We start from the raw sequence: 70,711 nt of genomic DNA, 5'->3' as shown, positions 1-70,711 counted from the left end.
ACATCTTGTAATAAAAGATGTGCTCCCCTTAATTTGTGTTTGGTTAAAATTATAGGGAAGGCTTATTTGTCAAATAATACATGTTATTTGAAGTTTGATGCTTTTTTAAAAGCTTTCCAAAACTTTAAAATATTGTAAAATGTGACTTTTAATCAAAATATAAGGTAATTTTTTCAAGGCAAAAATATTAAACAAACTGGCCCTCAATTAGTTATGTGATTGAAAATGCAAGCCTGGAAATCTATCATATTGCTTGCCTCAAGGCAAGTGTTATTTCTTGTTGGTTGTTTTGCAACTCCTACTTTTTTTATCAAAAAAATTGGATAGTGACATAGTGTGGTGAGATTGATATGAATGTAGCAGCAATTCATGTAAAAAAGTTAGTGCTAAAGTTAGGAGCATTAAATATTCTTGAATAGTCTTTAAAAAATAATATTGGATACTGTTTCCTAACTTTTAATTGTTAAGAGCTATCATTTTGTTACACCATTCCTTGAGATCAAGAAAATCAAGAGATCCTTCATTCTTTTTAAAAGATTATAACAAGCTAATTTGTAACTAATATGTTGCTCCTCAATTATCATTAATCACATGTATGAGTTTAAATTTGATTCTTATCTTGTTGACAACTTATCACTAGCTTGCACTTGCAATTTTCAGTAATAATATAGCACTCATGCATTCTTATTCCATTTTCCCTTTTATGTTCTACTTCCATGCATATCAACAAGGTCTTGAAATTCAAATCAATTGTTTTCTCTTATCTATTTTTTGTTCACAAAAGTAACTTTCTCCCTGTAGATGTAATTATATTATCATGAAAGAATCACATGTGCCCTTCAATGCTTTGTTTCCTTTTATGAGTCTGATAAGAATGGGTAAGGGATACAAAAATATAGATTGCTTTATTTTATTTTACTATTTAAGTTTGTATTGGGATGTATATATTACTGATTAATAACAAGTAAATATTAAGAACAAACATAAAATAGTAAAATTACTGCCAAAATGATTACAAAAATGAATATCTTAGTCACTATTTATGTGATTTTCACGTTCAAACAAATATTATTTGTAACTTAATTTTACCAATAAGGTGTTGATTTACTCAAGTAAGACTTTACTATATCCTTGTGATGACTATAAGGTTAAGAGTTTGATTCTTGTGAACAACACTTATTGGGAGGGGTAATCACACAACCCGAAAGAGATTAATTTACCCAAAAAAAGTTGTATTTTCAAGGTATGTACTATCAGTGTAAAGATTTATATACATATACTTCATCATCCACATTCGTTTAGATTTTTTTTTTGAAAAGTCAATAACAATTAAATATTAATGGTAGATGATGCAGTGATAAAATATAAAACTCATACATTATTACATCTTTTTCTCTATATCGATTTTGTGTTTCAAAATATATTTCTAGCACTGAAATCATATATGTATATACGCTTATTGAGGGCTAAAAGTAGAAAAAGTTAAACCATGATTCACAACTAATGAAATATAGTGATCCATTTTTTGTAATGGAAGATGATGGATCTATGTTGTTCAAAGGTTGAGGGGGAAGAAAAGAATGTGATAATGTCCATTATGGCGTGTCTTTATCGTACACCTCAGGATTGGACATCAATTATTTCAGTTATTAAGAATTGTGTCATAATTTGTTTATCCAAGGAAAGGATATTCGTATTCTGGTCCTAAATATCACCTATCATGAGTACGTGGCCGATTTACCAACTCCAATTAATATGGGTTGTTGTCTTGTTAGGTGTGGTATACATTATGTTCGATTGGGATCACATGTTTCCAATAATTTTTTATTCTCTATCTCAAATAAATCATATATTAATATGTAAATAAAAAAATAAAAAATATAAAGTAGTAAAATAGAATACTCTAATTAATTTGGGACGTAGAATAAGACATTATTTGAAACATGTGATCTCCATCCTCGTTATGCTCACACAAACAAAGAGTTTCAAACTATACACTGTTTTTTCAAAACAAATACTAGTTTCTAGGTGTTAACTTCATTTTTTACTTACACCCACTTCCTTAATTATAATTGAGTATAATATGACAGTGTAAAGATTTATATAAAGTTAAAATATCTTTGTCATTTATCTGGATTACTTTTATTAAATAGTTAATAATTATTAAATATGAATGATATAGTAATAATGTATAAAACTGATATAATTTTTTTCAAAATAGTATTCTTGCAATTAAGAGCGAACCATGATAACAAGGTGTCACATTAATATAAAAATTTAAAATTTATGGTGAAGAAGATAAAATTGACCAACATTAAAAATATGATTAATTAAATTGATGTTATTGGGAGTACTCCCATAATTTGTGTTACTACAAATATCATAAATTATGATTGAGTCAAAAAAATATTTAATAATTAAAACTTTAACTTAAATATATTTTTTACAACCAATCACAGACTTATGGTATATAGAAGGATACTCATTATGGTACAAGAGATATATACCATTCTTCAAATCAAATTAAAACCTAAAAAATAATAGTTTACACATTAAATGATTAAATTATCCACATATCTTATATCTTATGAGTTAAGACTCATAGATAAACTAAATCTCGTTTGTGGGATCAATGATGAAACAAAGCAAAACGACAATATTAATTTGATTTAGCTCACGCCTATCAATTTTAGTGGAATTAAACAAATAACCCTTCCCGTTTTTGTCATTACAAAACTAATCATTACTTTCTACATATGTTATACTAATTACCCCTCATGAGATATAAATGTAATATTTTAAACAAATAATGTGTGATGATTGTAATTAATTTAAACAAAATATGATATTGTGAAACAAATTCAAATAGTATAAGAAACAACACGTCTTCGTTATTTTTGTTTCGTTACAAGACATTACAAGAGTCATTAAATAGCATCTCGTTAGATGTATTTTGTAATGAACCAAAAATAATAAAGATATAATAATTGTTATACTATTTGACTGTGTCTACATAATATATTATATTTTATTCAACTTAATTACATCTATTGTCCATTTAAAATATTACATTTATATTTCCTACTGATGTAAATAGTATATTGTATGTACAAAATCAAGGGTGATTTGTGTAATGATAAAAATAGGAAAAATAATATATCCTCCTACTACATCATCATACCACTAACAAATAACACATGCTACAATAAGATACTTTATTTACCAATGATTTATTTATAAGTGTCATGTGTCATTTTTTATAGGTAAAATGATTAATAGAATAATATAACAATGCTCTAAAAATAGACATGAAGTTATGAACGATTTGCATAATTTTACTCATGTAAGATTAATAATCAATAAATTAGTTAAAAAAGAAAAGACTTTGACTTTTCTCCTATTCCTTTCTTCACCTCCACCATCATCATTCATTATCATCATCCTCATTTTCTGCCACCGTTCCTGCTTTTGCACTAAAACCCTTTTCAATTTTCTGTCCTTTTCTTTCTCTTCATCCCCTTTACAATTTTTTTATATGATCTCTCAGGTAATAATCTAATGCACCCTTCTTCTCTTTTTCATTCAACGCCTTCCCTTTTTCCATTTCCTCTTCTTTTTGACCCTCTCACCTTCTTCTCTCGCAATTAGCCTAACTCTTCTTTCCGGATACAAAAAAAAACATTTTTTTCGGGGTAAAAATCGTTTATTTAATTTATGTGATCGAACCCAAAATTAGAAAAGAAGAAAAAAGAGGAAAGATCAATAAATTGAAGATTAGGGTTTTTTTCATTTTGTGAAAAAAGATGGAAACTTTGGATAATAATTCAAACCAATATGCTACCATTTCTTCTAATTCATCATCAACATCATCTTCTGGAGGTTTGAATAGTAATGATAACAATGCTAACAGTAATAGCAGTGCTGGCACTGTAACCTGGTATGGTATGAATTTTCCCTCTGTGAGAACCTTGCGTTCTCCACTTTCCTATTTGTTGGAGCGCTCTGGAATCCTAACCTCAGGCCCTGAGCCCGAGGCAGCGATTGTCAACAATGGAGTTACCGGTTCGGAGTTACGGTCTCAGCTTCAAACTCAATCACTTAATGGTGGTGGTGGTGCTGCTGCTGCTGATATTGAAACACTCTGCACCAATAGTACTGGTGAAGTTGCAATAAGGATCATTGGAGCTGGAGAGAATGATCACAATGTTGTAGGGTCTAGTTCTCTTACGTCGTCGTCTTGGAATCCGCGTGGAGAAGTTGGTTATGGTGATATGATGAGTGATAGAGATGGAAGGCCTGGATTGGTTGATGATGGTGGTGGTGATGATCATGGCGAAATTGCGAATGGTGAGAGGGTTCATCGGGTGTCTTCGTCTTCGTCATTGGCTGGTAATGGACAAGTTGGTGGGGATGCTGCTGGGAATGGCGTAGAAAGTAATGGTAGGGAGTCGTCATCCTACCAGAGGTTTGATATTCAGCAGATTGCGAAGTGGATTGAACAGATTCTGCCTTTTTCGCTCTTGTTATTCGTTGTTTTCATCCGTCAGCATTTGCAAGGTATAACCACTGCTGTTTCTGATTGACAATATTATGTCCATGATGGCTATTTTGGCTTCAAAAGTTCCTCCTAGGGTACTAATGAAATCATAGGCATTGTGTGTTTCTCTTTGTTTACTTTTTATTTGCTTTTAGTACATTAATTGACAAAATATTGGGAGAATTGTTTCTGATGTAAGTATAGGTTAGACTTTGATGATATGACCATACCAAGCACATAGCTAATTTGTTTAGGGTGTGCTTTTCTTCAGGACATTCTTCACAGTTTTGCATTCATATTACTTAGTTGCCTGTTTTTTTAGAGCCCGGGTTGTTTGTTGTTAAGGAATGTGCTTGGTTGAATAATGGTATGGAGAAGAGAGGAGTAATGAAAACTTTGGAATTCAATCCTTTTTTAATTCATTTTGGTGTTGCTACCTTGCTAAGTGTTATCCACTAACACCAAATTAACAACCAAACAATTCTGCTGTGGCTGATAATACTGCCTGTTTTCCATGAGGGAAGGCGTAGAAGAAAAGATTATCTCATAGTTTGTTTAGTATCACCAATCACGTGGATTGTGCTCTTCTTTTGTAGCATCCCACATTTGTAAGAAAGTTGCAGCTTTGCTAATTGTAAGGAAGGTAAGTACATGGAAGGGTTAACAAAACAATGATTCCTATCTGCCGTGTGAGTTGTGATTGTGTCTTTTATTTTTTCCAACTGTTTCCTCCCTTTTGAGAAGGTGCATGATGAAATGCTTCTCACACATAGTTGCAGTGTCCTCTTAATTTTTGCTTTTGATTCTTTCCGTATTAATCGGTGATATTCATTTCCAAGAGCTTGCAGGTTTCTTTGTCACAATTTGGATATCAGCTGTGATGTTCAAGTCAAATGAAATTGTTAAAAGGCAGACAGCATTAAAGGTGTTACCCTGATTTGGCTAATCTGTTAAACTTCCATTCCTAAATCAAGTTTCTAATCTGTAACCCTCTCCCATTCATACTGAAAAAATGAGAGACTCAAAACAAGTTTTAATATTTTATTTTGCAGGGAGATAGGAGAGTATCTATTCTTGTTGGCATCTCAATTGCCTTCATGCTTCATGTGATGTGCATTTACTGGTGGTATCGAAATGATGATCTTTTATGCCCACTGGTCATGATTCCTCCAAAAGCAACACCATTCTGGCATTCAATATTCATCATTTTGGTTAATGGTATGCAGTTATTTTGTGCATGGATGATCATCATCATTTATTATATTGTCATAACGGATTTAAACTTATCTTTTGTTTGCTATACTTTACATGTGACTGCAGTACATGATCAAGATATAAAGAACCTTATAAATATATTATGCAGTCTAGGTCAATCGCCAAGTGCTTGATTTGTTGACAAAAGGGGTTTTAAAGTTTCAGCACTATGTTGCAGCTGTTTGCTTGATCACCAATGATGAAATTGAAGCCTTACTTTTTTTTTGGTTCATAACCCATCACCGTTTTGAAACTTTCTATCATTTGAAACATTTATAATGTCTAGATGGGTTAACAGTGAAACAGATTCTTTATATTTAATTGTCAGGCTAGAACTCAGGATATTGAATTAAAATTGCTTCTGGATAAAGGCAATAGATAGTTTCTGCTGCATGATATCAGCTGACATTGCTTGATTGCTTGTGTTATCCACACGTCAGTACAAGCAAGGAAAAAGTGGGTGTTGTCAGAAATTTTGTTGTAGATCCAGAATTGCAGTAGGGATCTTAAGATCTAAACTATCAAGTTCTTGTCTACCCACTTCCTGCTCAGCTTATAAACCATAGAAATAAGTGCTTCTATCACCATCGAGTCTTCCAGCATGTGAACAATCGAATTCGTTACAGTGTTCCATAAAATACTCAATGTTTACCCAAACTGGCTGTTAACTTTATTTTTTTGGTAGTTTTTAATATGTTTTGGAGACAGTTTTTAATGCCTGCTTATTTGCTTTAGCATTTGTTTGACACTGATAATGAGTAGTATCTTTCTGAATCTCTTTTAATCTATGTCAATATGCTTTTTTTCGTCCTAGTTGATTGGTTGTTTGTGTCACATCTTGACCCATCCCCTTATATTCTACATTTGTGGCCATTTTAATTTTTGTTGCCATTAATGGTCATGATATATATTGAATCAGATACATTGGTGCGGCAAGCTGCAATGGCTTTCAAGTGTTTTCTGCTTATATATTACAAAAATGGCAGAGGTCATAACTTCCGTCGGCAGGTGATTAGTATCTTCCATATACATCAAGCACGTAATTTTCAAGTATCATTTATTGCTACAGCATCTGAAATTTTCTAACGTTTTAGGCTCAAATGTTGACTCTGGTTGAGTACACGCTACTGTTGTATCGTGCCTTGTTGCCAACTCCAGTTTGGTACCGTTTTTTCCTGAACAAGGATTATGGCAGTCTCTTTTCGTCACTGATCACTGGGTTGTATTTAACTTTCAAGCTAACATCTGTTGTTGAGAAGGTATATTTTCGTCCTTTATAATTAGTCTTCCTAGTTATTTATTTAAAGATATTTTTATGACAACTTCGGCCTTCTATGTCCCCTGTTAGGTTAAATGTTTTTTTTCTGCTGTGAAAGCGTTATCAAGAAAGGATGTTAACTATGGGGTTTGTGCCACAATGGAACAGGTAATATTCCAGTATAGTAAAAAATTATCATTGTGCATCAAAATAAATACATTTGTAAATAACACTTATCTTTGCTTTGTGACAATGTTTTGGTTAATGTGATGTTATGTTGTTTTGAAAGATGCTGTTTTTTTATAATGCATATCTATCTATAAAATATACTGCGGTTGGGCATGTAAGAGAAGGGTGTGTAGTTAATTATTCTCGTCCAAGAATACATTTCGTCAATCTGAGAATAAAGCATTGGTAGCTTGTTCTATTTGTCCCCCTTATTTCCTTGGAAATTTTAGAAAGCGTTCTAAATCCTGAAAGATAGCAAGGGAATGAAGGACACAAGATCTTTTGTGAATGCTATTATCTGTTTATAGCTTTTTCTTCCACTATGGCACTATCCACAACCATTATTGTTCTTCCAGACTTCCACTATATTTATACATGGCTGAATTATGCAAGTGGTGATTTGGTCCCTGAAAATATATTGAATTTTGATTTTAGTCCCCATAATTTTTTTGGGTTTTGGTCCTTATATATCAAAATTTTGGTTTTGGTCCTTATATATCAAAATTTTGGTTTTGGTCCTTAGATATCAAAATTTTGGTTTTAGTCCCTAGTGAAGTTAGGATGTGGCTAACACCAAATGTGACACATGTCACATTAATGGGTGACGTGACCAATTGTGATATTGACACATCATTGTGTTTCGTCATGAACGAAAACAAAAAATCAATTAAATTAGGGACTAAGAGTTAAGGAAAGAGATTTGAGAGACCAAAGTTACATATATTTGTAGGGACTAAAAACAATTATGGAAATGGGAGTTATTTCCCACTAACCTTTTCCAGCTAGTGGGAAAAGGCTTTGTTGATATAAACGACTTAAATAATTTAAAGATGAAAAACTATGCAAAAGCTAATATGTTCTTTGAAGATTTTCATTGGGCAATCCTTATGATTCTAAATTATTGAAATGCAGGTTAATGCTGCTGGTGATCTATGTGCTATATGCCAGGAGAAGATGCATGCCCCCATCTTGTTGCACTGTAAACACATTTTCTGCGAAGAGTGTGTATCAGAATGGTGAGTTCATAATTCTATTCCTGTTTTAGAACTTTTAATCATATACTGTCATTTTTTTTTATATGCATTCTGAAAGCCAATAGATAATCGTTTAGGTTAGAGTAGAAATCAACTGAGTGTTTCCCGTAAGTTCTGACTACTAATTTTCAAGAATCCCTTGTACGTATATAGAATTCTCGAGAATGTCTTGATTCTGGTTAATGGTTTGCATTTCTCTTTCACTTGAGAAAGGATATATATGTGATTTTTAAAAATGTATAATAACTTTCCATGGAATGATTCATGAATTATGTGTTTTTACAACTTTGAACAGTTGGAACCCTGGTTTGGTACACCTTAAATACTTATTGCATTGTTAAATTTAACAATTATATGGAATATAATAATACTTATCCCCTATACTTTTTTTGCCTTTCAGGTTTGAGAGAGAAAGGACTTGTCCACTTTGTAGAGCATTGGTAAGACCTGCTGATCTGAAAACCTTTGGAGATGGATCTACAAGTCTACTATTTCAGTTGTTTTAAACTCATGTTCTTTGGGTTGGATCATACTTCTGTAACTGAAAAGTATCATTTTTAGTACTCTCTGATTTGGTAAAGATTTTTCATCAACCCATTCCTAAGAAATGAGTTTGAAGGAAAAGCACACATTTTCTTGTAATGATGTCACATGTACAAACCTGATATTTATTCCTCATGTGTTAGGCAAATATGGTGAACACAAATTTGTTCATATTATTACATCATTTTGCTACTCATCTCCCTCACCCGTTTCCACCTTCCATCACTACTTTTTTGAGTATTTATATGTAACGTGCTTTATGCTATAATATATCAACTATTCTTGAATTTGCAAGTGCTGAAATTGCTACTTATTACTGCAATAAATTTTGATTTGGGTGCTTTTTTAGTTTTTACACACATATACTTTTTGTTTTAATTGAAATATAGGAGATGATAAACTAGTGGGAAGAGGCAAAATTTTCATTATAAAATTTATTTGTCTTCTACCTAATTTTGTGTCCACTTAGTCATTTAATTAGGACATTAATAGTAATACGTTGTTTTCAAAAATGAATGTCACTGCTTCTATCTGGTGTAGTGGCATAAACTGTTGACTATGATGGTGTTTGACTTATTTCCAGTTTATTCGAGACTATAAAATAATCATTTTCATAAATGTTTGGGTAAGATTGTAAAAATAACTTACTTTGTCTCATAAGCTCAAGGAAAATAGGTTATTGAAATAAGCTTATGGTGGAGCTCTTACAGCTTATACATTACATTCCCACAAAATATACTTTGGTTCACAAGTTTTCTGAGTTGAATCTCTCACTTCATGGCATGTACGTAATATACGAGAACAATCCTTAAAAACTAAATATACCATCCCTTAGATTGTTAAATCACCTTAACAACTTCCCAAAATTGCTTAAGTCATATAATATTCCAAAATTGTTTTTTAAATAATTGGAGAGGACTAAAATGATGCATCATGAAGCACATATCTTATGTGGTCTGGGTGCAGCTCCCCACTATAGGCTATTGTAACGTGGAAGCCCTTCTTTCTCATATCTTACAATCACTGTAACTTCAAATCATGTTTTGTTATTATGTCTTTTGTGGTGCGTGTTGACTCATATAATAATCTGCATCATCACCCTTTTCGATTCCCAACTATTTCTTTTCTTTGTTTCTGTTCCTAGTTCAATTCTTCCAACAGTTTTTACATTCCATTCCAACGGGGAATGAAGAATGAGAGTGTGGTGCACAATGCACATTTGTTAATGATGAAAGGTGAGTGTAAGTTTTATGATGGGGAATAAGACTTGGAAGATTGCCAAGTTCAATATTCCATGAGTGATATTTCCATGCAAACCAGCTAAGGAAACACATCGTAGAACAGCACTCAAATGATTTAAGAGCACTATGCCACATATATATCATCACGCATTGGTTAATGGGAGTGATTAGCTTACCAAAAAACCCTATAAAAATACTACAATTAATAGACAACAAAATTGCCTTTATATATGTTAAAAATCATGACATAAACATGACTCCTTTGTCAACTATACTAATAGTTCTCCCGTCCATATTTTTTAACTTTAATTATATGCAGGCCAACTATACCTATATTGGTGAGCATACATAGGACACACCTAATAGATGATGTTTGTCTCTCATTCTTTTTTTTAAGTGTTGATCAAGTCAATTTTTAAGTTCTTAGATCCAAACAAATTCAATTATGTACGAATTTAAGTAGAACATACTGGGATAAGATTCATAAGAATGAGCACGGGTTCATGGAAGACAAAACTAACGATCCTAAAATTATAAATATGATCATTAAAACAAGAATGACAAGCCTTTTTTTTTAATGTTGAGCAACTACACGAAGATCAACATCATTTTATATAAGAAAATACATGTGAGCGTCCATAACATATAATATGAGAGAGAATAAATTCTCTTAAAAGAAAGTAATACGAAGAAAAATAGTAAGAGCAAAGGATCTAGAATCCAATGCTATATATGTTGACATTCTAGTTGAGAAATATGAGATGAAAAAAAAACAGACATAAGAAAAAAGTTATTTATATTAAGAAATTGTGATTTAATTGAGAGCCGTTGAAATTAATTCATTAACTTATCGAGAATGACGTTAAGTTGTCGGAGATAATTACAAACTTCACTGTTATTGGTACTTTTTTGGTTGAAGCATAATTGACTTGCTGCAAGATTCCTTGGTTCACAAAGTACACAAACTAAATATGTGGCCTCACACTTGCTTCAATTGAAAAAGCATAAATTTATGCTAGATACTACCATGCAAATAAAATGTGAATAAAGCATTGGATGATCTAACACTAAAACGTGAAGAGTTACAATGTGTTTGAATTGATTAATTTAGTCGTAAGGATTAGTTTATAAGTTCGATTTTAGGAGCAATAAAATATACATGTGAAATAACTTTTGACAAAATTTTAAATAGTAATTCACTTTTAGATATATTTTTCTATTCAATCTCAAAAGACGTGTTGAAAGATGTTTACTCGACCCAAAAAATTCAATGTTCTAACATTTTTTAAAGAGAATGTTCTACCATTGTTGGCTGGACGAATTGCAAAAAATATTATTTGTTGTTGTTCTACTAATTTTTTAGGATTTTTTTTTTCTTTTATTTATAGGATTTTTTAATGTTTGATGTACATTAATTGTTATTGTTATTAAAATATTCTAAGATTGTAATATTACTAATTAATTGAGAGAAAAAAGAAAATAAATAAATATATCAATGAAGCACAATTTTGAAAATCATGAACAATAAATAAATATATCATATTTTTTGATTCAGGTGTAATATCTGAAAATGATGTTTATAAAGATAAGTGGGGATGATATCAATTTTGCTCCTTAAAATCCGCCTAGTTAATAGAATTGTGAGACATAAACTATAGTCATTGAATTCAAACACGTGAAATGTGTTCTCTTCCAGCTCGCCATGAAAAAAATACTCCATCAGATTCTATTTATAAGTAATGTTCTAAAACATTATTTGGTCCTTGTTTTATACTTTTAATGAGCAATTTATTTATTTTTCTAATATGACTCTATTAATGTTGTTTAATTAATGTAGTGAGTTATAAAATATATTGAGAATGATTAGAGCGTGATAATGGAATTAATCGGAAAATATACGAATAATTAATGTCTCAAAAAGTAAAAATTGTAAAAATATAAATGTCGTAATTTTGTTTTTAAAATCAAGAAAATATCAAATTTTAATGGATTTTTTTTAGTTGTAATAGCATCACTTATTCTCCTCCTCCTGGCCTATGAGTCAAGATCTAACTTCTTTCGAATGTGTACCTATCTCTACCAACTAATGTCGTTTGTAAAAATAAATTTTCTAATATTTTTATCTACTTGATAAACCTATGAGACTTTACAATACTATATCAAATTCTTATTAATACTTTAACTTGTTATTAAGGATATGTAATAAGAATATTTCTGTGAAATTATTTTTTTCTATATTTAGCCACTCTTTATTTATTACCTGCAAGTCCTTTTTCGTCTTGACAGTTCTCACCATTTCTTTATAACTCTCCTTGCCTTCCTCATGTTCAGCGCAGGTATCAATAATAACATACCAAATTTAGGGTTTCTGGCAGTCGCAGCATCTGCTTTCTGAACTTTAAGTCTAGACTTTGTTTTACCATATCTTTTCTCTTCTACCATCACAATCCTATGATATTTGATTTGTCTATTTTTCTTCATCTTCTTCACTAGCCCTAGCTACCTCAGCTCTCAAAACTTAGGGTTTCCACAGCTTAGTGGTGAGATGTGTGCTAGCTACAAGCAAATTTTTTTCTAGGTGTTGGATTTGTAGTATATCTAAATAAGTTATGTTCGTAATTTTTTATTAAATTATTTTCAGGTGAAAACCAAACTGGTTATATATATATATATTATACCTTTTGAGTAAATTAAATATAAACTTGCATGGCAATTAGGACATAGTATATATCTTCCCTTTCTTGGTAGCTTCTTTAATTTGATATGAATCTGGTTTTGGACGCAGCTTGTTTAATTTCCTTCTCCCCCTTTGCATATCCTCTCTCTTATTTGCTTGTTTGAAGTTTTTACCCTTGTGTGGAAGTTTGGGCCTTGGATGCCCTTTTCAGGTTAATTATTTCTATTTATTTTCATATTAAATATTATAAGTAGCTAATGAGTTGAATTTGCTATAGCATTGGGTTTGTGTTCAGATCAGGATGAGACGATTCTAACTTTTGATTACTCTATTTTCTCATCTGGCTTGCGTTTACTGATTTATTTGACAAAATTATAAAATATGCTTACAAATTCCCTCATTCTTATACTTTGATTTGAAGTCAATTATCGCCCCTTTTGCAAATTCAAAACCCTTAATTAATTTGATGTAGCACTAATTACCCCCACTTCATCATAGTTTTTGTACTAAGTGTTTTCTCTCTTCAAAGATGGATTAATTTGTTGTAGTTATCTTTCTTTTTTCTAATGTTTAATTTGTTCTAGTTATCTCAATAATTTGTTAGGACAATGCAAGAACTTTACTTTTCATTATTACAGGAACTAATTTAGTTAGGACAGACAATATTGCATCATGTAGCCTAGTGAATCGGGCAGTGTTTGCTTTTGAGGATAGAATTAACTATGATAATGTCCCTAATAAACTTTGTTTACCTTGGTTTTTATTAAAATTTCATTACCTTACAAAAATTAGTTAGTCTCAAAATCTTCTTGGTGATATATATATAACACTTTCTCAATTTATTCATCACTGCCTTGTGTAAGGAAGTGGAAATGTATGCATGACATTTTTTATGACAAAAATGTATGTGAGTTGAGTAGTAGAGCTTAGTAGGATTAGGGTAAACGTCATGCTTACAAAGTCGCCTCTCGATTTTCATACCAATAATATCCTCATATCTGATGAGAGACTCAAAGTAACATTCTTATAGAGTAAGTCAAATTCATAACGGTTGGACGACCTATATCGATTACATTACTCCACTATACATGGAGCTAGCTCACATTGAGGGGGGAAAGAGAGTGAAGGAGCTTCCATCAGCCCACTCATGGATATGAGAAAAGAGTAGGGTTACTAAATTAAGTGCTGACTTATTCACACATTAATTAATTGTGTGAATGAAGAGGGAGATGCATTAATTTTGTACCCCTCTTTCTCAGTGCCTTGGACTGAAGGGAGCTCCTTCCTTCTGTTGCCTCCATTTGTAACCATGTTTGAAAACAGCTTTATCCAAGTCAAAGCCTCATTTGTACATGCTTGGCTCAAAAATGTGCAGCCCAGTACACTGATACTGTAGCTGATGTCACACATATTGTAAGTATTAATTCTTTTACCACAATTACCCTAGATACAGCAAACATCTGAAATAGTTACATATTAGAATTTAATAGCTTAGTGACCCACTTGGTACTTTTTTACTTGCCAGAGAAATCATGAGTTCCAAGACATTGATATTATGATATAGATCTTTATATATAATACACACATGCAAGCAGTTCACACATGTATCTGTCTGTAAGACATAGTTATTCTTGATAAAATTTTAAATGATTTATACATCAGATATTTTTCTGAAAGCAGATTAATACTGAGCCTACTTTCCTTTCAGGTTGAATACAGGTTTCTCCTCTCTTTATCCATTTGGCCATACTTTTTCTATACAACACTAACTCACAGGACTAGCTAGTTGCAAATTTCCAATTTGTAATTTTTTATGTTAGCTATTCTTTTCCATGCTAAATGAAGTGCCACTACATTTTTTTAACTAGCTAGTATTTTTTTATAAGACTGTTTATTAACTAACTCTTCAAATCATACTTGCGGGTTGGGAATTTGTAATCAATTATATGCTAAAATATTATCAAGAAGATTACAAGGGGTCTTTTGAAGAAAACTACAAGGGGTACTCCACAAAAAGGTCAGACCCAATCTAATAAATTAAGATTCATACAGTCAAGTGAGCTAATACACTAATGTGAAGAAGAAAAGGAAGAGTGGCTCACCTACTTTGGCAGGAAACCAGGACCTTATTTTGATCCAGTCCATTTTTATGTGTTCACAGAGTCCATTTTTAAACACATAATACTATTTCTGATGATAAAATATATATTATAAAGATAGGGGAATGTTAAAAGATGGAAAATGTTTAAAGAAGAGAAAGTAAAAAAAAGTTATCTTAAAAGTTAATGTTTTAATATATTGAGAAATGTTGAACTTAGTTTTCCAATATTAATATATACTTGTTTAGATCCATAAACATAATATCATTAGGAAGTATGCCATTCAACAGAATGCTATATCAGCTGCAAAGCTTCATTTCATAAGCATCTCATTATTAGTATGTATATCATATGATCCTGTGCTTGCATGTTAATGGAGTGAGGAGATACAGAAGGAGATTACTAGAATCAGTTTAAAAGCAGCGACAGTATATCTTATTTCTATGCACCAACCAAGTACTCCACTTCTTTCAAGTTCCGAGATATATATGTTATTACTAAACCAATGGTGATATCAAGATATATCCATTTGTTTATAAGAAAACTACATATTACTAGCTTTTGTTAAAAGTTCATGATGACTAGCTTCACTATTAACCACTTTCTGGTCTGCTCCTCGATCGAGAAGTTGAACCTGCTGCACATATTTTCATCATTAACGTTGTATTGATATTGGTTGTTAACAGTAATCTGACATTTTGCTTATGTATTTTAACCTAGGAGTGCTATCCACATAAAAGATGAATTTTCGTTCAAAGTGTGGCATGGAAATAAGTGGAGAACAGTTCTGACATGGGGTCCAGAATCCAGATATATATGTTTAAAGCTGGTACATTCTGTACAGTTGTGAGTCCCCCCAATGAAGATGTGTGAACCAATTCTCAACATAAACTTATGTTTTGTATTTAACTTTAAATGTGTTCTAGTACACACTTTGGAATATATTTTTTATAGCATGCATCTAACATATTCCTGTATGACTGTGAAGGACTCATTTCTTTCAAGATTAAGAGCTTACTGAATTAGCATTATAATCTCTCTTAAATTTTAATAACGTCTTTTTTAAACACAATGGAATCATGTTTGGTGTACCCAAAGAAACATCAATTGATGTAAAACAAAAAAAACTACCAAAGTTCAATCTCACTGGTTCATAAAAAAGGTTCGAACTAACTCAACATGTTAATTAAGGAACCTTTTCTACTAATGTTTGTGTTGAGTTTTCAAGAGTTAGTTTGAGAGTTGGATTTTAGAGAGGAATGAAAGAAAATGGAAGGCTTGAGAACCATCTCACAATTGTATATTTCATGGCTCCTAAGTCTTCTCTTTTCCTTCCTTACCCTCCAAAATCTAACTCCCAAACTAACCTTAAATATTTGTATTCATGTGATATCGGCCTCAACTAAAAGTTAAACTAAATAATATAAATACTTTAAATATTTATTTATAAAATAAAATGTATGGGGTATTATCATTTAAAATTGGAATTTTTGAAACTTCTATATATGCTTTAGGAATTATTTTTGCACACTTGTATTTTTATCAGAACTATTTGTATTTTAATTTTTTTGATCGGCAGAAGATAATATTATTAAAATTGAATAAATGACTTTTATATTAAATATATGCAAAAAATAATTTTTAAGACAATCTTTTTTTAAGGGGAGTTGAGAGTGCACTTTAGAATCTAAATATTTGACTGCAAGTGAGCGATGAACTTGTGCCATGGGAACAATGATGGTACTTAGTAGTCCCTTATGTTTTTTTTTATTTATAGATATTTGCTTCTTTTTTTTTGTAAGTTTGCTGGAAAATATGTGGAGAGGATTCTATTTTTGATGTGGGAGATCAACCTTCTTACTCAACACTTGTATTTTTCTGTTGGAAGTTGAAAGGGGCTCAATTATAGAGTATGTTTTGGCTCTCAACCTTAATGACTATTTGGTTAATGAGAAAATGAGATGATATTTGATGAGAAGGAGTATAATCATATACATATCTCATAAATTATTCTAAATTAAATTTAGTTTTGGTCTATCTCTAGTGTGGGATCCAACCCTTTTATTGTTGTAAATTGGTGTATCTATCTTCATCCTGTATTTTAGTTTGTTGTTAAATGTTGTATATTTCATGGTTCTACTAGAAAATTAAGCGAGAAAACAATGGGGGACTAGAATATTTGAGTTATATGTGTTCTATGTTTGATAAAGTTTATGTTTTTAAATAGGATACTATTAGTACATTAATTCAAGTTTTTGCCTGCCAAATAAACAATTTGGTCCTTGGATAAGGAATGCCTAGTTACACCATGACATACAATATGCAACCAAAGTTATTTTGCAATTTGGTGCAGAATATATCATCATTAAGATCATCATATTTGCCCACCCATAGAATATTTTTTGTTAAACCCCTACACTTATCATCATTCAATAATGTGAAAACATCATTTTTCATTTATGCAAATGCTTGTTCAGAAGAGAGGATCAGTTGCTATAACAAGAGTAGGATCTCCTATGCCTGAAGGAACACCAAATCCTGACAAGAAGTCATCACCAAACATGACAGCACCAGCTGCTAATGCTCCAGCACCTGCCCCCATTGCAAAACCTGCCGGAGGAGGTCCCCTCTGCCTCGGAGGGACTGCCCCGGATGATGATGACGATGATGGCATGTTAATGTAACTAGGCGCCATGCCGTAATTACTAGGGAGAAAATTAGTGGGAACATAACCAAAATTTGAGGGTAGTTGTGGTGGAGGAGGAGGAGGTCTAGGTGGTTGGTAATAACTTGGTCCAGCAGATGCAGGGTAATTTGGACCACCCACATATGGGTTAGAATAGTTTGTAGGAAATTGCATAGGATGATGTGAGTTATAGGGGACATTACTATGTTGTTGTTTTTGTGGTCCATGAAGTGAAGATTGAGGTAGTTGGTGCATATTGGCTTGCCCAAATCCACCCTCTGTGTTCAAGTGAATGTTATTGCCACGATCTATGAGCTCTATTCCTCCCCCATCACCTAAAATTAGTAACAGGGAGCATCACATCACTTTAATACATTTCCAAGTTACTATCTACACACCAGATAGCAGAACTAATCCAAAACCTTAAGATATTATGTGTATGGATACTTTTCACTTATATGTGCCCATTTCTATCAAACATTAAACTTCCTTCACATTTTAACATTTCAAATCTAAAGATGTAAGCTTCAACAAGAGCTATGAACTTTTTCTACTCGTATAAAACCCATTTTGAGTAGGATAAACTTTCATCCTCCTAACAAATCTTCACAAAAATCCTCCTAATTACTAAACATATATAATTTTTAGTGTTTTTCTGTATTTCCAAGACAATAAAACATTTGCTTTTACATTGCATACTTGATATAAGTAGTATTAGGAGGATTTTTAAGATCTACTAGGAGGAAGTAACATTTGTTCGACTGAATATATTGAATTCAACAATAATATTAGGAGTAGACTTAATTAACTCAATAAAATTTCTGGATAACTACATCTCTAACACCAAATGAGTAATAATATGAAGTAACATGCTATCAAAATGTGTATGAATAATATTCATAAAGTGAAGAGCTTGCACATAGAAGAAAACCCAAAAACAAACAACTTGGTGTTCTTTTATTGTTTGAAAGTTGTGAAATAACAATGTACCTTGGTGAGAATTTGGCTCTTCCTTATCCTCAGAAACACGAATTGAAACATCAATAAAACCTCTCGGTTTGTTAGACTTCTTCCTTCTTAGTTGGTAGCTCCCTACTTCCTCATCCCTTGCCCTTGAAATCTCAGAGTTCTTGACAAGAAACTCTTTGAGAACAACATTTGCTGAGCCATGAAGTTTCTCTGTGAGGAAAAAAGGGTCTCTACTATATACCTCCAAGTTGAGTGCAAGATCTTGGAAGTTTGGTTCTGAGTCATCAACTTGAATAGCAAACTTGGTTCTCCAAATAGGATTTGCATTTCCAGAAGCATCAACTTTGGTGCAATATTTGTTGTTAGGATCAACCCAACCTACAGCATACCATTGACGCTTCCATAGTGAGAATGAAGCTTGGACCCCACGTGCAGATATCAAGCATACCTCAACCCAGATTTTTCCCATAGAGAAGGGTTGTGTTGTGATGCAGGGAAAAGGAGATAAAGTGAATGCGTTTTGCACTGTTTCAAAGGCTACTTTACTTTGATTGTTTGTGACAAAATTCTTGTAACTATGAGCTTCATTAGACTAGAGTATATCTCTAGGAAAGTAGAAATCATGTATATTTAGTTTAGTTGTCTTGATCCAATTAAAGATTGTCGTATAATTAAAAAAAATAATCATAAAAATATAAAATAATTTTTATATGTTAATTATTGTAATATGATTGATTTGGAATATAGGGATTGACACATAAACTTTTTCTTAAAGAAAATACTTTATATTTTTTCCCTTTTGTGTTAAGTGCATCACAGCCAGGCAGGAATATAATATGTTAACATTTTCTACCACACACTTTGGGTTTGATGAAATATTTTATATAAAAATGGTTGTGAACGAATCATGCTGTAGAACTCATCATCCCCATTGATAAATATTACTGTTTTTTAATTGAATAAAAATAAAATGCATATACATAAATAATGAAGAATAGGTTGATAGGTAAAAGTTTAATTATTGGTACATATCCATTAAATTCCAAGAAACTAAGGATTTCACGAACTAGTGCTCCTAGGAATGAAAATAAAGTAGTTAATATATTAATAAGTATAAAGTAATTGTATTTTAAATATATTTACCCTAAAGGAGACTTTATAATTGTTTAAGTTTTTTCTACACCTTTTTAGTTTATAATAGAACTTTTATTTTTAATGTATTATTACAAATTAATAAAAAAGAGATTATTGGGAGTCTGAAGGCGATGACGAAATGTTTAAAAAATAAAGTGCAGGAGGTTGTATGTTCGAGTTTAGGGTAAATGATTGGAGTGAATAAAGTCAGATTTAAATCTCATTCATAACAAATATTAATATACCAACAATTGCCGATAAAAAAAAATTATTTAAATTTTTTAAATAAGAAGGGTGATGGATGAAATTGAATTTATTTTTTAAGTTTGGCAAATTCAAATGTAGCAAAAGTTATAAAATAAAGTGAGTTTCGATAATAAAAAATTACTTTTCAACCATCTCCTTCATATGCAACTCACCTTATAATTATTCATAATATCCGCAATTCATATATAATTATATATAAGTAAGAAAACATGGTAAACTTCATTTTATTGTTTTTATTCAAGATTTGGAAATGATACATGAAAAGATAGAGCAATTAGTTTAATTAGTCCATGAATCCAAGTTGAAGATTAGATGATTCCAATCTCGACAAATCGGATTCAAAACATAACTTGGAATATGAGCCATCTAATATTTTTATTCAACAAACCAGATTTATAAACTATTGCATCATTTTTAATGCACCAAATTCAAATCCTTTATTCAACACCAGCTTGGATCAAATCTTCTGAATGAGGAGATCGACACCATGTTCTGGCTCTACCAGAATTCTGCATATCGGAGAATGTTTATAACTTGGAGAAAGAGAAACTTGGAACTTGGAGATTATAAGGGCTATGACAATCTTCAATTCCATCATTCCAAGGTTTTTCCCTACACACAAGCGAGCACCCGATCCAAATGGTAAATATGATTGTGGAAACTTGCATGCTTTAGAAACACCCTCCTTAAACCTTTCTGGCTTAAACTCATTCGCATCTTCTCCCCAAATTTCAATATCTCTGTGTAGTGTTGGGATTAGTGTCCATATGTTAACCCCTTTAGGAACTTTGAGATTTCCAATTTGGATATCCTCGTATGCCTCCCTTGCTACAAAAGCTGCTGGTGGGTATAAACGTAGCACTTCTTGAATCACCATAGTCACCTACATTCACAAGTCTATTAGTGCAAAAAAAACTAGGTGATGTTTGCTTAAAATGTATTAAGATACCGGAGAATCTAGTATTGGAGAAAGTCTCACTCGGATAGATATTATACATTCTCAAGCAAAGTAAGGAGCATACTGTTTTCAGAAGGGGGAGAGAATCTGCGTCTGGAATGCCATTGGGGCAATATTGAGCAACCTCAGTCCTAATATGAGATTGCCATTCAGGGTGTAAAGCAAGGAACATCAAACTCCAAGAGGCAGAAATAGCAGTGGTTTCATGGCCAGCCAAGTAAATGTTTTTGCAATTATCAACTATGAATTGCTTACAAAAGTTCTTCCCTTGCCCTTGGTTTTCATCATTTTTGGCTGCTTCAAGCAATGACTGCATTAGATCAATTTCAGATGAACTTGATGCTTTGCGTTCCTCCACCAACTCCCATATCAATGACTCTATCTCTTTCTCCAAATTGCTACTTTCGCTTTGCTTCCATGTGCCACTGCCATTACCAATTAAATCACTTTTATAGAACCATTAGGGTTTGTGTGTTTAGACACTCAAGGGAAAATTTTCTTCATGAATATTTTTGACAAAAAAATAATTTATATAAAATCAAAACTTGTTTTGTGTCCTAATATATGTTTGTAATATTTTACAAAAGAATTTTCATCTTGTACAATAATTTGATTTTACAAACCCATTCAGATTGATAATATATGTAGGAGATAATAATCAACAAAATAATAATAAAAATAAGAAGAAGGAAAGTGATATTTTATTTAAAATAAGCTAAAAATAGAGTAGAAAAGAAATAGTAAGTCAAACTATGGGTGCATATATGGTAATAAATATATAACAACTCTTTCTTGATTGTAATTAGCCAATTTCTTTCCATGATTTTCAAAGACTTCTTCTAGTTTGTAAATGTTATAAAAAGGTCCTATTTGGTATATGTATATTATTTGCAGTCATGAATGATTGTTATGATGATATATGTGGGTAAATGGAAATTACCCTTAAATAAGGATAGTAAATAGTTTAATTCAAATTAATATTCTATACATATATATAGGATTATGAAATATTCATTTAGTAAGAGTGGGACTGGTAAAGAAAATAAGAAAAAACTTTAAATAAGGATATTTTTTGATAAACAGTTTTTAAGCTAATGAGAGCTTAATTATTTTCTTAAACTCTCTGATAATTTCATAAAATGGTAGGCTTTAATTTCTCTTTAAATGCTTGAGTGCATACATTTTATAGGATAAATGAACAAATGTAACCATTGGTTAAAAAGTCAAAATGGAATATGATAAGATACGTGTACATGTGTAATAAGTTATGAGATTATTACAATATTATTTATTGATTTTCGGATCAACAATTATAGTTTGTTGATTAATTTCTCATGAGCTGAATACTTCATTTAATAATATAGATTCTACTTACCGACCAAGCCCGAAAAGATAACCACTATTAGAAATTGCCTCCTTAAGAATTCTAATCTTTGAGAAAATTTCCTTTCCTTTAGAATAAGAATGACCAAAGCAAACCCTTGAAATAACATCAGCTGAAAAGCCCCTCAAATCTGCATCAACTTTAACTTCTACCATTCCATTGCCACCACCATGTGCCTCAATACATTGCTCCCATTTTGTCAGCAATGGCTGTGCTGACTCTATCATTAAGCCAACCATACCCTGCCATTAAATTTTCAGTCTACTATCCCTTCCAAGCTTTCTTTCAAATAATGAAAATATAACATTCACTTACAATATTATTGGATTTATTAATTATTTAGTGAGAAGCACAACATAATTTTCGACTTCAAAGTGAGTTTAATTAATGTCCTCAGGTTTGTTGCTATTTATAAGTGTCTAAACAATATTATTTATGAAAGAAATTTTGCGAACAATTATCATCTCTATTAATGGAGAGACACAAACATGTTAACGTAATTTCTTTGTAATTAAAGCGATATATGTGTCATTAAAAGTTAAGTTCTCATTGTTTTTTAATGCATTTACCTCGGATTCAAACTCAAAATTTGCACTGTCATACTTAATAATTTCAAAATATTATATGTAACATTTTATATGCATTTTTTATTTTTTGTTCTCTAAACAATGTTTTTAGAGAACTTGGTGATATTATCCTATCCTTAAGTAAATATGTGATGATAGACGAATCCTTCGTTCATTTTAATTAAAAACAAAGTATACTTTAGGTCAATTCATTGAAATAGTAATATCACCAATAGTTTAAAAACCCAAATAGTAATAAACCACCCACAGTTTAAATATTAAAAGCAATTATATAGTTAGAGGGAGATATTGATGGCCAATTAATTAGTTGTATGTCAATAAATATTTGTATATATGTGTACATTGTACCTTTACTTTGTCCATGAAAAATTCGGGTGCAATAAGTTTCCTCTGGTGTGCCCAACTAAGTCCATTGGCTCTGACAATGCCATTTCCAAAGAGGGGTCGAAGTTTGTTTGAGTTATGAGAAGGTTTACCAAGATCCAAATTATTACACTGGTTAATTTCTTTCACCAGCTCCGGTTGGTTCACATATAAGTGTTGCTTCATCCCTGTGGAGTAAGTGTATAGTCGACCTGCAAAGTTGTGATTCATACTGATTAATTATTCATTGCTTAATTCATAGAATTATATAGGTTTTACATGATTAAAGAGTAAACTCTAATCATATATTATTTTGGCATATAAATCTTTCCATGATTTATTAATCTTTTTAGTAGTAGTACTGACTGGAGCAAGATTATCTTCAGTTGATAGAGGATGGTTATGGTATATAAAAAATACATTTAATTTTTTAGAATTAGAAGATTCATTCAATCTTTTATTTAGTTAGTATTAGAAAATTTATATAATAAGATAATAGGATAATGACTCCTGAATATAGCTAGCTAGGTTTTAGTTTTCATCCAAAATTCAAAGATGGAATGTGTAAGTTGTTCTGATTAGTTAAAAATGTCATAGCAACATAAATAAACTGGTATGAGTATAATTTTATATACTCATATATGCAACAAATAAAACATTTATTATTAGGATAATATATACACTTTTTTTTCAGGGTATGGATATGGAAGCTATTTTTATTTGGGAAAAGAATGAGAAGGAAAACATACCATATTGTTTTCTCCAGTGTTCAAAATATGGGAAGATGGTGGCAGTGTAATCATCATGATGTTCCAAAAAGTTATAGGAATTGTTGGTGCTAGCTTTCATGGTGGTGCTAATCTGTGCTTGGATTCTCTTCATATCAGGTAGATTCCCACGCAGAAAAGAAGGTGGAGGTCCACTTATACCTTGTTTTATAAGCTTCCTTCTAATCCTTTCAGATTTGTACCACTCATTAATATACGCATAAAATATGAAGCTCAATATACCAACTAGAACAACTGAAGAAGCCATGTTCATTGCAACAAAACACTCCTCCATCTCTTCAGTGCAAAGATTCATTATCACACAAACTATATATATACAAGTTACAGAACAAGACTACCTAGATTCTATTTTTTATTTTTATTTAATTTCAATGTTATAATATACAAAGTAAATTTGCTTTATCAAATCATCATGCATTATTAAAGAATTCATTAATATTATTATACAACTTTTTATACACTTCACTTGTTATTATTAATTATTAGCTACTATTTATTAAATGCAATGAAATAAGAGAAGAGATCCATTTACATATTACTTATATTCAATTTCAGTTATTCATTTTCTTATATCTAACGGACCAAATAGGTGAGTGCAATAAGTGATTAGAGAGAAAATGAGAAATCTTAAATAATTTTTAAGTTTCACACATTTGGTCTGAGATTAAGTATAACTAGTGTAACCTAAAATGTGGTAAAAAATCCTTCTCGTGAAAATAATTTATGTAGAAATATAATATTAATTAGAAAAACTTAGATATCTCATGAAGGATATACTGTAACAATTTTTTATATTATCATTGTCTCATCCATTATTCATTTTTTATTTTTATTGACTTTTTAATAAAAATTAATGCAAATGAATGGTATATGAAATATTAAATGTGTATAATTTTTATTCTGTCAATGTATAGATAATACATTCTACATATATTACAAGTCTTTTTTTTATTTGTAGAGTTTAATATATATGTATTATCAGAGTGTAAAGTTTCTATGTGATCTTTACATCATCCACTATTTATGTATACTAATTCTAAAAAATGATTAACATGTGAATGATATATGATGAATTCATACGGTAGAAATCTTACAGTGTTTGATGCCTTTTCAGTCTTAAGTGCAATGTCGGTTCAAATTAGATTGGTTTAATGTTGCCCAATTATTATGATCATTAATGTAATGTGTTATTCCTAAAATTATAACATTGACATAATTTTAGGAAACATTATATTGGAAGCAAATCCAAACTTTGGTGATATTTTTCCTAATTATCATGATTAGATTGTGCATGTTAAAACATGGAAATCACTTGGTATGTTGTTCCATTATTTGTATTAAGCGTTGATTATGAGTAGAAAGAAACAGATTGCAAGCCTACATAAATTGCGGCTTACTTCTAATACACACCTCATGTACCAAATAAAAATACGCACCTCATATCTTACTTTTTATGGATAACCTTAAATATCAATCTTTAAAAAAGGATGGAATATTCATCAAATAAAAGTAATTAATCTCACCACATGTTATTATTATTTTTTGATATTATCAATAATATTCTCTCACCCGATAAATAACATAATAATTCCTATCTACAAATGTTACTCTAACAAATCAAATATTTAACCTTATTAAATTTTTGAAAATCTAACAAATATCACTAGACTATCGTCTTGATAGCTCACCACATGTTATTCAATATTCATATACAATCCATTTTGGTTATAACTGCTATATACTAATGATATGAAATACTCTACATTAATTGTTATTTATAAAATTTTAAGAAGTATTTTCTATTTGCAATTAATCATCATCAAAATATCGTTTAGTGTATTTTTCATTACTGTAATCTCTAAATATTAGTCTATGGTTGTCGGTTGGAAGACGCTATGAGTTTTTAAAAAAAAATCAATTGTATAGTCATTGTTTAGTACAACATCAACAAAAATTATAAATTAAAAACGAGTAAATTATTTAAGATGGTCGTATATAAAAATAATCTACAAGTACAAAAATTAAAATATGAAATGTTAGAAAAAAATGGTTATTTATCATTTGTAGAGAAAGAACTCTATCATTACCTTTAAGTAAATATGTAAAGATTGAAAATATATAAATAAATAAGAGCGAAAGCAATAGATCATAGATAACAATCAAATACTCAACTTTTTATAATGCTTTCATTTCCATTGATAAAGTTTAATTATTCATGAAATACAAATTTCATTGGATGAAAAGAAAGCTACACTTTTGTACCCCAAAAAAAACTACACTTCAGAATCTTTAGCACAACAGCAATTGTAATTTCCAACAGGCAAAGAACTGCTGGGGACGCAAAATCCTATCACATAGCCTCGTTTCTTGCATACACCATTACAATCAGGATATTGTTTGCATGTTCCTATACATGTTTGTACACCCATGCCTGCATTTGTTGCATGGTTATTTCAATTATCAGTAAATTATAATAATCAAAAGCTTAAAAAAAGATTCTAAAAGTAGATTAAATGTCTATTATATTATTTGTTTACATACCATGAGAGAAGAGAAGAACTACAACAATGACTGCAAAGATGAATTTTAGAGGAGCCATGTGAATATGTGATGAGTCCTTTGTTTTGTTTTTGTATAGCTTGAAAGGAATTTTGATTTGTAAGTAACAATTAAGATTGACAAGTTTATATAATACTCATGTCCTTTCTATAAGATTACTCACTCACTATGTTCCATATTTTTTTATATTTTAATTTTTCCATATTATTCTAAATCTTTGGATTTTTAGATAAGACACATTTATAATTTATTACTCATCTTTTCACCCCTTATTTTTAAATATATTTTTAATTTAATTTTAAATGTGTATAAATGATGTTATTTTAATCAAATTGTATGAATTTTTACATTATAGGATTAATATTATTAATTCCTTTAATAACTACATATTTTTTTCGAATTTGATAAGAAATGCATTCATTTTATTTTTCTATTCAATTAATTAATGGATTTTTCTTTTCAAACAATTAATATGAGAGCATTTTGGTGACAAAAACAACTAGTTACATAAAATTTTGAAAATGTAGGAACAAAATTGAAATCTCAAAAGGTTTGATTTGTAGACTGCCATTTAATTATTTTCAAGTAATAGAACTCACATATTACGATCAATTACAAAAAAAAAAGATTGTATAGTGGTATAAGGTTCAATTGGATCCCTAAGATTGAGGGCTCGATTTTTTGGAGCGACAATTATTGAGATGAACAGCAACAAAATCTGAAAGGGTAAGTTCCTTACAAAAAAGGTGAGTGGTACCCAGTGACGTCTCTAAGACCCGGGAGCAGAGTGCGCAATAATGATAAAGAATTTAAAAAATAAATATTATTATATATAAAGATAAAAATATTAATATCAAAATTACAAAATTTAAACATAATTAATCAAATAAATTACACACTGCATATAAATTATAGTTAAAAATCATTTTCTATGATTAATGTGGCAACAACTAAAAACATTGAAAACAAAGTAGAATATAATAAAAACAAAGAAGAATAAAAATAATAAAATTACAAAGATTGAAAGAGGGAATAGAAACAACGAAGCAAATAAAAAATAAAGGGATTGAAACAACTTAGAAGATAATGAATAAAAATGTTAAAATGAATAAAATGTTAAACATATAACAAAAACAACAAAATAGAAGTAATAAAATAAATAAAAAATCAATAGTTTTATTCGAAGGTAATGAATAGAAACAATAAAAAGAAAACAATATTCAGATAATGGAAAAATGAAAAAGATAATAGTAACAATGAAATGGAAAATAGTAAAGTTCTATATAAAAAACCAATTAGTTAATTAGAAGTGAAACAATGTTTGAGAACAATAGAACAACGTTTGAAAGTAAGGATTAATCTTGTATAAAAGTGAAACTCCTACATTTATATGTTATTTAAAGTTTCAACTTCTAATTTGAATATATCTTTCTTTTTCTATATAGTTTTTCCTACATAGGGAATTTGTTTTTAAATTGATATGATTAATAATTTATAAATTATAATATTAAGATTATATATATATATATATATATATAATTTTAAAAAATCAAGCTGTGCATTTGCATATCCTCCCATTAATGTGGCACCATCACTAGCGGTACCCATGGTAGTATCAAAAAATACGATCATTTGGAAGCATGTCTTATGCTACACAATATGTGTCACTTTATATGTCATGAGTTGCATATGATTGGTTGAAGAACACGCATTTAAATTAAAAATATAATAATTAAATATTTTCTAACTAATCATAGCGCATGACACATGGAGTGAACATACTGTGAGGTAAAAGATGTGTTCCGATCATTTACGACCATTCATACATTTTTATTATGGTTATTGTTTTTTATATTTTTTAAAAAGTTAGAAATTTATTTAGAAAGTTTTCATGTGCATTTAATTTATAATTTAATGATTATTATTAAAGAAAACTTTATCATTTCAGATGGCCTTCATTAAAAAAAAATCCTAAAGAAAACTTTGTTATTATGAACACCAAATAACATCTCGCTCAAAAATCTCCTAAATAAATATTAAAAAAATATTTCAAATATCTCTTAAAATAAAAAAAATAAAAATTGAGCACTTTATGGGCTTAATATGATATACACCATTTCAAATATCTCACACCCAAAAAAAAATTTCTACTAAAAAATAAAAACAATTTATTTTTAAGAAGGTTAGTAATTATTTATTAGCCTAATAATGAAAATATTTACATATCAAAGTTTAAAAATGACTGGTTTAAATATACTTTATGATTTTAAAAAGATTATTTTTACTATTCTTAGGTAATGCAATAATTTTAAGATTATTTATACTATTCTTAAGTAATATAATAATTTTTAAGATTTTTTTAGAATCACTAAAATATGTTATGGAACTTTGATATTATTTATTACTCCCTCACTCATGTTCCATATTTTTCATGTTTTAATTTTTCCATATTATTCTAAATCTCTGGATGTTTTAGAAATATAAGACTTTTATAATTTATTCTCTAATTATACATTTATTTACTACTTATCTTTTCACCCATTGTTTCTCAATTTCTTTTAAATTTAATTTTAAATGTGCATAAATGATAGTTATTTGAATCTAATTGTATGAATTTGTACATTATATGATTAATGTTATAAATACCTTTAATAACTAGATTTTTTACAAAAATTTGATCTTCATTACGAAATACATTCATTTTATTTTTGTACTCAATTATTTAATGGATTTTTCTTTTCATACAATTAATATGAGAGCATTTTGGTAGAAAAAACAACTAGTTACATGAAATTTTGAAAATGTAGGAACAAAATTTATATATCAAAAGGGTTGATTTGTTGAGTGCGCTTTAATTATTTTGAAGTAATTGAAGTTACATATCATAATCATTTGTAAGTATATCTTTTCTCTGATAAGTCATAATATTTGTCACTCTATATGTCATGAGTTAAATATGATTGATTAAAGATAATACATTTAAGTTAAAAATATAATTATTAAATATTTTTCTAATCAATCACATATTCCCCGATCATTCATGCATTTTTACTATGGTTATTTATTTTATTTTATTATTTATTAGAAATTTATTAAGAAAGTTTCAATGTGCATTTAATTTTGAATTAAATGATTATTATTATAGAAAAACTTTATTATTTTAGATGGCCTTCTTTGGAAAAAGATTACCTTTTATAATTAAAATGATCATTTTTATTATTTGTTTATTATGAATACCCAATTTTATCTGGACAAAAAATATCCTAAATATATATTAAAAAAAGATTTTAAATATATCTTAAAATAAAAAAATAAAAATTGAGCACTTTATGAGCTCAATAATGGTGAGACACCGTTTCAAAATATCTTACACCCAAATTTTCGTTTTCTACTAAAACTAAAAGTTGATTTTTAAGAAGATTAGTGTTCATTTATTAGCCTAATAATAAAAATATTCTATACAAAAAGACATATCAAATTTTAAAAATAAGATTATGTATTAAATATATTTTGTGATTTTTTATAAGATTTAAAAATATTGTTTCTACGTATCCTTAGGTAGTGTAATAATCTTAAGATTTTTTAGAATTGTTAAAATATTTTATCGAATAATCATACATTTTTTCAGGTCAAATAATTTTTTTTTTAATTATTTATGAATATTATAATAATTTTGAAATTTTAGAAAAACTATTAATAACAAAAAAAAGTACTTGTTTAGTCTCCTGGAATCAAAAAAATACTTATTTTGAATTTTTAAATATATTCATATTCGAATTTTTCTTAATAAATGTGAAAATCTGAAGTTGTCATTTTCATTTTGAAATGTGTGTTGAAATTCATTAAGAGAAATAAAATTTCTACACACTATATTTCCTAAAATAAAAAAGAAAGAAAAAGCTGCATCAAATAACAGAGGATTTTGTACAAAAATAGAGGAGAAATCCTGTCCTTTTTAGATTTTATTCTGGCTGAAAGGAAGGCAAATTTTCGTTTGTCATTGATTGCAAAAGATATGTGTGCATACTGCATAGCAGTATATATAGTATGCAGTGCCGCCTAGTAAAAACTACACTGACTATTACACAAAAAAATATCAATGAAAAGAAGCTCTAGGTATCGTGTGGAAATTTCTTAGATATGGCCATTCAGTGTGAGTTGGTATATAGTAGGGATGACAAAAAATAGCTTATAGGTGAAAACAAGTTTTATAATACTGGTTTTATAAGTAATCGCAAATTTATAGATTTAGCTTTAATTAAATTTATATATATATATATATTATAGTTTTTTATTATTAGTTTAAGATTATATATCATATACTTTATTATTATTTTATAATAAATTGCACATATTTGACTATGATCATAAATTTATCATATTATTCATATAATAATTATTTTTACATATTGATTATTACAAAGTACATAAATATATAATTAAAATTAAAAACTAGTTGGATACTCATAAATATTTAAACAAACTTAGGGTATAAAACAATCTATACAATGAGTGAGGGTATCATCTTAGTATGTATGGACAATGTGATAATACCTTCTCTTGCCTATAACTAACTCCTAAATCCAAATCTTTAACCCAAAAGACCAAAATCGACTCAAAATAGGATTTTCTATATTTTAGCTAAAAAAAACGTTGTGTCAACTTTAAAAATGTTATGTAGTGAAAAATTGGGGCATATCAACTTGCGACTCTAACGAGAATATTTTTTTAAGAGAGTCAAACTCATATTCACTTACTGCAAGAATTTAATACCCCATACCTTGTTTGATATTTTTATTACTTGTCCTTATTTGTTGTATGCTAACACAACACAATGCACTTCCAATTTTTACACATATGTTATATAGCCAAACATTATATTAGAAGGGATATCTGCTTTCCTGGTATGGATTTTGAGTCTGATATATATTAGCATAATGAATTACTCACATTGTCAACAATTATTATAGGTTTTTCAGTGTGTATTATAGGTCTCACTTGTTCTTTCTAGGATATTTGGATTTCTTTTCTTTATGAATGGATGCAATTTGGGCACCTTAGAAATCTAAATCATATAAGTAGCATATCATCTATACCCTAATACTATACTATAGGGCTATGGTCTTTTGAAGATCCCTAAATTCTTGCAAGTGCATCTCATTTAGGACAAAAGAACAATGTTTTCATTACTAACTCTCAACAGTTTTTTTTTCTATTTCTGAACATAAATTAGGACCCACATCCCTTGAACAAAGCTATCCAAGTGTCACCCCAAGCTATATGACATATGTCAACTCATAATGAAACTTCATATGTCGTAGTGATAATTATATCATTTCAATCAGTGATAGATTTTGATCTAAGTTTAGAGGGACAATATTTAATTACAGTTTATAATTAAAATTAATTGTATAACAATAATATATATATATATATATATATTTGTTTCAAAATTTCAAAATAATATATAAATTCTAAATAACGTTAATTAACAACTAAATATATTTTAAAAAAAGTGTACATTCATTTAAAGTGTCGCTTTGTATTCACTTATAATCATCACACATTGAATTAGAGGTAAAACATCATGATATTTTCTTTCCAATATAAATCACTATATTGTCTGCAAGAAATTATCTTTCTTCTCACTCTCACTATGTAATCTTGTTTTGATTGTGTTTATTGCTAAAAATGATTTTTTGTAATAGTTATTGAAATTGGAATAATTAAGGTAAGACAAATAACTCGATTAAACAAGTATTATGAATTTACTTTCCCATTTGTAAAAGTTAAACTTAATTCAGTGATGATTGAGGTGTTATTCAAATTGAATGACCGACAACATCAAAAATAAAATATTGAAGTTAATCTCTCAAATTAATCTTCTCTTATTCATCAAAATTTATAGGATAAAATTGATGTACAAAAAGAAATAAATTATAAATATTAAATGTTTTATAGATATTGTTAGAATTCAAGCTAGTATTGAGAGAGTAAAGTAAATATTTTAATGAAGAGAAAAAATATGCATTAGCAATGTAAGAATTTTATACACTTATTCTATTATTCATCATTTATTTTTAATTATCATTGCATACATTGATGAATGATGTAAAATCTGTATATAAAATTTTTATACTAATAGTATATAAATATTACATTATTTAATAAATTAGTTAAAATAAATATTGTAAAGAAAAATTAAAAAATTCAGGGGTCACCTGCACTTAAGATGTTCCACCCCTGACCCCCAACATATGGTCCATTACCTTAAAGGGAATGTATTTTCCATTATCACACATTAAATCCATACATATATTAACTTAAAAACCAAAAAATTATTTGTGATTAGTAAAATTTAAGACGATAGTGTGTAAAAATAATCTATTATATAAAATTTAAAGCATGAAATGTATAGAAAAAATTGGTGGTTTATCATTTGTCCAGAAAGAACTCTATCATTACTTTTAAGTAAATATGTTGAGTTTGAAAATTAATAAATAATAGCAAAAGCAATAGATGATAGGCAACAATCAAATACTCAACTTCTTATTATGGTTTCATTTAATTTCCATGAATAAAGTTTAATTATTCATGAAATACAATTTTCATTGATGAAAAGAAAGCTACACTTCAGAATTTTTAGCACAACAGCAATTGTAATTTCCAACAGGCAAAGAGGTGTCGGGGACGCAAAATCCGAACAAATAGCCTTTATTCTTGCATACTCCATTACAATTAGGATATTCTTTGCATGTTCCTATACATGCTTGTGAACCCATCCCTGCATTTGTTACGTTGCATGGATACTTAAATTATCAATAATTGATAATAATGAAAAGCATAAAAAAGATTGTAAAAGTATATTAAATGGCTATTATGTTATTTGTATACATACCATGAGAGAAGAGAAGAACTCCAACAATGACGGCAAAGATGAATTTTAGAAGAGCCATTTGAATATGTGATGAGTCCTTTGTTTTGTTTTTGTATAGCTTGAAAGGAATTTTGATTTGTAAGTAACAATTAAGATTGACAAGTTTATATAATACTCATGTCCTTTTTATAAGATTACTCCAACGATCACTCCCTTCCATATATTTTTGGTATTTTATTTTTCTATGTAATTCTAAATCCCTAGATCTTTTACAAACACAACACATATTTCTAATTTATTTTTTAATTATACCTTTATTTATTACTTATCTTTTCAATGTGTGAACATTCATTTATGTCTGACATATATAAAAAGCCAAAACCTTTTTTAACATCAAAATAACTTTTCAAAAAAATATACATATTTATTTTTTAAAATAAAATAAAAAAATAAAGAGGGAGAGGTTCTATAAAGTCACCCATTAGTTCTCTTTAAAATTAAAATAAAATAAAAAATGAGTTTGTAGAAGCTTATTCCTTCTTGTAAATAAATAATAACTAATGGATCACTTTGTTACATAATTCATTTAATAAAAAAATTTATTTTCGGAATTTTAATATAAAATGAATAAATATTGGCCAAAATCTACTTTTATTGATTTTATATGTTAATTACGTTTTTAAAAGAAGAAAAAATCAATGGAATATTCTTAAGATAAATATTTCATATTCATTTTGCTTTTTCAAAAATAAGAATAAAAATAAAATAAAAGGAGAAATCAGAAAAGTTGTTGGAATTATAATCTAAAGTATGCAACAAATATTTTTATGGGTAGAATGAGCTTGCATTTTTTTAGGAGAGGTTTATTTATCTTTTACTATAAAAAAACAGCTAGACTATTAGGTTAAACAACACAAAAAACCGAGGAAAAAATAACTATGGGAAAAAGTTGTGTCACAAGGGAAAAAGTGTGATTGTGTAATTCAATGTGGGTGAGCACAGGATTAAGCTTCGTGCTCCTATTTTCCAGCCAATCATCATTTTCCGACCAGTCCATTTATTCCACGTTTACTTTGTCTGTGATGGAACCAATAAAACGTGGAAACGTAACCCAGACTGGATGCGCCTCACCGTGGCAGATAAATGACTCGCTACTGGCATGAAATCCCCTATGGTCAAGTGCACGGTTAGACACTATGCACCCCTTTATCCAACCAGCCTAGGACTAACATGTGGTCAACAAGAAATAATTACCCCTTTATTTATTTCTCCTTAATTGTAAACTATAATTATTTAATAAACAAATTATAATTTCAACAAGCAAAATTTTCCTTATTAACATTAAACAGAATTTCACCACAAATAGTAATAAATAATTGTGCTAATATTTTAAAGGATAAATCATAACAAAAATAAAAATGTTCTTTTTTTGTAGCAACTAATTACCAAAGTTGTTTCTAGTAAATATAAAAATTGAACAAATTAAAAATAATCAAAATTCTTACTATAATTAAATTAATAAAGTTAGATGTTTTGGCAAATAGTTTCATATCAAATTTTATTATAGTCATTGATTAAATATATAATTTTTTTGGGATTGATCAAAGAGGGAGGAGGGTTGTGGCATCACTTCTCATCCTATTATCATATTCGAATGGTTGTTTTGCGAAGCTTCTATTCTCTTTATTTAAATATAAAACATTATTCTTAATTAAATTAATAATTATCAACAACAATAATAATAAAATTATTTTTCTCTAATAAATAAATATCTTCTAATGAAAAATATAAAAATAACAAATTGCATCATGGACTATCGCTAATGATTATTTATTTGCCTCAAGTCATCCTTTGAACGGTCATGTTATGACACTTCTACTCCTAAATAAAACACTTAAACCAACAAACAATTCTATATAAGAACTATATAGTCTTAATTCTCATTCATGATTGCTTATAGGAATACATAGGAGCAAAAATTTATCTTGTGAGATACAACAAAGTCATAAATAAATTTAGTCACTTTTCAATAATTAATTAAATAAAAAAAACTTTAGAGTTTAAAATAAGGGAATAATGTATATCCTCGTACTAAGATAGATTACTTCTTCAAACTCACTCAATGCCTAACTCTTGTCATATTTCTATTTTTTATTTACTTTAAAAATAACACAAATGTCAATCATTGAGTAAGTTTGAGGAGATAATCTCTCTCCCGGTATTAGGATATACATTATTCCCATAAAATAAGTCATGCAATTTAGTGAGAATACTATTCAGAATGGACAAATAGGATGATAATATTTTCCATTCTCTATAATCGATTCTCGAATTCGGATATCAAAATCCAAATCCCAATATGATTAAGCTAAAAGATTTGTCTATATTTTTACCTTAAAAATGTAGTGATAATTCTAATAAAATTGCGTAGCCAAAAATTGGAGCGACTCTTTGGAGACATTTTTAAGAAATTCATACTCTATCACCAAGTGCATGACTAATTATATATTTTAATTGTTTAATTATTTTATTTCTTAAGAAACAAAAAACAAAACTCAAACCAGTAATTATTATTAATGTAATTAAATAATTGTCTATTTTATTTTTAGTTTTTGGCATTTAAAGTTATGTCTCCCAATAAAGTATGGTGCACTATCATTTTACATACACATGTCATATTCGCAACTATAAATGATATTTATTTGAGATAGCATAGACACTAGTCTTGTCGATCAGGACTTTCATTGTCTCTGACATTGATGATATGAACCACTCATATTATTACCAAATATTGTGAGTTAGGAGTTCGAGCATGACTCTTATTTCTATCCCCATAACAGTTGAGTTTCCTTCTTTGGATGAGTTAGAATTTGGGCACCTTATAGAATGTATAGGACTCATTGAGGAGTCCACTACATCCTAGAACTCTACTTATGGATGTTGTTCCTTAGCATGAACTTTTGACCTAACACAATATTTGAGATATAGTGAACAATATTTGAGATATAGTGAGACTTTACATCACCAAACCTTTGATTTCTTTTAAAAGAATAAACGTCTCTTCATAATAGGAGATAACTCATCTCCTTAAATTCATTCAGTGTTTTGACATGTGTCCTAGTTTTCTTTTATAATATATTTTAAAATGAAAACTTCTCGAATGAAAGGAAATATGACATATGTCAAACATTAACTGGATGTAAGGAGATAACTTATCTTCTAGTATAAATAAATATTTTATTCTCTTATTTTAATCATTTATAATTGGATTTAATCATTTACATATTTACTCTAAGAGAATAAAGTATATACTTACATTAGGAGATAACTTAAGTCCTTAAATCCACTAATTGTTTGACATGTGTATTATTTTTTCTTTTTATAATATATTTTAAATGAAAAATTCTAAGAGAAAAAGAAAGAAGACACATGTCAAACAATTAGTAATTTAAAGAGATAAGTTATCTCATGGCTTTAAAGCATATACTATATTCTCTTACTTTAATTTGTTCTTGCACACATGCCAGTACTGAATGCAGCATGCTCACTTCAGTAATGATACTTGGCTTTGAAGAAATCATGTTATATGAAAAAATTTATAAGGCGCCAGCATGTGTAACTACGAAGAGTGGCTGCATCAAAATCATAGAACCTTTTTTTACTCCAATTTCTTCCCTGTCGAAATAAAATTAGAGTCACCAAAATTGTCAAGAAAAATAGTTACATGATATGAAATATAGGATGGTAACTAGATGTAGCAAAGGCCTTCATATGATTGTCTAGAATTCAAGGAAGACACTATCAATTGTCTTCAGTTTTTCCATCTCCTCCTTACTGGCAATTCCAGGATCAACATAACACAACTGAATTAGAAACAAGATCATCAGGCCTCATTGTTTAATGGTGCAAAGGAATACTAACAAAGCTTAGTGAAAAGAAGTAAAACCTGATATTGTGCCTTCTTCAGTGTGTGTGTTCCTCTTTTTACAAGTTTCTGCCATCCAACTTTCTCCCTTAGTGATTTTTCTAGAGCAGCTGTTCTCTATAATGGCAAGTCATAAATTTAAAAGGATACCCCATCACTACTAAACAACATGTTTGTTCCACAATACTTCTAATAACTACACATAGAATAACAGAGAAAAGTAGGCAGAGAACATATTTAATCCCACCTCAAACTTTTGAGAAACTCGATGCTTATAGAGCTCTTACTCGTCCAAAGAATACAACAACTAGTTTCCAGAATTTTTTACAGGAAAGTAGGGATTATAAATTGCAATTAAAATTGGCTAAGCTTTGTATTTCACCTAGCTTTTGATCATATGATGTGCAATTACTTAACAGTCATCTAAAATTCTCAATAGCAATTAAGAAAATAGATATTAACAGCAAAAGAAGAAGCTGGGCATATAGATAACTTACATGACTGGGATCCAGAATGAGGAGATTATATTGCAGATTTCCAGCCCGTTGATGTTTGACTTGAATTCCGACTATTGTTCTCGAATGTCCATCATGTTGAAAGTATAAGGGCCTACCCAAGAAAGCTTTCAAAACTTAAAACACCACAAGAACAACAATCCTTTGTTTGGTTAGCATATATGTATCTAAAATGCACCCTCACTTACGATTTTTCACTGACAATAACACGCCGGTTGCCAAATTCAGTTGAACTTTTATTAGAGAAGTAATTCCACACGAAGTCCATGAGAACTCGATGACCCTCACTTTTGTTTGTATTACTATTGATCACCCTATCATCACCACTTTCTTTCTTGATGGTGCCATCAAGTTGGGTAAGAGAGGAACATGACTTATCATCCCGGCTACAACTTGCTTGAGAAACCTCATGAGACAGATATCTATCCATTGGTCCATATACTTCAAATGCCTTCCTCTTTCTTCCAGCATCAATTCCCACTAGCTGCTGTCCACCAACAATTGAACCAGGGACAGATAGATAAAACGATCCAGATTCCTTAGGACCAAAATCTACTATTCTAGTGCGAAGACCGAAAGAACGAAAAAGGGCAGCACACTCAGTAGTTCCTATCCATTTTTTCATGCCATAAATAGCATGATTGAATTGATCAGAGCCAGAGGCATCAAAACCCCTTTCCCAAGCAATCTCGAGCCATCTCTGGAGTGATGGAATATCAGGAACAAATCCTGAACCACCAAACAACATATCTCTTGCTTCTGGCCTTTGTGTCAGTAAGTGAGAACTTAGCATTTGAATATTACGCCAACCACAACCCCATCCAACATCCTCAGACTCAATGCTATGGAAATGATCAACATAACCTGACAAAATGGTTCTTGAGTTTTCACCTTCTGACTCCAAACAGCTTCTCAGCAAGGCCATCAAACCTGCTTCAACCTTGTGAAACTCGCTCCTCCTCTGTAAATCAACCAAGCATGATATCTTTTCATCCATTTTCCACTCACCATTATTTCTTCCAGGCCCAACACCACCACACCAAATGTTATAATCTCCACCAGTTTTATCAAAATGCAAGCCACTATCAGCTTGCTCACTCTGCAGGATATGATACAGCACGATATAAGCTACAGATTGATAACAAAGTACCTTATATTTTTCCTTTTTTGACAAGCATAAAAAGTGCCCCATTTTAGACTATAAATGTGATCTAAGGAAGCACAAACACTTCAATATAATCATGATCCTTATATCATAAAGGAGATAACAAATAAGCTTAATTCCATTCCTTTAAATGGTAGTATAAATGCAGCAAAATATTGCTCTACATTGGAAATTTGAGTTGTTATACCAACACCGAGAAAAATAAAACAACAATTAGATTAATCAACCAAAAGATAGTAACCACTGGAGTGTAATTCACGAGTTAGTGTTGCACTCAGCAGAAATTGTTCACAGAATCACGTTGAAACTCATGTCCATAACATTTAAGTGAAACCCCACAAGTTACCAAAAGTAAGAAGAAGAAAAAAATTCAATTTTTTCATTAGGGTTAATCATATAAACTAAAAAAAGAAAAAAGGGAAAAGAAATAATGGTATGGAGAGTGAGAATGAGGACCGCAAAAGAAAGAGCAAGTTGTTGGGCCAATTCAAAATCAGTGGCGAGTTGGTTATTGCGGTGGCGATTGTTGAGGTGGTGGTGGTTATGATGATCGTCGAAGTGAGTATTGGCGTGCCTGCAGTTATAGGAATGCGAGTAAGAGAGATGAATGTATGAAAAGAAAGAGAGAGAAAGAAAGAAAGGAATAAATGGGAAGGGAACCATTGGAGTTGTGAGGATGGAAATGATAAATGACAGAAGGGGCAAGTAGATGAATCCATCTTATGTTATGTTTGTGATATCAGAAACACAAAGATCATGACAATGTCTCAAAATGTTCATTTCAATCTCAATGGCCCTCGGGCGCGAACCTTTGAATTGGGAAACTCAAAAGACTAAACAAAAACAGCTTTGTACTTTGGTCCCTATAATTCACATAAGAGGAGGGTCCCCTTAATTTTTTTTTAAATTTATTTATCATTCTAGTTATCAATTCTATATACATCTAATAATTTTAGATCCACTTATAAATTTAAATAATTAAATTTTTCTAATGACTCTGACTCATCTCTATAACCAAAGAGGACAGTCAGGATTTTTTATCTTTAAGGATAAAAATGTAATAATAATATAAGTTAAAGGGATAAAAGTGTCATTATCTTTTGATTTTTTTATGTATTTTTAACTAGCTGACCTCTCCAGTAATGGAGAAGAGTCTGACTCAAACTTAACTAGTTTTAGATATGTTAAATAATAGTTATATCATTACCATGTGAGAGTCTAAATATAAGAAGAAAGAAAAATTTCTTATTCACATCTATTGAATATTTATTTGTATCATATGTCATAATCTTTGTTCAGTATTGTACTCTATAGTATTCGAGATTAAATCTAACCACCAAGAAAATAGTGTAAAGTAACCGGCAAGAGAACTAGAAAATTGTCTTCTCTTTAAAGATTAAGTTGTTTTGGCAGACATTTTTATTTACATATTAAAACTTTGAAAGAGCTTCATTTCCACCCACAGTTGAGACAAAAACATATTTTTTTCATTGAAAATAGTTCAGTTAAAAAAATGTTGCTGAGCCCCATGTCTCAGAATCTGAAGTCACAACATATAAATAACCTTCCATAGGTTTACACCAAGAACTTGTAATGCAAGAATGTCATGATATAAATCCCACTATATAATCAAATAATCACATTGTCAATCACCAGAAAGATGCCCAATATACATCACAAGGACAGTTTTTCCTGTTTCATGTGTGCATCTATAGTTCTTCACAATGAAATTCACCAAGCTTTCTTCCAAAAACACAAGTTACATTTTCTAGTGTATTTTTGGTCATGATAAATAAACTTTTAGTGTATCTAGCTTCAGTCAGGATATGTACACAAATCTATTGGACCCTTTTCTTAAACCCAAAAGAAGTGATTGCTCTCTCTTAAGTCTTAAGTCAGTAATTACTCCATGAACTATTTTATGAGTTTGATGAAAAAGAAAACCCAATATTTCAGCATGCTTTAGGCTTCATCTTTGTTCAGGATCCGATTCCCACTCTTAGAAAGAAGAAGGTCTCTCATTTCTTTGTAACTCTGGAGCTCTTCAAGTGCATCGGCTGTCTTTCGAGCCATAAAAAATCCAGAAGCAGTAGCAACTCCTCCATCAAACCTGGTCTTCGGGGAATGAGACGAATAACAACTTGAATCTTGTCGCAAAGGAGGTGCTGTTCTAAGCATGTGCACAAGAACACCAACAGCAGCATCTTGTGATTTTCTGCCTATTGGTAGTGATGAAGTGGCCTCTGAAGCACTCTTCCCATCCAGATTATGACTGTTTGTCCATAAACCAACAAAAAGGCAAAAAAATAGCACAATTAGATATTAATGTACAAGTCGTGAAAATTTACAGGAACGCCTATAAAGGCGGATAAAAATCAAAGCACGAAATTACACGACATGGCATGGTAAAACAGCATTTCCATACATCTAAGAAAAGCTTAAGTAGTATTCTCAACCTGCCCATTCTATATAATTCCTTCTTATAAACAAGGAATCTATAAAACAGCCAGAGAACAGCAAAATGTAATTCAAGAAGTTATCACTAGTCCCCAAAAGGATCGGTTAATAGTCCCAGACTTTCAAAGAAAGGAACACTAGGAGCATGTTATTACTGGCAGATAATGATATGAAGTTGCATCTTCCCATAGTAACAACTAACAAGCACTATATAAGCTGCCAAAGTAGAATCCATCATGGTAGATTTCAGGTGCAGCAAATGCCAAGCAGACACATGTAGTTGGCAACTCACTGCCCCCATATCCTAATATATGGAAAAGCTAAGGCAGCGATAGATATGGCTGAGTATTGAGTTATCCTAAGCTAACAAACTATGTTTGTCTAGATTAATTGAAACTTATCTAGTTTTATATAAAATGAAGAAGCATGCCCATTATTATAAGTCACTCAGAAAATAAAATGTCAGGGAGAGAAACAATCCCCACCAAGAACAACAACAAAACCTTTTTCCTACTAGGTGATGTTGGTTACATGGACCAAGGCATCAAACAATGTCATTTGTTCTATTGTAAATCGTATCTTCAGAAAGATTAATTAAATACAGGTCCGTGTTAATGGTTTTACCTTTAGTTTGTTTAGTTCTCCCTCTACTTCTAACCAATGGAATATTCTCAATTTATTGAAGCTTCTAAAATGAGCTTCTGCCATCTTTTTCGTGATAGGAACTACTCTTACCATCCATCTAATGGATTCATTCCTAATATTGTTTTATCATTCATTTTACGCTACATCCTCATCTTTGCAACATTGAGCTTATGCTCTTGTAGGCTTTTTAATGTCTAACACTAGGTATCAAACAACATTGCCAACATATAATTGAGGGGAAAATATTCCTTGAAACTTGATCGACACTTTTTATCACAAATAATAAGGCCAAAATGCATCCATTTCATCCATAAACAACCGCTAGAAAATATATAGTCATAAATACACTTTATTGAAAAAATTTCTGCACTTTTGGTTTCTCATTAGCATACCATAGAATATGAATAACCATATGTTCTTTCTCTTTTGAAGGCATACATATGATTAGAACTTTCTCTTTTGCTTTCTAATTTGGACAAGTTACACATCCAATACGATCTTTAATCATCTAGAAATGGTATTTAAAAAAAATATTGCAGGAGGAATCACTAGAATTATCATCGAGGAAGGAGCTCCGCTAAAAACAAAAAAGGTTCAGATCAAGATAATAACTAATTGACGGCGAGTATAAATGCATATGACTTTAGTTGTGAATGACAAAGTATATAAAGTACCTGGGTTGAGCAACTGGAATATCAACATCATCAACATCAAAGGGACATGTAAAATCACCATCATCCAAGTCATCCTGAAAAGATAATCTGCTTGAGCTTCTAGAAAATCCAATCCGTGGTGAGTCACTTGAAGATAACAATCCTGAGAATCTCCCTGAATCATCCTTGTTATCTCTGGCAATCTATGAAGCATATACAAGTTTCATCAAACAGCAAAAACATATTTGATTTAAACTTCAGGCATATAAATCCAGAGCCAAGGTTACCTTTAGACCAGCATAATTTGTCATCCCATGATGTGCCTCTCCAATCCTTGAAGCTTCTACTTTCCTGAATGACCTGACTCCAGATGAAGACTCATGCGACGAAGAATCAATCCTTCTGGGGGATAAAGGGGGTAGGGGATTTCTACTTGGATCTGAAAAATTGGGAGAGAGGTTTCTAGAACTTTTGCCCATCATTGGAAGAGGTATAGTAACAGGGGCTGATTCAGAACGTATTCGAGTTTGCATTGGAATGCCACTAGATAAGTGTGTAGGCGGTGATGGAGATGGTGAGGATGAGAATGGAGGAGAAAGATGCTCATCATAACCTGTAGAGCGTTGCCGGTAGTTTTGAACTCGGACACCATAATTATCAGTGGGTGGAGATGGGAAACCATATGGCTTGGGAGAACCGCGATATACAGGTGGGGATCCAACATACGGTTGGTTCTGTACAAAAGGTGCCGCCTTATGGAAGCCACTTGTCCAGCTATGAGGGCGTCCAAATGGCGCAGAAGATGGAGGTTCTACCCCTCTCAGTGGAAAGGAAGTGGGGTGAAAACCCTTCTCTGAGTTACGGAAAGACCTCAGAGGGTCAGTATTTGGACTTCCAACATAATCAGTAATTATTTTTGGCCGCAATGCTGGTGAACACTGAAGGTTGTAAGCACATAGTGTGGTGCGATAGGTCACAGATATACAAAGGCGGCCCGGAGGGGCCTCAACAGGAAGGAAAGTGTGTTCTTCGAGTGTTCCCCCCTCTGCCCTTGAGAATGGATCACTAAAGGAAGATACCTTGTAAATAATATCAAAATTACAAGTATGACTTGATGTACCTAGCTGCCTAAATATCCTATAAGCTGGAAGAAGCCTCATTTGAGAATAAAGAGTGCGGAACAGCACTATTGACTTCTTATATGTCTTCTTATAAGAACCAGTAATGTCACCAGTTTGAGGAGCCATTACTCGAGGACACTCATACTGAACAACCCACCTCTCTATAACTGTCTCCACAGAAGACCCAGTCCCTTCATGAACTAGTATAATGTCAATTATCATTGGATCCATCAAATTTTTGTGCCAGAAGTTCAAGTTATCTAAAGCAGAAGGTCTATCACCTAATACTAAATTAAACCATTTATCACTCTTCCTCGCACGAGACCCCGTTGACAATTCACCACTTCTATCATGTGGACGCAACGAAGGAACCCTCGAGTCCAGGATGATGTGTAAGCTCTTCAAAAGAAATTGATAAACAATCTGTTCCAATTTGCTAGATTCAGGCTGCATGTTATTACTATGCAGATCCATCCAGGCCCGGGAAGAACAAAATAATAATTCCTAATTATGCTCCCCCTTCAACATAGAGTATATCTTTACCATAAGAAGATCCTTAACCAGAAAATTCACTCTTTATCAAACTCATACAAGTCTATAAAATAATAGGAAACTCCAAAAACCCATGAGATAAATAAATCACATAGCCTCACAGCATCACCTCAGTGATCATCAATCAATATACGATATCAGCAGCATCAAGAGAAACCAGAATCATGGATCACTCTGATAATACAAAAAACAATAAACAAACATCCATAAGCACATATTTAGAGCAACATGTCAACACCATCAAATTCAACTGCAATGCAGATTTTAAACATGCCCATGAAAATAAAAACCAACTGGGTACACAGATCATGGCAATTATCGAGTAATAAAAAACAAAAGATATTTTTTTTTACATCTTCAAAAAAAGACAAAATCATCGTCATCATGGGTATATCTAAGATTAAAAAACGAATCTTTTATCAAATAGGTAGTGACAGTGAATTTCTAGAGAAAGGTGAAAAAGGGAAAATACTCACATGGTAGAAGAAGGTGATGATGGGTATGGTTATGGTAACATTGAAAGAGAAACGCCATGGCCTAACATAAAGAAAGTTGCGTAGAAACACAGTGCTATAGCGTTATCTCTCTTCAACTCAAATTATTATTAATTATTTATAAAACTCAATTATTATATGATATTACGTTGATAAATGATTAAAGGTTGAGAAATTGAAGGGTAAAGAAGAGAAAAATGAATTCAGGTTGTATCTGCACCAACCCTTCAATTATGTCAGGCATCAAAGCACTCTCTGATTGGTGTTTCTATCTGATTCATTCTAGTTGGCGAATCCTGTGGATTACAACATAAATAATTTTAATTTCAGATCAGTTTTTTTATTTTATTTATTTATTTGTTGTTGATGAAAAGTTTGAAATTGTAAAGTGGCAATCTTTTTGAACCAGTAGGATACACAGTTATCAATTTTAAAGAAAGTTCATTAATGTCATCACTTTAGAAGATAGATTCTATCTACTCGATTAATAGAAATACAAATACTTGATTTTATTTATATTTTCAATAATAAAGATATTATTCTATTATATATAAAAAGATAAAGAGAATCCTTACTCTTACCTAATGGTCTAAACAATTAATATGAAATTTTGATCTTCAATGTTGTCCTTTTAACATAAAATATTGTGATAGGATTTTCATGATCATATAGTTATGCATGAAATCTCATTTTATTTCCTGATTTTTTAATATAAGTTTGCTTTAAAAAAAATATAAAATTTAAATTGATTCTCAAAAAAGTTAAAATAATCTTTTATAGAGACTAAAGTATGTTAAAAATGTCAATTTTCAACTTACATTTAAATTTTCTAGAACAAAGTTGAGATTTTAAACAAATTTAAAAAGTATGTTAAAAATATAAAATTATTATTTTTTTCTTGTTTTAATTATTTAATTTTATTCTATAAAAAGTGTTTTCTCAATAAAAAATAACTTCCTTTTTAGCTTAGAATCTTCAATTTTGTGCAAACGGATTTTCTTCATCTCATTTCTCATTAGTTTCAAATACTACTCTTGCTAATTTCAAAAATTGCTCACCCTAATTTTTTTTCTTTTCAAAAAATGATTATCCTTTGATTATATTTTTTCTTCAAATGTCTTATTTGTCGGAATTCAAAATGTAATTTTAAGAAATTGAAAATGGTTCTTCCTATTTACATCTGTTTTCCTCAAAATGGTCATTTTTCTTTCTATTTTATATTCAGAAGTTACCAATATATTACAAATTATAATGGTTTTGTAAATCTAGTTTTCATTTAAAATTTTCTAGCTATTGGTGTATCTAGCTATAAAACAAAGTAAACGATTAGTGAAAAATCATATAACAATTGTGACTAACCTTTTTCTTATAAATAAAGTGTATTAAAAGGAGATAAGAGGTGCTAACCTCAATACAAAACAGATAAACTATTAAAATATGATTATAGTTTATATTTTATTTTCTTTATTGTAAGGCTAAAATGTTTAATATAATTTTGGACATGTTTTAAATCTATTTTTAAGTAGAAAATCTGACATATATTACTTGAACTGGTCTTTATTTTTACCTAGGCTGCAACATCAACTTGACATCTCCAAAAGCCAACTTATTTCAAGTCCTTACCACATGATACAATTTTTACGCGTGGTTTATGTGCATGTTGAGAATTAATGAAGAAGCTACTTTGTTTTATGATAGTTTAAAATGACTTACATATTATTTTTAGTTTTGTATTCTAAAATCCCTATGAGGCAGACCTCACTATGAGAGAATAATTTGCCTATAAAAAAGTGGGTGATAATAAATTAATAAGTTTTATAGTCCATGGTCATATATAGAGCATTCGGGTATAGTTGAAGATGGATTTTTGGCTATAAGAGTAAGGAGAAGTTGTCACGTAATCATTGTCTTGAATCATTTAATTATATTATCTCTTAATCATAAATTTTCTTTAATGGTACACACAAAATGTTTATATGACTTGAGACTTCAGAATAAATGATGTCATCATTTAAGGATAAATTATTTTATCTTGACATTAAAATCATTATACATGTTTCATTTAATTATTTTCTAAAACTAATCAAAATAGTACACATGTCATATTTTTATTAACTGAAAAAGATAAATTATCTCATAAGATGATATATTTTATTCGGTTTAGACTTACTAACACGATTTTCGTAAATTACTAAAATGCCCATGCTGGAGACTATTATACATATTGACTTTAATACATATATGCAAAAGTCCCCCTACAAGAAATCAATTATACAATTTAATAAGTTGTGTAGATGATTCTCAAAACATAATATAATTTTGTATATACACAAATCACATCCGACTGGGACAAATATGTTAAAATTTAATCTAATATGTTAACAAAAATATGAAAGTAAAAAAGAAAATAAAATAAGTCAACGATATATATGACTTTAGAGTTCATGGGGTTCCAGAAACCGAAAGCATAGCTCACAAAGTGGATCCTTAATTTTGCACGCAATCTTATTGTGTACGCATTCAAATAAGAGTGGCTTGTAGAATTAATGAACACAATCCATATATTTTACACGACAACAAATCTTGCGAACAATCAAACAAATAAATAATAAAGAGTATAGAGACAAGAGAATAACACAAGACATTTGGTAACAGGTTCAGCCAATTGTGTCTACGTTATCAGAAACGTTGAGCGGCTACCACTATATATTATTAGAGAATTAGGATACATAATATAAATATATAACCTCTACCTCAACCCTTTTACATCAGCTCAAGCCCATAACTTATATCATCAATCTCCATCTTTCGCCATTGAGTTGGGGGCGCTTCATAGTCCACCATCAATGAATGTTCAGCAAGCTTGGGCAATGTCTGAACTTGTCCACGATAACCAGTTTGGTTAGTATATCAGCTACGTTTTCTGAAGTATGAACATTTTGTAATAGTATCTGCTCACAAGCTATCAACTCTCTGATATTGTGAAATCTCATATCAATATGTTTGGTCTAGCATGATACACATGGTTCTTTGCCAAAAAGATAGCATTTTGACTGTCACAATGCAGCGAAACTCCATATTGCTCAATGCCTAACTAATTTACCAGATCTCTTGTGTTATTCTCTTGTCTTGAACTCGTGCATGGTTCCTTGCCTTTATTCACCTGAACCATTTCATTGCTCACTATAATCATATTTGATCCCAAAGTCTCTCCATTTGGCATGAGCACCTCTATCAAAATTGACTGTTTCATTATGAAATCCTCATCAAACACTACATCTCTGCTCAACACTACCTTTCAGGAAACTGGATCCCAGAACTTGAACCATTTCACACATTTGGTATATCCAAAGAAGATACACCTCTTTGACTTAGGATTAAGTTTAGATCGTTCATCACTGGGTACATGTACATAAGCAGGACAACCAAATATGTGTAACATATTACAATTGACTGGGTTACCTGTCCATACTTCTTCAGTAACTTTACCATCCAACGAAGCCCATGGTGATCTATAGATGACATAACATGTCATACTAAGTTCCTCTGCCCAAAATCCTTTGGAAAGTCCAACATTCAGTCTCATACATTTGACCCTCTCTATAAGAGTTCTATTCATCCTTTCTGCAACATCATTCTGTTGAGAAGTCTTCTTCAATAAAAAGTGCCTCTGAATGCTATATTCCTCACAAAATTTCTGAAACTGTGAGTTTTTGTACTCCGTACCATTATCAGACCTCATGTATTTGATTTTTCTATCAGTCTGGTTCTCTACCTTTGCCTTTCAAACCTTGAACTTGACAAAGACTTCTGACTTATGTTTCAGAAAATATACCTAGACCTTGCGAGAAAAGTCATCAAATAAGGTAACAAAATACCTAGAACCTCCTAAGGATGGTTCCTGAGTGGGTCCCCATACATAAGTGTGGACATAATCTAGAATGCTCCGAGTCCTGTGTTGGCCAACCTTGAAACTAATTCGTGTTTGTTTCTAGACACACCATACTTGCACAAATCTAGCTTGCATTTGCGGACTCCCCTCAACAGTCCTCTTTTGCATAGTTCTTTCATGTCATGCACACTCATATATCTCAAATGCATGTGCCATAATTTTGTAGCACCATGGTCTGAATCTACTGAGATCTCTTCAACCACTCCAGTAAATCCACCTACAACTATTCTCCCTAACAACTTGTAAGTGTTCCTTGTAGTCATTTTACCCTTCATCACAGTCACATCACCTTTGCATACTCGAAGAATATCATTGTCCCCATGAGCTCTATAGCTAAATCCTTTGGCCTGCAATGTCCCCAAAGAAACCAAATTCTTCTTCAAGTCTGGTATGTGCCTAACCTCACATAATATCTTCATTACACCATCATCTATCACAATTCTGAGTTCTCTCATACTAATAATTTCACATGTTTTACTATTTCTGAGATACACAAAACCAAAATTGTCTGCCTTGTATGTGGTGAATCATTCTCTGTTTGGCGTCATGTGGTGGGAACAACCAGTGTCAAGTATCCACTCATCTGTACTATGATTTGATAATACAGATAGTAAATCAACTTCATTGTTGTAACCAGAGTCATCTTTATGTGCAACATTTGTAGATGTAGATACTCCACCTCTCTCCACTGGCTTGCTATGACTCCATTCATTGGGACAATCATTTTTGTAATGTCCGGTCTGTTTGCACTTATAGCATTCTAGTGATGTTCTGCCCCTGGAATTTGGTTTTTTCCCTTTGGGAGGATCTCCTCTGCCTTGTCTACTCCCACACGCTTGACTCCCTTTCACCTACATTATATCTTCTTTAAGTGTGGAACAGGAGTGCAAATGTGATCTCATCCAATTTGATTGAGTCTTTTTATTTGCACAACAATCTTGTAAATCAAATTTTTGATATATATTTAAAAAAAATATAGTATGGGTTCAATAGTTTCTCTTTATATTTATGTATAGATATACATTGAGCTACCCCTTGATAATCTTGTGCCATGCATGTGGGTGACTTATAAACACTGTTCTAAGATGTTTATTTATGGCTTCCATTGTAATTCGGTTTTCTTATTCTTTTGATACAAAGGTTTGAGGTTTCATAGGGTTCGGGAGCATAATTTCATAATGGAAACAAATTCTTAAGCAATTATGTCTCTTTGATTCGTTTTAGTTTCTATGTTTTCATCATCTCTCGGAGTTTGTGAATGAGATGTGATAGAAGAATTGGAACATATGTTTGAAACATGTTAATCTATAAGCTGTACTAATTAAGGTTATGGGTAATAAGGGTTACTTGAGAAAAATTTCTGATCATGTTCATCTTTTTTTGGTTTACAAGATCTTGTTTGAGAGTAAGATTTTGGAGGGGGAGGAAGGGAAAGGGTGTTGAGAGATCTTCATTCATGAATTACAACATTCTTCCATGGGCTAAGTGAAATAAGCATATAAGTGGATTTGACACTACATCTTGACTCAAAACCTTAATTAACTCATCCATTTTTGCCCAAAATTGGACTTCTTCATTCACACTTGGAATACGCAACATCTCCCCCTCAAGTATGAATTCTCATTCGAGTATTGGACACACTAGAGCTCAGCTCTCTACCCACTTGCACCACTGTTGGGTTATCCTTTCATCAATGGAACACGCCGCCTTAACCTCTCGTCAAGAAGACTTTCGACACAAGGATCACACATGGATCTACCGGCCACTTGTCGGTTCAATACTCCATTGAGCCGTCGAACCATCGGCTCTGATACCACTTGTTGGGAGATCTTCATCCATGAGTTACAACATTCCTCCATGGGCTAAGTGAAAGAAGCATATAAGTGGGTTTGACATTACATCTTGACCCAAAACCTTAAGGCATTAGGTCTATGGGTCCATCCACTTATATGCTCTTTAACTCATCCATTTTTGCCCAATGTGAGACTTCTTCATTCACACTTGAAATACCCAACAAAGAGATGGCTTTGGAAAGTCTTGCCCTTGTTTGGGAGTTGGATCAAGAAGAGAGGAAGTTTTTGGAGGGTTTCTCAAACCCTCCATATGTCTATTTTTAAAGTTTCCCCAATTTGGAAGTTTTTGGAGATAAAATGTCAAAATAACTAAATATGTTTAGTAATAATATATAATTACATATTATTATCCATTTCTTATTGTTAATTACATTTTTAATGGAAAATAAAAAAATATTCTTACATTATCATTAGTTTATCCTCCTTCATCTAAATTTCATACTCCCAAACAAGGGAGATGATTTACTTCATTTTCTCTTCCATTCCTTCCCCTTCCTAACCCTTTGATCTCTCTCCTTTCTTTTTCCTCCTAACTTCCAAACAAAGCCTAAGAAGATTCATGTGAGTAGATCAACAATTTAAGTAGCCACATGGTTATGGGATTAGGTTTTCATAGAAGTTACTGTAGATGAAAATCTATTTCTAAACCTAATAGCAAAAATGCCCAGTTGATTTAATGGGGTAATGTCACATTCCATCTTCAAGTAGATTATAAGGTCAAATATTATATTAAATAAAATATTATGTTCAATTAAAAAATGTTTAAAATTAATTATTTTCCTGTTGAAATATTATTTATTCAAAAATATTATATCCCTATTTTAAATAATTTCCTTACCATGCATACATTATATTTCTTAGGTTAAATGAACTTGGACACACCATATTAAACTATCTTACTAATTATATATTACTATTTGAATAAAATAAAAAAATAAAAAATAATATTTTGATTCATTCGAAATAAAAAATAAAATAAGATTTGTGACAAATGATCTTTGTGCTATATATATAGATGAAGATCATATGTTCTCATTCCTATCATATTTAGTTTTCTCATATAATTAGAAAATCCCATTCATTTAAAAAGAAAAATTATAAAATAATTTATTTTTGTATTATAAAAAATGCATTAACTAGTAACATGGGGTTAAGATTTTATTGGATTCCTATATATACCCATTCTCCAAAAACAAACCTCAAAGAAACCTATACCATTGTTTCTTAAATTTGTTTGTTATTAACTTCGTTTTTCCACAGCGAAGATGATGGCGACGGAGGCTGATGAAACAGCATCATCGGAGTTGAAAAAGAGGAACGAGGAACTGGAAGAGCAGCTACGGCAGAGTCGGGAAAGGGAGGAGCACATGCAACGGCAGTTTCACGCCGCAAGGGAGCAGCTGCGCGTGGCGGAGGAAGCGGAGGAGAGGCTGTGCACTCAGCTGGGTGAGCTAGAAGCAGAGGCGGTTCAGCAGGCGCGTGAATACCACGATCGGATTGTGTTCCTCATGGACCAGCTCTCCCACGCGAACTCTCTCCTCAACAACACCATCAACTAGCCCTTCTTCCATTTCCACTTCTCCATTTTTGTGATATCATCTTTTTCTTCCATTTTTTTTGTTTGGTTGTGTGAGAATCAAGGTTTCAAAAAACTCGATACAGTTTTCGGACTCTTCCTGTATGTAATGATAGCAGATCCAAATTTAAAACCATGGTAATAAACTAATAATATAAAAATTGTGTTTGAGTTTGCATTGTGGTGTGGAGCACAACTCTTATGTACATGTACGTGGATTTGAATATATAAGGTTTGCCTCATAATTTTACTGATAATAAATCCTACACATCTTTCTTGTGTGTTATTAAATTTCATCATCTTTTTTGTTAAGAGTTAAAAAATAAAATAAAATATTACGTCTTACCCAATACCTCTCTAGTATTTTGTGGTTACATGCCAATTGTAAAAGAGCAACATTATATGAACATCAAACTCAAATAATGTCAGATTCATAAGCTTTGCAAGTGAAAGTCCTGGTGGCATATGGTTGGATTGGCAAATTATCCAATGCAGCAGTGCTGATCTGACCCAAATCCCTCATTGACTCTTACATCCAACCACACCAATATCACCTCTATGGGGCAGCCTATAACTATGCATATTTATGAATATAAAAAACCATTGTATAATTAAAACTCCTCCTCTGTTGATATCAGTCACACACAACTTGTGGCAATTACATTACAGGCACTACCACCATATACACCTTGTGGAAGAGCAAGTAGTGGTAGGTTGTAGCCATCTAGCATGTTGATGTCATAATAGTCTTGGTCATTGCCTCATAAAAGAAATCCGATGTCCCAGATTCTGTCTCATATGTAGTCTCGCACAAATGACAATGAAACAAAAACATCAATAATAATAAAAGATTTCAAAGATTTTCATTGACGCGAGACAACATATGAGACAACATATATCTGTTCCATTGCCTCCTCCGAGTGTTATCTCAAATAGAGCCAACAACATTGCCATCACATTCCAGCCCTCCACCACAGTCACCAGTTTGGCATTTACCCAGTCTTGTTGCATCAAACATAACAACCAGTCCTTGCCCATCTATCTGACCACCCTGGAACACTTGTAAGTTTGACACTTTGGCCTGGCTCCAGCCAGAATTCGGTCATTGGAAGTGAAGGTGTGTCTGCACCGGAGTGTGTAAGGGGTGGCCCAGTGCACAGGGCTTTGTGTGCTATGACTTAAGTTATGCATTACAAAACCAGAACTTAAAGTTGCTTTGATGAAATTCACAGCCACAAGACAAGCTTCACGGGTGTAGTAATTTAGAAGCAATTATTTACCTATGTTGTTTCATGGGAAATGGTACAAATAAGGAAATCTATGATTGGGATTCCACCGTGTATGAAATTGCATAGGACCATTCTATTAAGAAGAGTGACATAGGATTCCTCCTACAACATCTACATGGAAGACCATTGACTAGGTAATACATAAGAGGGAAACTTCCGAAGGCATATTGCCTTTAGTACACCTAGCAGGTTAATAGTTAATACAGTACAAACCCTTTGACCTCTGTGCAGTGACTTCAGAACATTGACATGTACCAACTACTAATTACCTTTCATGCCAAGAAAACAACAACTTTTGAACAGTTGTCGACCACGACCTCCTTCAAACATGCTAATCATATTGTTGAGACTTGAGAGACTGAGTGGCTCCATCTTGATGGTATCCACTACTAAAGTCAAATGTGAAAGATTTAAAATTTAAGCATTAACTTTTGGATTTTATTATACAGGAAGAAACTTCATACAATTTTGTTACCTTTTGGGAATTCCATATTTTGATAAAGAAAACAAAATTTTCTCTACAGTAGTACAGATATTGTAAATAGATCTAAAAACGCATGGAAGCATTATCTGTCATCAAGTTTTTTTCCTGTAAAATCATTAAAAATAAGAAAATTTTCAAACCGGTTTTTTCCAGTACTCTTAAATTCGTGAGACTTCAAATATGATTGCCTATGAGAAATGGGCAAAGTAATTGGCATTAAAATAAAACAGTCAATAAAGTTAGGATATACGTGAAAGTAAACAGTTCTGAATTTCATTGATTGGATGCCACAAGTCATAAGAAAAGAGACTAGGATGTCAAAAAGAAAAATACAGATTACAAACACCTCTGGCTTCACAAATGTCACAAAAACTTAAATCTGCTTATGTACTCACAAAAAAATTACATCTGCTTAGAACAATCAGAAGTACAAGATTGAACAGAAACCATAAACAAGGCTATTTGGAGGATTGTTGACTACTTTCAAACAGAAGCTTACTACTTCCAATCTTCCAATACAAAGAGGAACAATAAGCAAGTTTGACAGATAGATGGTGATTATGATGATATACAAAGAGGTCCCACATTATTAGCTCAATGTCACTATCTACTAGAAATAAATCAAGTAATGGAGAGTTAAACAGAGTTTAGAATTTTAAATGCACGTTAAACATTCAGTATGCCTACTTTTTCAGCTTTCCATTCTGTGTCTGTATCGTCTATGGCCATTACCATAACTGCTCTTACCTTGGCATTAAGTACCAAGATTACCCACTTAATCTTGAACTCTTTACAGCTCAATTGCTGTCTCCTCTTCCAACTTCACCAAAGACAGAAAAACTGTTGCAAAAGTGGCAATGCCTGTGCCTACATCAAGAAAATAAGCATTTATCAGCACTTCATGTTATAACAGAGGCTAGAGCACTTCAAAATTGTATGAATTAATTCAGTATTGCAACACAAATGTTTTGAATGCTCATTTGTAGCACATGCTTCAAGACCTGCACAAGTTACATTAACTTCAAAGTTGAAACAACCAGCGGTCAATAAAGTCATGGAAAAAACATAATAGATAACTCTGACAAATGAAAACGCGAACTAGATCATCTCCCTTGAGCCTGTAACAGAAATAGGAAGACTTAGGAAGCACCATCTAACCCAGTTTTGACCAGATAGCATGCCAACAATTTCGTTCAAACGAAGCTGGACAGAGTATGAGATTACAGACCCTGAATAGATTTGACAGCCAAAAATCTGTTCTAAAAAGAATTAAGGATAACAACTTGAAAGAACATAACACAAGAAAGTACTAGTAATGAATACAACACTGCTATAACAGGGCTGCTTTGTTATTACAGATACACTCATAAACATCATTCAGGTCCAAATCAAATTCGACCAAACTACATCCCAATGTCAGCCATAATAGTATGATTCTCACTAAGGTTAGCAAGAAACTACAGTCAATTCGAGTGTCATATAGGTGTGAACAGAGCCAGCTCAAATCCCCACTCAACAGCGCAGCCACTTTAAACATGCTACATTACATGAATACTAACAACACTAATGTTAAGGTGTTCCTACAGCAGATGGGGACACATCATGTCCACCAATAAGTAATCCATAATTGTTCAAAGTTCCATTATTGATACTGATGATAGAAAAAGTAAAAAAAAAACTTCAAAAGACAAAAGAAATGAAAAGGAGTCTTCGCAGAATATAATATATCTAGCTCATATCCATGCCATCTCCAACTTGGCTGCAGATAGGACTGACAGCAGAGAAAGATCTCTCGAAAGGAGAAGGGTGGAATTGTGCATCGCGTCTGCGCTTAAAGCTATAACCATCAGTAGTCGAATTCTCCGCATCAAGCTTTCTACAAACACCTCTCACAGCTTGCTCCTCTGCCTGTGTAAGGGGAAACATTTGACCACTTGCTAGGCAAAGAGAGGTATGGTTATCATACAAAATCCTCTGGTTACAGTTTTTATCGCAGATATGAGTCAGCCTTGTTAGCTTGCAGCGATACATGTTTCCACAAACATGTTCATTTTCACATTTCCAGTTGCATTTGTGTACAGGAACTGGACCATCATGGCCCAAAATACTTGACAGATAAATAACATTTGCAGGGGCTGCAACCAAAGATTTTCCATATACCTCCATTCCTTCAGTTCAAATAGTAGCGACTTCTAAGATTCCAATCTAAAACACTCCAACTTCAATGCCTTGCCTAAATTGTCTGCAGGACCCACCACAACAACACACAATTCAGTCAAACTCAACAGAAACCGACCAACAACAACTGAAACTCTTCTATAATCAGCCAACCTTATTCTATAAACAAATATTGCTTAACCTTGCTTGTAAACAAAATACTAATTTCACAAACTTCCATGATTGTTTCCCTTTCAGGACAAGTTCTAAGACGTGTGTTAAACCGGAAAACTGCTTCTATAAGTTAGATATAATTCCTTGAATATTAGCCTATGAAAATAGGGAACCCAACCACAAAATTAACAAGCCCTGAACCAACCACAGCCAAAAAAATGGAATAGTGATGAGCTAACTCATATGGATTATCATAAAGAGATCAAATTCAGAAAGCGTAAACAGAAATTACAAATATTTAGTTTACTAACTTTCTGTTTCAGGCTAATAAGACAAATAACGTTCGTTCTATGCCTCTACATATATCCACAAGCAGTAGATCTAAACCAAGGCCAATCAAAATTTTCAAAACAACACATGACTTGACAATTAACACAAACATTATTGAAAATTAATAAATTAAACACCTTGAAACCCCTCAGAGTAAAGAACTAAAGATTATGTGATAAATAATCATCCTCACGACATAATCATTCCTTCTAAGCACCGAGACAAAAAAAACTGAATAATTATCTCCAAAAATAATTCATAAAAAAATGAACATTAAGATTATTATATAAATCAAAATTATAATGACAATTGCAGCAACCAAAGAAGAGAAAAAGGAATGAAAACGGAATGAAAAAGAACTTACAAGTCTTCTACAAAGTCAACCTTCCGAGTCTTCCTCCACAGTACCTACAAAATGTGAAACAAAAAACAAAACAAAAAACTCTCTCTCTCTCTCTCTCTCTCTCTCTCTCTCTCTCCGCAGAACCTAAGCTACGCAAAAAGCAATGAAATAAGCAAAGAATGAAGCAGCATGGGTGAGGTATTTATAGAAAACCAACCCTTTTGGGTCACTGAACATGTGGGACAAAACCAATCCAAATTTCGGGTAAATTGCGACCCAAATCTAATTTCACCCACTATCCTTTTCGACTTTGCCTTTGTCACATGCCAATTTCACTTTCATTTTTGATTAACTATCGGATCCTCTTCCAAATCATCACTTTTTCTTTAAAAAAAAAAACAAAATCAATTAAAATTAAATAACTTTTTTTCTGAGTTTAAAAATATAATTAGTTTTGGCTTTTTTTTTTTTTAAGATAATAAAGTACCTACAAGTATAAAGAGAAATTTATTTTTACTAGAATTATGATTTTTTGTCTTATTTAATTATTTTTTATAAAAATATTTTTAAAATAAACAAAACAATATATCATACTTTTATTAGTTGCAAGAGATAAGTTATAGTGTGGATAAGATATTTTTTTTAATGCACGTGCCCTGTGACGGGTCTTGTACGCTTTCAATTTTAATAAACGGAACGGATTAGTTGGAGAATTAAAGAAGGTCCTGCTGCGAAGACTTTACCCTCTTATTGAAACTCGACACGTGTAAGCTTATACAAGTTTACCATTGGGCCCAACCTAGGATTCTGGGCTTAACGGGTAAAAGCCCATGACTCGAGACCGTCTCAAATCTCGTAATCGGAGTAGATATAGGTTGCGGAACACCGCCATTGTATTGTCGTGGCTGTGAAGAAAATCTCCGGTGAATTGGCTTCTATACGAAACCCGAGGTATAATCTGTTTCCTCTATTCTTATTGGTATGAGGTAGAAGGAGTTTTTTATATATTAAATTAATAGTTGAATACCATATATTAAATTATTCAGTTTTTTTTGTCTCGGTGCTTAGAAGGAATGATTATGTCGTGAGGATGATTATTTATCACATAATCTTTAGTTCTTTACTCTGAGGGGTTTCAAGGTGTTTAATTTATTAATTTTCAATAATGTTTGTGTTAATTGTCAAGTCATGTGTTGTTTTGAAAATTTTGATTGGCCTTGGTTTAGATCTACTGCTTGTGGATATATGTAGAGGCATAGAACGAACGTTATTTGTCTTATTAGCCTGAAACAGAAAGTTAGTAAACTAAATATTTGTAATTTCTGTTTACGCTTTCTGAATTTGATCTCTTTATGATAATCCATATGAGTTAGCTCATCACTATTCCATTTTTTTGGCTGTGGTTGGTTCAGGGCTTGTTAATTTTGTGGTTGGGTTCCCTATTTTCATAGGCTAATATTCAAGGAATTATATCTAACTTATTGCATTTGTAGCATGATGTGTGTTAGAGGAGTTAATGGTGTGGTGGATGTGAAGCAAATCAAAGGCATACTTTAAAATTCCTCATTCAATCGCAGCCTAAATGCATTATGTAACGTCGTTACTTACTTACCTTTGAGTGGCTGCTTACATGTGGATATGGATATTATTTGGCAGTTTGATTGTTCGACAAAGCGCAAAGGATCATGGTGGGATTTAAAAATAGATATATGGTGATGGAGGTTTTTATGGATCCAAATAGAGACCAAGTTGGGGTTGATCCTATAATCATTACCCAGTTTAATGTCAGTAAAACAATAAGAGACAGCATCCTGGTGAATTTTGGGGAATGTGGTTTGGGTTCGGCAATAGGACCATTCCTGGGTAAGTAACATGTTGCCTGTAATGTCTTATTTTCCTACTGTTTATTATCTTCTGATTTTCTTTGATAATACTCTGACAATTTTTTTCTTGAGCAGTGAAGTATGTTAATCCAGTCACCAATCTGTGCATCATTAGAATTTCAAGAGAGGACTACCAAAAAGTATGGGCTGCAATTACAATGGTCAGAAGTATTGGAAATTACCCTGTGGTGTTTAACATGCTGGATTTATCTGGTAAGAGAAAACGTTATGCTATTGCAATTTTAGTTATTTTTTTTATAATTTGTTTTGATGGATAATATCTTCAGAGAAAAGATAATGTAGAAACTATGCTAATTTAGCTACTTGCTATCATTTCCCATTGTCTTATTTTGACAAATATTTTTCCTCAGTTGAAATTTCCCTTTGTAATCATCATATCCTAGTGCTGCTATACAGGGCACTACTTTTATCAGAAAAGCTATGCATTTTTCTGTCACTCGGATCATCATTATCATCTTTCATTCTCAATAAAATTACTTCATATTTCATAGCTAGTACATTGCCCCTAAATTGTTGTGCTTTAGCATAATAGAAAGTATGAAATGGTGGTCATCACTCATCACTGCACCAATAGTTGTGCCCCTTCCCCCAAAACACTACCTGTGTTTTGTGCTCCCCACTCGAAACCAGAGCTTCTCTTTCTGACAATCTTTTTCTGGCCAAGCAGGGCCATTTCCCAGCAAACCAGTGACATTCTGGGGGTTACTGCAGATAGCCATCCTTTGTAGGTCTGTGGTGTGTTCTTTGTGGGTGGTTAACTCCTTCCTTGCTGGTCTATGTTGCTTCTCTTTTTGAACCGTTCCCCACTCTGTTTTTTTTTCTTTTCTTTTTTTTCTGTGGTTGTGCTCTGAGTGTGATTTCGAACCATTCCCCCATGTCTTTTTTCGTTGCTGTGTTTTGAGTTCACTTTGAGCTCATTCCTGTCCCAACCTCAAGTGGTGAACTTTCTGTTTGAATTCCTTGGTTGAGTTGGCTGTTGGTTCCCTGTCCCCTCAGCTTACAATGACTCTGATCTAAACGAAGTAGAACGTATTTTGAATCTGGTTGTTTTGTTACTATAAGCTTAAGAGGCTTAACCTCATTTTGGAGTTTGTAATGCAGTCTGTTTTCCTTATGTTACTCGACTATTTTTTGTTATGAACCTGCTAATCCTCAAATTGATGAGGATTGTTTGTCTAGAGCCTCTAGAACTTTGATTAATAATGATGAATATGTCATTAATTTGGTTTTCTTAATAGCATTTATATGTTTGTAGTATAAATTATTTATATGTATCTAGTGTTTTTGGGTGTGGCTGCTCTGCACTAGCACTACTATCTAGGATTGACTACACTGATTGTAAACTAATCTATATATACCACGTCTACCCTAAGACAATTAGCCATGCATCACCTTTTGTACTTACTGATTAGAATTAGGAATTTACTAAATTGTTAATGCATAACACTATCATGCTGTTTGTTGTTTTTGATTTGTCTTTCACAAGTTTTCATGAGTTTTATTTCATCTTGCAATCTGCCATATGCATGACATCCTTATTTGCTTCTACTTAAAGTTTTAATCATTAACGTTAAACCCTGATGTGAAAAAGTTAACTCTCTTGGATCAGGAAGTATAAAGGCTTGTAAAATTGCCGCCTTGAGGTGTGAGGAATCGAAGTTTGAGCAGTTCAAACTTATGGTTGGTGATCGACTCTCACCCACGGATATTAATCGCATGAATAGCAATCTTGAAAAGATCAAATGTTTGGAGCATTAAAAATTTGGCCACCAGTGAGTGCTTCATTAAGCTTCTTTCCAACAGATTGTGTTCAATTGCTAATTTCCAGCAGCTATAATTCTAGGTGAAATTTAATCTCTATCTATTATCTATAATATGGACTCTTGTATTTAGTTTGGGTTCCCCAAATTTTCTGAAGTTTACCATTGGTAGTAGTACCTAGAATATGATATAGAGTTGCCGCTTTCAATCATGAGAGAAAAGGCTTGTCAAAATGTGTAAAAGTTCACCTTTGTTTGGTCTTAAAATTTTACATTTACAAGTTCATTGTAAATTATTAGACTCTTTGTAGTCTACCTGATTCGATAATGAGACTTGTTTTTGTTTCGACTTTTGAGCTTGGACTCAATTCTTCCTATTACTTTTCACTTTAACTCCTTAGATCTATAGTAAAAGATACAAGTTTTTGTCATGACAAATAAAGTCTCATATTGAAGAAAGTAAAGCAAGTTGAACAACATATAACTGAAATGACTCATAAACCTAATGCCTTGAGGTTTTGGGTCAAGATATAGTGTCAAACTCACTTATGATATTCACTTAGCTCACTAATGAAGAAGGCTAAACGACCCCACTCCTAAATTAGGAATAGTTTTTTTTAATCCTACAGTGTCCTTTCTGATTTTTTGGGGTATGGTCATATGCCTAAATAGGGACCCTTGCCCCTTCCAATAGTGTTTTTTCATGCAAAAGAGTTCATGGATCTAACACAAAACCTCATGTTTAAGTTATCTAAGCTCCTTTCACATGGATTAAATGAAAGCTTTGTGAATATATGATATTTTCGTAACAATTTAGCTACAAATTCTTGTCATCACGGAAATGTGGCATGTCAGCTTCGTTTGTATAGAAAAAGACATGTTAGATGCAATTACATAGCCTTAATCCATTCAATTATGCAGGTGGGTTTAACATCGTGGACTATCTTCAATGACTTTTTGTCTTGTCATTTTTTGCCAAGGTTCATTATGTACATGCTCTGTTGTCTGCCATAAACACAAATCGAATGATGCTATGCTTTGGCTCTATTCATTAGTTTATTGCTATAGATTCCAACCAAATTTTGTTTTGCTTTATGTCAAACTCTTCTGAATCACTTTATTTGCTCATCACGAAACAAATCATCTTCAAAATCCTATGAAAGACACTTTGAAACCTTTATTTCAATGGACATGTAATTTTAGTTCACATTCCATTTTACGATAATCATCTAATAAACTATATAACAAAAGGATATAGTTCACATTTTATTTTGAACCCTTACTTTAAATAATGGTAGAAAAACATATTTCTTTTTTATGGAAATTGAAAGAAAATACATAAATAAGAAATAATAGTGTGTATTTTATAATTATTTATCAGTCTATTTCTTATTTATTTATACATTTTTATCAATCATTTGATTTAAAATTAAAAAATCTCCAAACAAAACCCAACTCTAAAAAACCCTCAGAATGTTGTAGGCAAAAGAGATATATATAGTGTAGTTCTTTTTGTAACTTAGATTGACGTAAGACTATCCTTGTGAGGAAAGGCGGCGAAAATAACAGATATTGAGGACAAGTTGAGCTGTTTAATTGAAATGAAGGTATAGCACGTAAATAAAATTTTTTGTTTATACCAAAACTTTTCTCCTTAAACAAACTATTCATTTTGGGTGCATAAGTGTCTCTCTAATCAACATTGTTTCCAAGAATCGAACTCTTGATTTTTAGACATTTTGAAGATTTAGGTTTTTATATTATTAGATCAACATTGTGTTGGTATATGAAATTTTTTAATAATAATATCTAATTAATTAAAAGATGTATGCGCCTATAATGTAACAATTTTTTACGTTGTCATTGTATAATTTACAATTTATTTTTAATTATTATTAACTCTTAAATAAAAATGTTATAATAAATGGTGATATGTGTATAAATCTTTATAATGATAGTGTATAGAGATTATACTCTAATTAAAAATAATAGATGTCTATAACGTGAGAAAAAAAGTAAGGAAGAACAACAAAAATATAATGTTTAAATGATAATTTAGTTAAAACACAATAAGATAAGGATTGACAAAAACACATAAGTTTCAAATGAAGGTTGCTTCTGCAGATAACACGCACTAATGTCAATATTATTAGTATGAATATCATAAAGTATTTTGGCGTTTAATGAAGAAAGAAGGTCAAAATCCAAATTACAAAAGCAACATGAAGCTGATGCCATCAGAACCCTATTCATACCTCATCAGTATTCAGCGATTAAAGAATGTATGATCTCTCTGACGAGTTGAGTGGGTTGGTTTTGACACTTTCCATATGCATTGCATTCAATCTTCAAACACACGTCAATCCCATTCATTTCTTTCTTCTCATTAATTAATCACCCTTACCATTTATTTGGAAATAATTTGTGTTCCGCTTGGTTTAGCTTAGTTTCACTCATTAAATATTTACCTTATTGAGATAAGTGATTTACTCGAAAACTATTAGAATAACACCCCTCAAAACACACCAAAAAAAAAACACTTCTACTTATAATACAAAAGTACCAATTTTAATTTCTCATCTTTAATGGCTAAATAAGTTCGTAACAAAATTATTTCTATCTGTGGTGATCAAATTGCAATCGTGGTTGTGAAAAAATTGTAGTAAAATATAGTTGCCAAACCCTAGAAAAATATTGATTTGTTAACTCACCACAATCAAATGCCATGTGTTTTATTATTTGATGTGTGCATATAAACCCCCCACGTTTTGTTCACTAGATATATACCCTCATTTTCTCTCTTTCCATACTCACCCGTGTAGCACTTGTGCTCTCTCCATTCTTTCATCTTTTCTCAAAACCAGAAATAAGGAATATACAAAGCATATCAGATTCATTCTCGTAATCCATTTTCAGCCATATTCTTGTTACCCTTGTCTATATCTTTTCCTTGATCATTTACACACATATCATTGAATGGAAAAAAAGGTTCTTGATTTGATATTAGTCCCAACTGGTCTCCTATTAATGTTTGCATACCATTTCTGGCTCCTCGTTCGAGTCGTGAAGCACCCTACCAAAACTGTCATTGGTGTCAATGCAATCCATCGTCGTAGTTGGGTTGAAGCTATGATGGAGGTACATTTCTGTCTATATGGCTAAACAGTTTAGTTTTTTCACTCTCTTTTGCATTCAAGAACCTTAATTTTGATCCATGGGTCATGAATATATGATAATAAAAACCATGAATACAGCATTGGCGTATAACAAGCATGCACCTCAATCAAAATAGTCATATATCCTTTGATCTGTTATTATTTTTATTTATTATTTGTTATGTAAAAAATGTGATATATATATACGCGTGTGAATGCTCTCTCGATAAAAAATTTGAGGTTTCTAGGGTTACTTCTTGGCTTTGGATCAATGGGAAGAGGGGTAAAGATCATTTCTCTTTTGCGGACTGGATAGCAAACCCTATTCTTTGTCTTATGTTGTAATGACTTTTAGTTTTTTTTTTTCCCACTTCTTTCTCTCCTGTAATTATTTTCTCTCTTAATAAAATCTTTCCTGTTTCCGATAAAAAAAATATATGTGTGAATGAATATGATACATGTATTAGCAATTTTCTTTGAAAATATGTATCAGTATTGATTTAATTCATGTAACGTGAAGGATGTGCCCAAGAATGGGGTTTTAGCAGTGCAATCAATAAGGAACAACATAATGGCATCGACCCTTTTGGCTTCCACAGCCATAATGCTAGGTTCTCTCATAACAGTGTTGATGGGCACTGACAACAAGGAGAAAACCGTTACTTCAGAGTCATTTGGAGACAGGAGCCAAATTGGTTTATCCATAAAGTTCTTCTCCATATTGGTGTGTTTCATGTTTGCATTCTTGTTGAATGTGCAATCCGTTAGGTACTACAGCCATGCCAGCATCCTAATCAACGTGCCCTTCAAGAAACTGTCCCAAAACCTAAGCCACCAAATGCTAACAGTTGAGTATGTTGCAGCTACTATCAATAGAGGGAGCTATTTCTGGTCCCTTGGCTTGCGTGCTTTCTACTTCTCTGTCCCTTTGTTTATGTGGATCTTTGGACCCATTCCTATGCTGTTTTCTTGCTTTACCCTTCTTTTCATGCTATACTTCTTGGATGTCACCTTTGAGTGTGGATGGGTTGGTGCTGATGAAAATGTTGTTAAAGCTGAAGTGGATAAGCATCATATTGATATGGAAATTGGGAAGGCCAATTAGAATATTCAATCCCAGTTTTATATATGAATAAGTTTTAACTTTTTGTTGATTTAGCTTATAGGCATGTCTATCAAGGAAGCGAATGTATTGGATTATCATCATGTAAAAATGGTATCAGGGTCCTCTTTATTATTGGATAATAAAATACACAAAAAAGAAAAACAAATTTTTTATGATTCGATAATTTTAATCTTTAGATATAATATGATAGCATTTTTAACCCTAGATATAAACGTAAAATCTCTATTACCGAAGATGATTAAATGAGGATTGAAGTTAAGTCAAATCAAGTTGAATTGGAATGCATATGTCAATTACATTTGGACCTTCAAGATGGTTAAAACACATAAAATAAGAGCAGTATTTTTTATTTTGGAAAAATTGATATTAACTGCCTATGCTATTATTGTTAGATATTTCCTTATTGTTGAACTATCAACAATTTTAAGATTTTGAATCATGATTCTCATACATAATATAAAATATAGACACAAAGTTATATCTTAATTCGTGTTCTCCTTTTAATATATCTTTTGAGAGAGAGTTTTGGTATGATGACATTTCTCAACGAAATCTTTAATTCATTTTAGACCTTTGTTTTCTCTCTCTGATGTGGAGAGGTGAAAATTATTTGTGATTTGGTGTCTTGGGGACCATAAGTGTTCTTTATGTGTTAATTTATAGGATTCACATTATCCTCTATAGGTCAACTGTTTGAGTATCCATTCATTAAGCTCATATATGTTATCAGTTTCATAAGTCCTATGAGTTATGGCAAATTAGATAACTTCATCTTGTACTCTCAAAATAAATAGTCAATATAATTGTATTAAATATATGATGTCCAATTTATTTGAAAATTATGAATTATTAACCTTATGTTTATCACATAATTGTATAGAAGTATGGAAAATAGGGTTGCTATATATGGCTACTGTTGTAGTTGCAGATACTACTCCAACACATTAATATTATGAGTTAAATTGTGATGGAAAACGCAACTTATCACTATAGCAATATTGCTGAGTTGTTTCTGTTTCAATTTCAATAAGACTATAAATGGCACATGAATTTTAGCTTTCATAATGACAAACACCAATATTGTCAAAACCAGTTGTTGATTAAGAAAGGTAGAGTGAAGGACAAATCAAATGACGCAAAGAATAACAATTCATCTTTGGCACTTACCCTAAGAATTGCACACCTCCACTACTGTCTTTCAAATATATAAAACTTTTTTAAAGTATTAAATTCTTATTTCCACTCACTCCTAATAAAATAGCAATCCTAATTCTACTCAAATTGTATCAATATATTACTTATCAAGTATGGTAAAAATATAGAATCCTACACTTGAAGTTAATATTTTCTGATTAAAGAATGAACTTCAGTATAATTGTTGTGCGTGTAAGCTCAGGTAAAAATTGTTTTTTCCCCTGTATGAATACAAGTTATAGTCTTACATGGTCAATGATCAGATTTTAAAGACGCGTGATGTATATAAATCCTAAAGACTTTTATACAACGTACAAAATAATTCTCCAAAAGAATTTTCTAATAATAAGGTATACTAATTAAAGTACCTACTACTCGAAATAAATGGATAATAATATGTGAAAATGGTATCTGATAACGGTGCAGTGCATTATACGAGTACTCTAAGCTCATGAATTTTAAGGCAACAACATATTTATAATTATTTTATTTCAGTGACCCTTAAGTTTAGGAAGTCAGAGGTTTCCAGTTCATGACAGGAGAGAAAGGAATATTCATATAGGATGATGTTAGTTTTACGTAACATTCTCATATTGCCTTACGTGAAATAAAAGATTCTAAGTGCAACACACATTTATAGTTATATTGTTTTATATCTCAACATTTTTTTATCGTCTATGATTATACTCTAAAATATTGTCACGTCAATATAGATATATGATATGTGAACAAAAATGTGATTAAAAAATCGTACGTCATTCTAACATTAATCACGTACCCCTATATACTCTTAGATGAAATTATGTCATGAAAATTGAATAAAATATCATTTTGTAGCTTTATTCGTTATTTGGTACATCACACCATGAAAAGATAGCTTTAAGCTTTTATTTTTAAAATTGTTAAACAATTTGTTTCGTAATATTAGCATGTTACTAGCTTGGCACATACATGATAATGATTGATTAAAATAAAGCCACTTAACTTTATTTGGAGTAAAATTTGGATGAATACATGTCTAATGAAAATAAATAATATTGGTTATTAAAGTAACTTTTAACCAGGATTTTTTGGGTGGAAGAAGAAAAAGGAGGGTGGAAGAAGAAAAAGGAGGAAGAATGAAACAACAAGGAAGAAGAGAGAAAGAGAAAGAAAAAAAAGAATACAATTTCAAGCAACTTTTTCTTGTTTTTAATGTGAGAGAGGAACATTCTAGCAAAAAAAACTAAAACGTTTATGATAGAAAAACCAAACTGTTTTTTATTATTACCAGCTGCCAAAAATAATGACCTCATAAATTGTATTTTAATTCAATTACTCTTTCTCTAATGTCCTTGCCATTTTCTTTTCCACTACCCATTAGTGCATCAGAATTGATGATTCCACTAGCTAGGTGAGAGTTCTAAATTCAACAAACTTTAGCATTGTCAAAATTTATTTTGATCAGCATCCTTTTACAAAGTCAAATAGGTAATTGTTGTAAATCGATGTGTCCATTTTCTTAACCTTATTTTATCTTTACTTTTTAAACCTCAAATCGAACATAATAGGTAAGGCACTCTGCCATGTCACATGCATAAATCCAAAAGCCATAAACACTGCTTTCTCATAATGTTACTACTAAATAAATCTTGACTAAAGTAGTTAATGGGAGTAACACCACAACTTTGAGTTGACTCACTGCAGAACTGTGTTAAAGAAAGTTGGCAAATTTGATGCATCAACATGGGTTTTTCTATCATAAACGTTTTAAAATAAAGAAAATGCAACATATATTGCACTTTTTCCAATAAAATTGGAATATCATCTTAAATAAAATGGATATGAATGTCAATGTATATTGTTTTTTCTTTACTTTTATATTGCATTTGCCACTGAGGTTAAGTAATAGAGAGACAAGTGCTATGTAAAAGTAAAGAAAATACAACATACATTAACATTCATATCCTTTTTATTTAAGATGATATTACATTTTTACCCTTAAAATACAAAGGAAAAAGTCACTTGCTTCCCCATTACTTGAGAGGAGTCTCACTCCCACATTTGTTGTACCAAAAAATATTTCACTTCATGTACTTGGTTATAAAAAATATAATAATTAATTTAATTTTTTACCAACCATAAGAAGTAACAGATGGAATGGACATTTTATGCCACAGAAAAAGATGTGCTTCAATTGTCATACCTTTCCACACCAAACAACTTTTCACATCATGCCATGCTTACGTTTTATGACATATATTTTTTGGAAGTGTGGAAGCAGCTAGGTTGTGAATCTTAATTGTTGTTGTAGGAATTTGTCAGTGTCTTTCTTAAGGGGGTGTAGAGATATTCCACTTCCAATAATGCTAAAAAATGAGCCTAAAATAGAAAATACAAAAACAAATTAGCGAGTTTATCAAAATTAAAGGCACCATACATACCCTCTAAGGAGGGTGCAGGTCTCACTCAAGTGAAAGGAAAATCCCTTAACCTTTTATTAGTTAACATGTTCTATTATTTTTCTTTCCATAAATGTCTTTAATTGATTTGTCCCCTTTCTTTTGAAGCCCCGATTCACTATGACAGGAAGATAAGACCAATAAAATGAAAATATTTTCCCGATATTATCTTGGAAGACTGTTTAAGTCTTTAAAGTTTTATTTGATTGACAAGAGTAAATAAGAAGAAAAATATGAAAAAGAGAAAGATGAAAAATATATTAGATTTTTTCTCTTTCTTTTTTGTTTGGTTTGATAGAAAATGAGAAAAGAATAATGATGCTATGATTCAAATTACAAAAATATCACTAAAAATAATGTAACAACAATATATTATAAATATATTATTTTTTATTCAATTTTGATTTTAATTTTATTTCCTTATTTTCACCATGGTTAAGAAAATCTTAAATACTAAATAAAAAAAATCAAGTGAAATGAGGTCTTCTTGTATCATCATGTGAAATGAGATATTTAGTGCTAGTACTTTCTTATTTGTCACTCTGTTACCAATTTTTTTGTACTATTAATGATATTCTTTCACTTTTTTAGGTAAGGAATTAATCCATTTTGGATTTTGTGATAACCAGAACTCTGAAATAGATTAATTTCTTACCAAAAAAGGTAAGAGGTAAATGAATATTTTGGCAATAAAAAATATATATTTAGAACTAGCTATTGTGTCTTCTAGAAAATTAAGAAATTGTTCTTTATACGAATTGGTGCTTACATGGTAACTAGAATAGTATTGAGATATTTGTTTATGATTGAGAGCTCTCAAATCTCAATGGCTTTAATGGGCTTTGAAGGATCTTTCTTGTGATGGATGGATCTTGCCATTGGGGCAGCCTCAGATTATTACTATGAATTTCCTTGCAATCTGGTATACACTACTATAAGAATCTGAAAATATTTATTAGGATTAGATTCCAAAATAAAATTTTATTCATGGAATGAATTATGTTTGAGTAATATGCAGGAAAAGCTTTTCTATATTCATCACTTAGTTTGTGTTTTTAAATTTGGTCTCATTTTTTTCTTTCTTCTCGGCTGTTAAGAAATGTTAATAAAGTTTATATGAGTTGCATTACTGACCAAGTCCCTTATGTTGCCATTGAATTTAGACTCAAGTCCCACTGGACAATAACCTAATTTCTTATGAATTCAATTACCATTTGTCAATGGTTACTTTCTATATTGTTGGAGGGAAATATGATTTTTAAAAGACATAATAAATGAAAAATTGATGAAATATATCACGATTTCCTTTAAAAGAGTAAAATAAAAAATACATGTTATTGTTTTGTAAAAAAAAGTGTGAATTTTATATATTATCATTATATTAAAATAATAACTTATGAGTCTTAATAATTAATTTTTTCAAAACAAGTAATAAAAATGAAAGATGGATAACATATATAAAATGTTCGAATTCCTGATAACGAGATTTGTTGCGAGATTTGTGGTGAGAGTAACCTAAAATGTGAAAACCTTTCTTCTATCTAACAAAGTTTGTGGTACTTCACTTGCCACTGGTACTCCTCTTTTGTTCTCCCCTCTCCAAATAAAAAATGTTATCTTTCTCCACCACCATATCCATATCCACTTTCCCAATTACCATTATAAACAACAATCACAGTCTTACCCATCAAACCATGTCAATCTCAATGTCTATGTCACCTTCTCCTTCTTCTATTCACTATGATACCCTCCGAGTCCTTCAATGGGACAAGCTTTCTGACTTGGTTGCTTCCTTTGCCACCACTTCATTGGGTCGTCAAGCTCTTAAGGATCAGTTATGGTCTCTCAATTCAACTTATCAACAAAGTCTCACACTTCTTCAACAAACCAATGCCGCTGTTCAAATGAATAAGCATGGTGGTTGCACAATGAACTTTGCTCATATTGATGCTATGCTGGTTAGTTTATCATATATACACACACACACATATATGTTGGAAATG

The 70,711-nt window shown here is 31.2% G+C and overlaps 10 protein-coding genes and 1 long non-coding RNA gene across 21 annotated transcripts in view; 5 read left to right on the top strand and 6 right to left on the bottom strand.

Moving 5' to 3' along the window:
- Nucleotides 3,709-9,033, top strand: LOC109360458 (RING finger and transmembrane domain-containing protein 1-like). 3 transcript variants are annotated; one of them, XM_019605378.1, is made up of 9 exons: nucleotides 3,709-4,557; nucleotides 5,386-5,462; nucleotides 5,590-5,755; nucleotides 6,711-6,799; nucleotides 6,886-7,050; nucleotides 7,140-7,217; nucleotides 8,190-8,293; nucleotides 8,712-8,816; nucleotides 8,893-9,033. In XM_019605378.1, coding segments are annotated over exons 1-9 (1,539 nt in total). In that variant the 5' UTR covers nucleotides 3,709-3,803; the 3' UTR covers nucleotides 8,894-9,033. The 3 variants fall into 3 exon arrangements, with proteins under 3 accessions (XP_019460923.1, XP_019460922.1, XP_019460921.1); XM_019605377.1 differs by having other exon boundaries at nucleotides 8,712-8,823; XM_019605376.1 differs by having other exon boundaries at nucleotides 3,710-4,557; nucleotides 8,712-9,033.
- On the bottom strand, nucleotides 17,303-19,116 carry LOC109359184. Its single transcript, XM_019603754.1, has 2 exons — nucleotides 18,548-19,116; nucleotides 17,303-17,892 (listed from the first exon to the last, which is right to left on the bottom strand). Exons 1-2 carry the CDS (start codon nucleotides 18,993-18,995, stop codon nucleotides 17,345-17,347), a joined length of 996 nt encoding a protein of 331 aa, XP_019459299.1. The 5' UTR covers nucleotides 18,996-19,116; the 3' UTR covers nucleotides 17,303-17,344.
- LOC109359470 (cytochrome P450 714A1-like) lies at nucleotides 20,162-24,293 on the bottom strand. Its single transcript, XM_019604146.1, has 5 exons — nucleotides 23,969-24,293; nucleotides 23,205-23,431; nucleotides 22,261-22,511; nucleotides 20,950-21,310; nucleotides 20,162-20,810 (listed from the first exon to the last, which is right to left on the bottom strand). Exons 1-5 carry the CDS (start codon nucleotides 24,279-24,281, stop codon nucleotides 20,385-20,387), a joined length of 1,578 nt encoding a protein of 525 aa, XP_019459691.1. The 5' UTR covers nucleotides 24,282-24,293; the 3' UTR covers nucleotides 20,162-20,384.
- Nucleotides 26,169-26,686, bottom strand: LOC109360111. The gene is made up of 2 exons (XR_002109110.1): nucleotides 26,549-26,686; nucleotides 26,169-26,438 (listed from the first exon to the last, which is right to left on the bottom strand). It is a non-coding gene; the product is annotated as an uncharacterized LOC109360111 (long non-coding RNA).
- On the bottom strand, nucleotides 37,104-39,852 carry LOC109359228 (zinc finger with UFM1-specific peptidase domain protein-like). Of its 4 annotated transcripts, XM_019603810.1 has the most exons (6): nucleotides 39,709-39,852; nucleotides 39,505-39,622; nucleotides 38,072-38,982; nucleotides 37,866-37,977; nucleotides 37,390-37,485; nucleotides 37,104-37,306 (listed from the first exon to the last, which is right to left on the bottom strand). In XM_019603810.1, exons 1-6 carry the CDS (start codon nucleotides 39,765-39,767, stop codon nucleotides 37,223-37,225), a joined length of 1,380 nt encoding a protein of 459 aa, XP_019459355.1. In that variant the 5' UTR covers nucleotides 39,768-39,852; the 3' UTR covers nucleotides 37,104-37,222. The 4 variants fall into 4 exon arrangements, with proteins under 4 accessions (XP_019459355.1, XP_019459356.1, XP_019459354.1 ...); XM_019603811.1 differs by having other exon boundaries at nucleotides 37,104-37,277; nucleotides 39,505-39,820; XM_019603809.1 differs by having other exon boundaries at nucleotides 39,505-39,819.
- LOC109360991 (autophagy-related protein 13a-like) lies at nucleotides 40,909-45,325 on the bottom strand. The gene is made up of 4 exons (XM_019606257.1): nucleotides 44,953-45,325; nucleotides 43,091-44,650; nucleotides 42,825-43,006; nucleotides 40,909-41,320 (listed from the first exon to the last, which is right to left on the bottom strand). Exons 2-4 carry the CDS (start codon nucleotides 44,396-44,398, stop codon nucleotides 41,011-41,013), a joined length of 1,800 nt encoding a protein of 599 aa, XP_019461802.1. The 5' UTR covers nucleotides 44,399-44,650; nucleotides 44,953-45,325; the 3' UTR covers nucleotides 40,909-41,010.
- On the top strand, nucleotides 51,971-52,637 carry LOC109360037 (protein RESPONSE TO LOW SULFUR 3-like). The gene has a single exon (XM_019604780.1). The coding sequence runs from the start codon at nucleotides 52,041-52,043 to the stop codon at nucleotides 52,332-52,334; it is 294 nt and encodes a 97-aa protein (XP_019460325.1). The 5' UTR covers nucleotides 51,971-52,040; the 3' UTR covers nucleotides 52,335-52,637.
- On the bottom strand, nucleotides 54,505-57,288 carry LOC109360587. The gene is made up of 2 exons (XM_019605583.1): nucleotides 57,150-57,288; nucleotides 54,505-56,366 (listed from the first exon to the last, which is right to left on the bottom strand). Exon 2 carries the CDS (start codon nucleotides 56,288-56,290, stop codon nucleotides 55,853-55,855), a length of 438 nt encoding a protein of 145 aa, XP_019461128.1. The 5' UTR covers nucleotides 56,291-56,366; nucleotides 57,150-57,288; the 3' UTR covers nucleotides 54,505-55,852.
- LOC109360586 (probable ribonuclease P/MRP protein subunit POP5) lies at nucleotides 57,233-61,148 on the top strand. Of its 3 annotated transcripts, none has more exons than XM_019605580.1 (4): nucleotides 57,233-57,268; nucleotides 58,785-58,991; nucleotides 59,087-59,224; nucleotides 60,642-61,146. In XM_019605580.1, exons 2-4 carry the CDS (start codon nucleotides 58,814-58,816, stop codon nucleotides 60,788-60,790), a joined length of 465 nt encoding a protein of 154 aa, XP_019461125.1. In that variant the 5' UTR covers nucleotides 57,233-57,268; nucleotides 58,785-58,813; the 3' UTR covers nucleotides 60,791-61,146. The 3 variants fall into 3 exon arrangements, with proteins under 3 accessions (XP_019461125.1, XP_019461127.1, XP_019461124.1); XM_019605582.1 differs by lacking the exon at nucleotides 57,233-57,268 and adding an exon at nucleotides 57,879-57,894 and having other exon boundaries at nucleotides 60,642-61,148; XM_019605579.1 differs by lacking the exon at nucleotides 57,233-57,268 and adding an exon at nucleotides 57,959-58,079 and having other exon boundaries at nucleotides 60,642-61,148.
- On the top strand, nucleotides 63,590-65,152 carry LOC109360585. The gene is made up of 2 exons (XM_019605578.1): nucleotides 63,590-63,930; nucleotides 64,468-65,152. The coding sequence occupies exons 1-2, from the start codon at nucleotides 63,769-63,771 to the stop codon at nucleotides 65,050-65,052; spliced, it is 747 nt and encodes a 248-aa protein (XP_019461123.1). The 5' UTR covers nucleotides 63,590-63,768; the 3' UTR covers nucleotides 65,053-65,152.
- Nucleotides 70,243-70,711, top strand: part of LOC109360376 (endonuclease MutS2) — an 8,917-nt gene continuing 8,448 nt past the window's right edge. For all 4 annotated transcript variants that reach the window (XM_019605226.1, XM_019605227.1, XM_019605225.1 and 1 more), the window contains exon 1: nucleotides 70,243-70,666. In XM_019605226.1, coding sequence (XP_019460771.1) covers nucleotides 70,319-70,666 — 348 coding nt within the window. In that variant the 5' untranslated portion in view covers nucleotides 70,243-70,318. The remainder of the gene's footprint in view (nucleotides 70,667-70,711) is intronic.

The sequence above is a fragment of the Lupinus angustifolius genome, chromosome LG11 (assembly GCF_001865875.1).
Source record: "Lupinus angustifolius cultivar Tanjil chromosome LG11, LupAngTanjil_v1.0, whole genome shotgun sequence".
Classification (NCBI taxonomy): Eukaryota; Viridiplantae; Streptophyta; class Magnoliopsida; order Fabales; family Fabaceae; genus Lupinus; species Lupinus angustifolius.
The sequence above is the reverse complement of the archived record's forward strand: the minus strand, read 5'-3'. Positions and strand labels throughout refer to the sequence as shown.

Bases quoted from the DNA above. Each gene is read 5' to 3' on its own strand.
- LOC109360586 (XM_019605582.1), top strand. From the start codon at position 58,814: ATGGTGGGATTTAAAAATAGATATATGGTGATGGAGGTTTTTATGGAT. The intron at 58,992-59,086 runs GTAAGTAACATG...TTTCTTGAGCAG, and splicing joins GGCAATAGGACCATTCCTGG to TGAAGTATGTTAATCCAGTC. The intron at 59,225-60,641 runs GTAAGAGAAAAC...CTCTTGGATCAG, and splicing joins TAACATGCTGGATTTATCTG to GAAGTATAAAGGCTTGTAAA.
- LOC109360458 (XM_019605378.1), top strand. From the start codon at position 3,804: ATGGAAACTTTGGATAATAATTCAAACCAATATGCTACCATTTCTTCT. The intron at 4,558-5,385 runs GTATAACCACTG...AAGAGCTTGCAG, and splicing joins CATCCGTCAGCATTTGCAAG to GTTTCTTTGTCACAATTTGG. The intron at 7,218-8,189 runs GTAATATTCCAG...ATTGAAATGCAG, and splicing joins TTTGTGCCACAATGGAACAG to GTTAATGCTGCTGGTGATCT.
- LOC109359470 (XM_019604146.1), bottom strand. From the start codon at position 24,281: ATGGAGGAGTGTTTTGTTGCAATGAACATGGCTTCTTCAGTTGTTCTA. The intron at 22,512-23,204 runs GTACAATGTACA...ATTTAATGGCAG, and splicing joins TTTTCATGGACAAAGTAAAG to GGTATGGTTGGCTTAATGAT. The intron at 21,311-22,260 runs GTAAGTAGAATC...TGGTAATGGCAG, and splicing joins TATCTTTTCGGGCTTGGTCG to TGGCACATGGAAGCAAAGCG.
- LOC109360037 (XM_019604780.1), top strand. From the start codon at position 52,041: ATGATGGCGACGGAGGCTGATGAAACAGCATCATCGGAGTTGAAAAAG.
- LOC109360585 (XM_019605578.1), top strand. From the start codon at position 63,769: ATGGAAAAAAAGGTTCTTGATTTGATATTAGTCCCAACTGGTCTCCTA. The intron at 63,931-64,467 runs GTACATTTCTGT...TGTAACGTGAAG, and splicing joins GGGTTGAAGCTATGATGGAG to GATGTGCCCAAGAATGGGGT.
- LOC109360991 (XM_019606257.1), bottom strand. From the start codon at position 44,398: ATGGATCTGCATAGTAATAACATGCAGCCTGAATCTAGCAAATTGGAA. The intron at 43,007-43,090 runs GTAACCTTGGCT...TATGCTTCATAG, and splicing joins CAAATTATGCTGGTCTAAAG to ATTGCCAGAGATAACAAGGA. The intron at 41,321-42,824 runs GTACTTTATATA...ATGGACAAACAG, and splicing joins ATTCCAGTTGCTCAACCCAG to TCATAATCTGGATGGGAAGA.
- LOC109359184 (XM_019603754.1), bottom strand. From the start codon at position 18,995: ATGGGAAAAATCTGGGTTGAGGTATGCTTGATATCTGCACGTGGGGTC. The intron at 17,893-18,547 runs GTACATTGTTAT...TACTAATTTTAG, and splicing joins AGAGCCAAATTCTCACCAAG to GTGATGGGGGAGGAATAGAG.
- LOC109359228 (XM_019603809.1), bottom strand. From the start codon at position 39,711: ATGGTTCCCTTCCCATTTATTCCTTTCTTTCTTTCTCTCTCTTTCTTT. The intron at 37,978-38,071 runs GTAAGTGAGGGT...TTTCTTGGGTAG, and splicing joins GTTATTGTCAGTGAAAAATC to GCCCTTATACTTTCAACATG. The intron at 37,307-37,389 runs GTTTTACTTCTT...TTTCTAATTCAG, and splicing joins TGAAGAAGGCACAATATCAG to TTGTGTTATGTTGATCCTGG.
- LOC109360587 (XM_019605583.1), bottom strand. From the start codon at position 56,290: ATGGAGGTATATGGAAAATCTTTGGTTGCAGCCCCTGCAAATGTTATT.